Here is a 72,089-nt window from a genome sequence, read left to right as displayed (position 1 = left end):
ATTTTAGCCAATTCTCTTGAACCATTTAGCCTTGACAAGATTTTAATTTCTCTGTTATACATGGGGTTGGATCAAAACTGTTAAAGCCAGAGCAACAGAGAAAATCCCAATGTTGAGAAGACCCAACCTGACCCACCTACCTAATACTGTAACCACTATCACTAAGGTCCTGGCTATGTTTAAAGTAGAATAAATTCTAGGATTATAGAATGTTACATCTAAGAGGGACCTTTGAATGCACAACCTAGGACAGAGAATGATAATGTCAAATGAAACCTTAGAATATAAGATGTCAGTCAGGCTCAGGGGAACTCATAGAACATACAATGCAGAATATTAGATGTGGAAAGAATCTTAGAATGTTCAAATATTCAACGTAGAACTTAGAATGTCAGAGCTGGGAGAAAGCTTAGAACATAATGTAAAATATCAGGGGTTCAAGGAATCTTAGAACATCCAACCTAAAACAGAATGTCAGAGCTGGAGGGACCTTAGAACATAGAATTCCAGAGCTGGAAGAATGCTTAGAACATAATGTAAAGTATAAGAGTTTCAAGAAACCTTATAACTTCTGATCTAAAACAGACTATCAGCGCTGGAGGGACCTTAGAACAGAGAATGTCAAAGCTGTAAAAGACTTCAGAACATACAACCTAGAACATAAGAATGTCAGGGCTGAAGATACCTTAAACATAGGATACAGAATGTTAGAGCTACAAGGACCATTAGAATAGAGATTATTCTAACTGGAAGGAGCTTAGAGGTCCAAACCCTCATCATACAGAGGAGAAAATCCAGATCAGGGAAGCACATGAAAGATGTGTGCACTGGAGCCTGGGAGACCAGCTCCACCCCTCCTCGCTTCCACTAATGCAATTGTAAATATACTGAGACTCTTCTCTACCTAGTGTCACACACACATTTTTTGCCTCAGGTTAAAAAAAGAACTAATTAAAGCTCTGCTGATCACTAAGCCAAAGCATGAGTTCATCAAGAATGGATCTGGAAAGAAAATTTTCATTTCCTCTTTGGACAGGAATATTAGACTGTTTTATCATCTGACTGCTGAAGGCATGTTTTTCCTGGACTTCATCAAAACACTTGACAAAGTCTCTCATACAAAATGAAAAAAGTTTACTAGGCAATGGATGGTACAGTTGGGTAGATATAGAATTGATAAAATGGTTGGGCACAAAGAGTATTCAATGGGTCAATTTCAGCTTAGAAGGAGGTCATTGGGAGTACTCTAGAGATCTATCTGCTTTTGGACTTGGGGTGTTTAATATCTGGATAAAGGATTCTGGAACTCATCAGATTTTCAAGTATATCTTTGAAGATCTGAAGCCAGAAGGAACCTTAGGGAGTCACCTATTCCAACCTTCTCGTTTTATGGATGAGAAAATGATTAGTTCAGTGACTTACCCAGTAGCAGAGTTGGGATTTGAACTCAATTCTCATATCTCCAATTTCAGAACATCAGTTCAGAACTCTTTCCATTAGACCACAGTACCTCCATAATGCTAACACTTTGGATATCAAAGTCAGAATCTAAAAAGTTCTTCAACATACTAGGACAATAAGCCCGATGTAATGAAAAGAAGAGAAGAGAAGAGAAGAGAAGAGAAGAGAAGAGAAGAGAAGAGAAGAGAAGAGAAGAGAAGAGAAGAGAAGAGAAGAGAAAAGAAAGAATTAATAGGGATAAATAGAGTTTGATATTTATATTTTAAAAATCAATTTGACAAGTGGTAGAGTCATGTTTGAACAATAGCTTATGTGAAAGGATGTGGGAATCTTGGTAGACCTTAAGCTCCATGTGTGTCAACAGTATGATAAGACTGCCAAAAAAGTTAATGCTAGCTATCCTGGGTGCATTAAAAGTTATAGAGTGAACAGATGAAGGAAAGTGCTGCCACATTTTGCTTTGGTTGAACTATGCCTGGAGCACTGCATTCAGCTCTTAGAGACACATTTTAAGAAGGAAATTGGCATGCTGGTGAGAATCCAAAGAAAGGAAACTAGGCTGCTTCATACTTCATACAAGGATCTAACTGAAGGTACCGGGCATGTTTCACCAGGAGGAGAAAAGACTCAGGATCGAGTGTGGGAGGAATGATAAATGTGCTCAAGTATTTGAAGGGGTGTCATGTGGAATGGTTGTTGTTGTTGTTATTGTTGTGTCATTTTCATCACGTCCAACTCTTCTCAACCCCATTTGGGGTTCTCTTGGCAAAGATACTGGAGTGGTTTGCCATTTCTCTCTCCAACTCATTTTACAGACAAGGAACTGTGGCAAATAGGATGAAGTGACTTGCCCAGTCACACAGCTAGTAAGTGTCTGAGACCAGATTTGAACTCAAGAAGATGTCTTCTTGACTCTAGGCCCAGACCTCTATCAATTGCAATGACACCTAACTTCCCTGTGGAATGTTTAGGTTTGTTCTACTGAGCCCCAGAGAGTAGCAATAGCTAGAAGTTGTAAAGAGGCAGATGCCATCCCTGTTAGGAAAACATTTCCTAATACCTGTCTCTATCTCAAAAATAGGATGCGTTGTCGCAGGTGATGGTCTTTCCCCTCACCTGAGGTCCTTCAAGTGAATACTGGATGACTACTTGTTGACAATTTTATCAAGGGATTTGGGGTCAGCATGGCTTAAACTAGATGGCATCTGAGTTCCATTTTAGCTCCATAATTCTATGATCATCTTCACTCCTCTTCATGGTCAAATATTTCCAGTTTCTCCAACCAATGATGGGACAGCTGTGTATCCAGTCTTCTTACTTTTCTATTCACCCTCTTCTGAATGGTCCCCAGCCTGTCAATGTCCTTCCTAAATTGGAACACCCAGAACTGAATAACCTACCCTCCCATGGAAAGGGTGGATGAGAATAATCTGTCCAGTGTCCATGAAGGCAGCTGGACAGGGACTTTGGAGTGCTTAGCTTGATAAGACATTAAAGATGCCAAGGTCACCCACCTTCATCCTCAGCTATTGCCAGTTGTCTTGACTTTTGCCTTGCTATTGTACTTCATTGACTCTGGGAAAGAGTATGAGGCTGCTGACTTTGTGCAACTCCACCTCACTTAAATCTAATTCACCTGCCAGTCCAGACATCACATATGATGTCATTGGTCCTCTTTGAAAATGAAAGGCAATAAAGCACCTGCCCTGGATGCAGGAGGACCTGATTTCAAATCTGGCCTCAGACACTTGACACTAGCTGTGTGACCCTGGGCAAGTCACTTAACCCTCATTGCCCTGCAAAAAAAAAAAAGAAAAAGAAAAAGAAAAAGAATATGAAGGGTAAACAATCTAGACGCAGCCCTTTGGGGTCAGTTTATCATCTCCCTAAAGTTGAACAATACAATTCCACTAATCTAGCTGAAAACCACATTAGCATTTTCTACTGCCACCTCACACAGTTGATTCACAATGAGTGAGCTTGCAGTCCACTCAAATCCCAAGGGCTTTTATTCATGCCGACTGTTGTCTAGCCATGCCTCCCCCAGCCTGATTTGTTCTGTTCATTTTCTTTAAACCAACCATAGGGCTCTTCATTTCTCCTTGCCACATTTCGTCATAGTAGATGGTGCTCATCTTTGCCAATGCCGATGCTGTCATCGAACATATTAACTGCCCCTCCTTGCTTCACATCATCGACCAATTTGATAAAGATGCTCCCCCCACCCCTTCAATAACAGCTGGCATTTTTAAAGCTTTAGAGTTTACAAAGAATATTGCATATATTATCTCACTTGAACCTCACTTACAACAACAGTGGGAGGGAGATGCTATTATTATCCCAGTTTGCAGATGAAGAAACTGAGGCAGAGAGGGTTTCAAATTATTTTCCCAAAGCCACCCAGCAAGTGTCTGAGACAGGTTTGAAGGCAAGATTTTCTGACACCAGATCCAACACTACCTACTTGACTATTTGGACCCAGAGAACAAGGAAGGGCTCAAACTTCTGCCTGGTATATGTTTAGCAATGCCCTAAGGACATTGAACTTCAGTCTTCAGCTTTGTCATTTGCGAAATGAATAGCAGAAATGAAGACCTCTAAGGTTCCTTCCAGCCACAAATCTATCTTCTCATTAACCAGGAGCTTAGTCCTTGCTCAGTCTATAGTCCTCCAGAAAGGAGACACCATTCCCCTTTAGTCCTCCCATCCTATATGTGGTATAGAAAACTTGGGTTCAAATCCCACCTTTGACAAGTACTACCTGTGTGAGCTAGGGCAAGTTACCGAGCCTCCTCGGGCCTCAGTGTTCTCATCTGTAAATTAGGGGGTGTGGACTACCAGGCCTCTGAGGCCCCTTCTAACTCTGGTTTTAGGATCCTAGACAAAGGGTAGGGGTGAAAAGAGGAAGAGGGAGGGGCCACAACCTTGCCTCCAGCAGACCAGGATGTAAGTTCTGCAGCCCCACATGGACCGCTTCCAGGTGTTAATCATTTGTTCACACCCTTGAAAACCTCTCCTCCCCTTCTCTCCTTTTGCTACATTTACCAGGGGTGCTGACTGGGTGTTGCTAGGGAAAGTCACACCAGCAGCATTTCACACACCTGCTCTGGGAGGCAGGGACCAGCCCAGACCCCCGCTCAACACAGTACCAGCTGCTGCCCAGCTGACAACACGAGGAAGAGCTGACTGGGATAAGGATGGAAGTGTGATGTCCCTGAATTATGCATGAACCAACCAGCCACAGCTAAGGGACCTCAGGGGCATGGGGGAAGGGGATGGCTGGCTGGGGAAGTGGAGGAAAAGAGGGCTTTGATCTGAACTCTGTAGCCATATCCCAGAAACAAAGAATCTCAGAGGTGAAAGACATCTTCTTGTTTTACATTTGGAGAAACCGAGGCCCAGAGCCAGGAAGAGACTGATGAATGACTTGCCCAAAGTAACACAGAAACTTAACAAGGTAGGAATTATTAAAGTCCGCTAGCTCTCCATCAAGGCTCCTATAGAGACAGTGTTGCCCAGTGAAAAGGAACTTTGGAGTTGAAGAACCTGGGTTCACTGTGTGACCTTGGACAAGTCATTTCATTTCTCTGGACCTCAGTAGTCTCATCTCTAAAATGAGGGGGTTGAACCAGATGACATCTGAGTTTCTATCCATCTCTCAATCTATGTTCTAGGACTCTCTACTACATACTACCTAGAAATATAATTTAATCCTTCTCAATTTGACATTTTAAAGTTCTTCACAACCTGGTCCCCAATCTACCTCTCCAACCTTCTTACATATTCCTCTCTTCCTACACTCTGTGAATGGGCCAAACCAGCCTTCTTACTGTTGCTCAAACACAACTTTCATCTCCAGCCTCCTTGCCTTTGAACTGGCTGTCCCACAGGTAAGGGCTGTATTCATTCCCTATCTCCATCTCTGAGAAGCTTTTAAGAATCAGTTCATGTGCCATTTTCTGCATGAAGTCTTTCTGTATGGGCCCCTCTCCAGTTACTAAGGTCTTCCCCCCTACCATCCACCCAGCCTGTCGTATTGGCTATCTGGTTTGTATCTCCTTTATACACACACACACCACATAAACAAACATACATGTGTCTGTATGTATATGTGTATGCTTGCTGTCTCTCCTATTCCAAAGTAACCTCTAGGGGGGTAGAGACCATCCCTTTTATCTTTTTATCCCTAGCATCTATCACTGTTTCAGGTATACAATAAGTGTTTAATGATTGTTGATTGATCACTTCATTGAGTATCTGCTATATGTGATTGCAGTAAGCACAAAGCTTAAGCAAGACACATGACCTCTCCTCACTGAATTTACAGCCTAACAAGTAGGATAAAATGTACACACAGGCAGTAATGATAATAACCAAACAGGTGGAATAGCATGTCATTCACTGTCTAAACTCACTTTGGTCTTCCCTGATCAAAAAGTGTAATCTGTTCAGAAAGATATTCAGGACAGACCAACAGAGCAGTGAACAGCCCAAGCTCATAATTCCCAGGAGCATAATATTCCATAACACAACTTTCCTTTCCCTGTACATGCAACATGACATGATTCTAGCCTTGGATTCAGACATGGGTTTGAGTCCTGCCTCTGCACTCTCACGAATTCTGTCATGCTGGATGGTCACGGTTCTGAAGAATTTAAGTTATAGGTCACAGCTGTCAAATGATATTTCTAAAGCACAAATCACTCCCTTACTCAAGAAACTTCTATGACTCCCTTTAGCCCCCAGGATAAAAAATACAATCCTCTGTCTATCCTTTAGAAACCTTCCCCATCTGGAGCCAAGCCACTTTTCCAAGATTATCACATACCTTCAGGTATTCTGCCTTGCAGGTAAACTAGGATGCTTCCTGTTCCCCCACTCAGCATGGCGTCTCCCATTTCTGTACCTTTGCATAGACTCTCTTCTATGCCTGGAACATATTCTCTTCTCACCTCCACCTCACTGAATTCCTATCTTCCTTCCACCTCAGCTCAGGTGCCATCTCTTCTTATATATAAAAGGTCATATTATAAATTAAAGGAGCAAGAATAAAAAATCCTTCTCATAATTCTGCATATAGGAGAACAAGGATAAGGAAAGGGTGTATGACCAAACATGGAATCAACAGAGATAAAATGCCCAAGTTTGGTTACATAGAATTAAAGGGTTTTTCCCCCACAAACAAAACCAATGTAATAGAGGCAACTAGGTGGCACAGTAGATAAATCACCGGCCCTGGATTCAGGAGGACCTGAGTTCAAATTCGGCCTAGACACTTGACACTTACTAGCTGTATGACGCTGGGCAAGTCACTTAACCCTCATTGCTCCGGGAAAAAAAGGAAGAAGGAAATAGATAACTGGGGCAGGGAGGGGGAGAAAGGGGGGAGGAGGGGATCTTTGCAACAACTTTCTCTGAAAAAGGCCTTGTATACACAATACATAGGGAACTAACTCAGATTTATAACAAGAGTCATCTCTGAACTGATAAATGCTTAGAGAACATTAATAGTGTAAAGAATTAATTGTTATTTGAGGTTTTTATGCCTCAGAGCGCACTGGCCTGGAGCTCCGCCGCACGGTGCTCCACCCACTGGTTGTAGCCGTTGCCAGGGCTCTGGCACCTCACGTCATCACCACTCGCTGACACCCACATGGGCCTGGCAAAATTATAATGATTGGAAGCCTAGTGAGGGCAGTCATGTGACTGTCAGAGCGGCCATCCCATTGGCTGGGACTGTGTGGGGAGTTTCTAGGTTTGGGGGAGGAGAATTGGGCATTCTAGGTGGAAGCTGGAAAGCGACAGGCGTTCTGCTGCGTATTTTCAGCTGATTCCTGGGCAGTGGTATTTTTTCAGGTATTATAATTTCCCTTTCCCCATTTTTATTTCATTTCCCTTGATCCTACTGATCCTGTTTGTGTTTTGTTGTTGTTTTTTTTTTAAGTTCATTCTTGTTAAAATAAATCTTGTTCTGTTTTGAGGGAGGCTGCTGGTCTCCTTCATTGCCCCAATATTGTGGCGAGCCGCTTAGCTAGCACTCCCCAATTAAAAATTGGTCCCCACGATAGGCATTTCCAAAAGGACAAAATCTAAACTATCAAACATATAACAATGCTCTAAGCCATTAATGATGAGAGAAATAAAAATTAAAGCACTCTAAAGTTCTACTTCCCACTCATCAAAAAGGGATAAAAAGCCAAAAAAGAAAAAAAAATGACAGTGACATTATCTTGCTCCACTCTGTGCCTGGGACATGGTAAGTACTTAATAAATGCTTGTTAACTGACTGACCAGTGAGGTAGTGAATGGTCCAAACATTCCAGAAAGCAGTTTGTAAGCCTCCAAAATCAGTGGACCAGGTGTGCTCTTTCCCCCATCAGTCCTAATGCTAGACCCATATACCAAAGACAGAAACGAAAGAGGGAAAGGATGCACATGTATACAGAATTTACAGCCACTCTTCTTTTGTTATAGCAAAGACCTGGACATGAAGAGGTTGCCCATCCATTGGGAAGTGGACAGACTATAGTATATGGATACAATAAAATGTTATTAGGCCATAAGAAATTACCAAAGAGACATGGGAAGATGTACATGAACTGGTGTAGAGTGAAGTGAGCAATTTGTATAATAATAATGTCAAGGGGCAGCTAGGTGGCACAGTGGATAAAGCACCAGTCCTGGATTCAGGAGGACTTGAGTTCAAACCTGGCCTCAGACACTTGACACTTAACTAGCTGTGTGACTCTGGTCAAATCACTTAACCCTCATTGCCCCAACAAAAATAAATAAATAAATAAATAATGAGTCAATTAATGAATAAATAAATAGATCAATAAAAAATTGAATTAATAAATAAATGCATGCATGCATAAATAGATAAATAAATGAATGAATGTATAAATAAATAAATTAGTGAATAAATGAATAAGTAAGTGAATGAATGAATATATAAATGGATGAATAAATAAATAAATAAGTGAATGAATAAATAGATGAGTAAATAAATGATGATGATGATGATAAAAATGTCAAGAAAAGCAATTTCAAAAGATTTGAGAACTCCAATCAATGCAATGCTCAAACACAACTCCAGAGGACCAATGATGAAGCACGCTACCACTGAGCCTCCAATTCTTACTCTGACACTAAGCCTAATTCTGACTCTAACCCAATTCCAACTCCTGACAGGGTTGGACAGATATGGATTCAGTGTGCAAATTGAGACATATTTTTTGGGTGTGGCTTACGTGTAGCAATTTGTTTTTCTTGACTATACATATCTGTTTAAAAGGTTTTGTGTTTCTTTTCTTAATTTTAAAGTGGGAGATGAGTAGGAGGAGGGGGAAACAAAAAGAGAAAAAGAAAAGGTCATTGATGCATCTTCAATGAATAGAAAAAAATAGAAGGAAATTTAGAGGGAAACCCAATCAGGACACCTTTGAAAGAAATACATTGATTTTATTATATACTTAAAAAAGAGGGGCAGCTAGGTGGTGCAGTGGATAAAGCAATGGCCCTGGATTCAGGAGGACCTGAGTTCAAATCTGGCCTCAGACACTTGACACTTACTAGCTGTGTGACCCTGGGCAAGTCACTTAACTCCCATTGCCCCACAAAAAAAATAAATAAGTAAAAATAAAATAAAATGGGGAATAAATAAACAGATAAATAAATAAATGGGTGTGTAGATAAATAAATAAATAGATGGCTAGATAAATGAATGAATGAATTAACAAATAAATGGATGAATAAATAAATAGATGAATGAATAAATAAATAAATAAATGAAGGACTGAAGTAAAATGGAAAACATCTCAAGTGCCACCTCCTACAGGAAGTCTTCCTTGTTTATACTGGTTGCTGGTGAATTTCCCTCAGAAATTACTTTATGCCAATTTTATATTTAATCTCCTATGTTTATGTTCCCTCCCACCTCCTCAAAAGAATGTAACTTTCTCAAGAGCATAAAAATGTTTCATTTTTGTCTTTGTATTCCTAGCACCTTCCCTAGGGCCTGGAACATAACAAAGGTTTGATATATTTTCATTAAATGGATATGTGAATGAAGGCAACCAAAGGACAACAGAGAAATATGTGGTAGGTTGCTTCTAGGCTACAACTTGTTACCACTGATGAATTGCATAGGAAAAATGACATAAAATATATTATCAGAAAGATACATGAAAGGAAAAGAAGGTAGGCCGTTAATCTATGGAAATGAACGGATACAAAAATAGATAGCCCAAGTACTGCCTTAGTGATATGGACTATTACAAATCCTCAAAGTAAGCCCCTGTCACTTTGGGTGAACTCCCTGGGGAAGGCTTACTCTATGACAAAGACAAGTTATACAAGTTGGGCTAGTGGAGATGGGCTGTAATCTGCAACATAGAAGGGAGTACCTATATAGAGAGGATCAAAGACCTATTGAAGTAACCAAGCCTATATACTTCTGTGCTCCACACAAATCCTAATCTAGTACTTCATTATGGACAATGGGCTGGCGGTCCCTTGGCTCATCAAACTAGGAAAGGCACTGGAGACAGACAATGAATTAGGCCCTGCATTGACCAAGAGAAGAAAAGCAAGCTGAATTGTATTTGGGAAATTATATCCCTTTCAATGATCCCAATTTGCTCCCTGATGAAAAAAACCTCATCTTTTAGTCATAAGTATTCTCCCAAGGATGTTATGTGGGTGCCAGTAGTGAAACACAACAACCTCCAAAGAATAATAAATGCCAATGGTCCAAAGGACAAAGGAGAGAGGAATGGGGGGTGTAAGGAGGATGGGAATAGGGAATCCTATCAACCATGGTGTGCCCAAAGGATTTTACTTGAGGAAACATGTGACTAGAAAAGAAATTGACTCGGTTTTGTGTCTGGGGACAAAAGTTGAACGACACATCATTTTACATGGGAAGAAATTAAGACCAAAGAGGTTAGGGACTTGCTCAAGGTTTCACAGATAGTTAGTGGTGAACTGGAATCCAGAGGCCTGGGTCTGTGTGTATGAAGAGACAGGAATAGCTGTCCCCACCCTCTGCCAGCTCCTTACCCTGAGGGCTATGCCCACCCCACCAGAGACTGAGTCCAAGAGTCATTGCTCACAATGACACCACTGATAAGTGGCCTGGGTTGTATACAAACTGAGTTTCCTTACTCTAAGTTCAGAGCTTATTCCATCGCATCATGAGAAAGCAATCAGGAGAGAAGAAGGATCTTGAGATCAAAGACTTAGAACACCGAGGGAGGCCATCTAGTGAGAAAACATGCATCATTTTACAGATGAGGAAACTGAGACCCAGAGACTTACAGCTAGGGACTGACACTTGAGCACAGGTCATATGACTCCAAATCCAGTGTGCACCACACTGCCTCTCAAACAGTAAAAGGAACAAAAAGAAATGAGGGGGGAAATAGAAGACAAAGAAAAGGGAAAGGTAGGAGGAAGGGAGCCAAGGAAGAGAGAAGAGGAGGAAAATGAAGTGGGGACAAGATGATAAGAACACAAGGGAACAAGCAGGATGGCTAACCTATTTTTCACTCAAGTTCCAGTCCAAGGACTGATTTTAGTTTGTGAGGGTCAAGAGACCCCAGAACCAAGAACACCAAGGAAAATTAAATTAATTAGGGCAACCTTCTAGAAAAAGTCTTTGAAAGAGGGGGCCCAGTTCTCCCTTGTGAGAAGGGAAACCCATGGCAGAGGGAGGAGATGAGGTGGCTGGGGGTGAGGGGAGACAGGAAAAGGAAGCAAACTAGCACGTGTGGCTCAGGGGGTCTACTTGGTGTTCAACACTCAGGTAGAATCATGCCTGTTCCCAGGCTCAGGCACGATACAGGACTCTGAGTTAGGAGTTATGGATGCCAAAGAGGTAAAGTGGATGGGTGTTTAGGTGGGAGAATTTGAAGGTCACTAAGAAAGACCTTTGCTCCAACATGTCTCATCTAACTGTTCACATATTCTAAGTTAAAAAGAACCTCAGATATCATAGGATCACCCATTTATCATAGGACCAAAGATTTGGAGGGCAATTAGGTGGTGCAGTGACTGGAGCACAAGTCCTAGAGTCAGGAAAACCTGAGTTCAAATTGTACCTTAGACACTTACTAGCTGTGTGACCCTGGACAAGTCACTTAACCCTGTTTGCCTCAGTTTCCTCCTCTGGAAAGTGAGCTGGAGAAGGAAATGGCAAACACCTCCAGTATCTTTGCCAAGAAACCCCCAAATGGGGTCACAAAGAGTCAGGCACAACTGAATAACAACAACATAGATTTGTGCTGGAAGGGACCTTGGAAACCATTTTACAGATGATGAAACTAAAGTGAAGTGATTTCCCCCACTCATGAAATTAGTAATAACAATCTCATTTCTACATCTTACTACATGCCAGGCACTGTCCTAAGAGCTTTACAATTATTATCCCCTTATCGAAAGCCAGCGTTTGAACCCAGGTCCCCTGCACAAGATCCAGTACCCATTCTACTTCATCACAATTCTTCTGCCTTCTACTCCAGTCCCTCAAGCATGCATTCAATCATGGTCTTCCACCCTCCACTTGAAGACTTCTAGTGATGAGGAACTCACTACCAGATCATTCTACTTTGGAACAGCTCGAATTATTATTATTGTTGTTGTTGTTGTTGTTGTCATCATTGTTGTCCTTAGAAGCCACTTATTCATTGCTGACCCTCGGGTGGCAGCATTTGACTTCCATCCAGCTGCCACATTCTCTGCTGCTGAATGGCACCAAGTCTTAGGGAGCCATATTGGGTTCAATCTTCAGCCTTTCATAGACCTACATAGGAGGAACATTCAGCTGCATACAGAGACAAGATCTTGGGGGACTATTTCTGTCTACAAAGGGCAACTTTTGACTACTCAAAAAGACCAATCACCAATTGTTTTGATCTGGGGCCAGAGTAATTAATGGTTGCTCCTATGCCAGGTTTTCTCAGAGGGTTCTAAGTAAATCAGGAGAAACAAATCAGATCTCTTTCCTTGTCTTATTATATGGGAAACTGATTCCCTCCCAACTCCTATTCAGGAAACAGGGCTTGGGCCTTGGTTAACCCTTTGTAGTTTGAAAGTCACACCTAACTGGACTTGCTGAACTAAAGAAAATTTTAAAGTGCTGTGTATTAAGCTGGTTAATCTCAGTCTACAACATTTCTCCTATGGGTAGGCGATACTAAATTGTCTCTATGAGATCTTTCCTCGATTTGCCTCTGTCCTTATGCATCAATTCTCTCCATTCCAAAAATCCTACCTCCAAAAGTAAAAGGAAAGTTCTATCACCCAAGGGTGGGAGAAACACAAGAGCCAGGTGCATAAGAAAAAGTGCACAAGTGGGAGAAAACATGAATGTATGGTCAGATTTCACTCTATTAGTTATTTTAAAATATAGTTGGGGCAGCTAGATGGCACAGTGGATAGAGCACTGGCCCTGGATTCAGGAGGACCTGAGTTCAAATCCGGCCTCAGACACTTAACACTTACTAGCTGTGCGACCCTGGGCAAATCACTTAACCCCAATTGCCTCACCAAAAAAAAAAAGTACAATGAGATTTCTATCCTTGGAAAGATACCTTTCTTAACAAGCATGCACAAATGGTGGAAACACTAATAATTCTGACAGACTTCCTTGTTTAAATATATTTGTAATAAAACTAACACAAAACTGAAATAAAAAATTGATTCCCTACTCTAATTATTTTTAAAGGTTTTCCTTAATTGTTTAAATCTGCCTCTTTCAGTGATTTAAGATAATAGGATCATAGGTTACAATTGAAAGGGACCTTCTGAGACCAATGAAGAGAGACATGGAGAAATCAGATTACTTGCCCAAAGTTACATGGGTAATGCATTTCAGAGACCAGATTCAAACCATTGTCTGCTGAGTCCAAAGTAAGTGAGCTTTCCTTTGTACCACTCTTTTGCCCCCTGCACCTAGTTCAGTACTCTGGGGGCAGCAAACCAGGTCTAGTTGCTTTGTCACACTCCCTGAATTCACTCCATTAAAAACATTCCCTCCAGTGGTCTGGAACTCTCTCCCTCCCCTTCCGAGCTTCTCTGAGTCCCAGATAAAATCCCACCTTCTCCAGGAAGCCTTTTCTGATCTCCCTTAATTCTAGTGCCTTCCCTCTCTTGAGTATCTCCAATTTATATAGCTTATGTAATAGCTAGCATATAGCTTACATAATAGCTTGTATATAGCTTAGGCAGAGTGAAAAGAGGGACTGCCTATGGAGATCCGGCCAGACTAAGATGGTATCAGCCAAACCAGAACAAGAGCCCCAGTTTAGTATGGTTCCAGAAAGAAAGAGAGATATAGAATGGAGGGTTGCAGGTCAGAAGACACAATGAAGACAGACTTCATCTATTTCAAAGAAGCAGTGCAGTACATCTTGTGATCTCAAGTGAAATGATAGATTTAACGTCCTCTTCAAATGTTAAAGCATTATATGTGTTTATTGTTGTTATTACCATTGTAATCATCCTCATGATCATTTCCCTGGAGCAGAAATCAGGGAACCCAGGATCCCGGACTGCCTTAGTCACCCCCAAACAGCGTGACTGTCAACAATCTCCTTCCCTTCTCTATGCCTTGGTTTCTTCCTCTGTTCAATGAGAGGGGAGGGGTAGACTAGATGTTCTCAAAGATCCCTTCCTGCTCTCAACTATCATTTGTTGGAAGACAAATGGTGTTCAGATCCACAATGCTAATCTGGGAGCAATCTGAGTTGCAAGACCAAGAAATCTGAATGGCAGTCTTCCCATGGTTATCAAGGGCAGAAACCTTGGAGGGGAAGGAAGAATGACAACACTAAAAAGACAGAGGAAATGAAAGACAGGAGAGAGTGAGGCAGAGAATAACAAGGAGGAGGAGGAGGAGGAGGAGGAGAAGGAAGAGGAGGAGGAGGGGAAAAAGAAGACCAGCACAAGAAAACCTCCCTTTCCATTTGAACATGATAGTATCCACTGCAATGACTACCCCAGCCAACTGTCTCTCTGTCTATCTGCCAAACTACATCTCTCCCCATCCTTCATGTCACTGCTAAAAGTCCATCTATTCCATAAGTCCTCTTCGCCTTGACCCCTTCCAAAAACAACTTTGGATTCATGGCAAGATGCGACATAGTGTTCTGGAAAGAGTATGAGCTTAGGGGTCAGGAGATATGTGATTTAATATTGGTTCTGATAATAATCCACTGCATGCCATGGGCAAGCCACCTCTCTAGAAGTTTTCTTCTCTGTCAAACGAGGTGCTTGAAGTTAACTGATTTCTAACAGTCTATGTTCTCTGTTCGGAAATCCCTCCCAGTTTTGACATCTATGATTATATGTGTGGACAACAGAAAACCAACTAACCTGAGGAGAACTGAGGGAGTCATGTTGCAAAGGAATGGGAAACGAGGTTGGAAAAGTCAGAAAGTGAAGTCGAGTTGCTAGAGGGGTGGAAAGCCCTGGTGGACCACAGATGTCCTCATATGCCAGAGCAAAGTTAGTTGAGACTGAGTTCATAAGAATAAATAATACACACTGGTTATTCCTTGAGCACCCCTTCCACCAATGCTCTCACCAAGAGTCTGTGATACTGCCTTCTATCTAGTTGCAATTCAATTCCATTCCCACCCCCATTCCCACTTGGTTAGACTTAATCTCTCTAATGATCCTCTGAAACCATGGCTCTCTCCCACTGTGGCCCTTCCTGAACACAGAGGATATCTCAGGTTGCTATACTTACCATCTGGCCACCTGCTGTGACTCAGGGTCTTTCCTGAAAGTGATGCCTCGCCAGCATCCTCTGGTAACTTTCACAGATTTAGTAGAAAAGCCTTATTGCCCAGATTGTCTTTCTGTTACTGAGGCTTACTTCTGTTCCTCCTCAAAAATCTTGGAATTTCTCCCTTCCTGTTTCTTAGTCATGCCCTCTCTACAGCAGAGTTCATGCACTAAGCAACTTGGGCTTTTCCCCCATCACTCCAGCTTAAGAATGAAATTATGTTTGTGTGAACATTATCAAAACATCTTACTGGGGCAGCTAGGTGGCACAGTGGATAGAGCACCGGCCCTGGATTCAGGAGTACCTGAGTTCAAATCCAGCCTGAGACACTTGACACTTACTATCTGTGTGACCCTGGGCAAGTCACTTAGCCCCAAATGCCTCACTAAAAACAAAACAAAACAAAAAAACAAACAAACAAAAAAAAACATCTTACTGAGCCTTAGACACTCTCTCTCTCTCTCTCTCTCTCTCTCTCTCTCTCTCTCTCTCTCTCTCCCTCCCTCCCTCCCTCCCTCCCTCCTTTCTCTCCTCCTCCTCCTCCTCTTCCTCCCCCTCCCCCTAGATATTATACCTGGTACATAGAATAAATCACAGTGCCAAGGGACCCTAAGATATAGAACTTCAGGCCTGGGAGGGATTCTAATACATAAAACTCCAGAACCAGGAAGGACATTAAATAAGAGAACTCAGACCTTAGAGGAACATTAGAAAATAGAAAATCAGAACTGAGAGGGGCCTTAAAACACTTAATATCAAACCTAAAGTGTATGATCACTTGTCATCCCCATTCTTGGAAGTATTCAAGCAGAGGCTGGGTGACAGTTTGTTCAATGTGTGATAGGAAGGATCCCTTCTGTGTATGGATTAGGCTCAATAGCTACTGAGGTCCCCTACAATTCTCAAACTCTGTGATTTTGAAAAAAAAATTGTAAAAATTTTGGAATGTTGGGGGCAGCCAGGTGGCACAGTAGATAAAGCACCAACCCTGGATTCAGGAGGACCTGAGTTCAAATTCGGCCTCAGACACTTGACACTTAACTAGCTGTGTGACCCTGAGCAAGTCACTTAACCCTCATTGCCCCACAATAAAAAAAAGAAAAAGAAAACAGGGAATATTGGAGATAGAATGGTAGAGCTGGAAAAGACCTTAGAAATTATCTAATCTCAGTCACTCACTTTACAGACTAAGAAACTGAAGCCCAGAGAGGGTAAGGGATTTGCCCAAGGTCATAAAGGGGAAAAGCTATATGGGAACCCAGATTCTTCCTCCTTGTCCTATTCTGTTCTTATTATACTCCATAGTCTTTCCTAGAGGCCCATTTTCTGTCTAGCCCCTAGATCTGACCTTGAGTATCTTCCTTCCTCAAAGGAGCAACCTACGAACATAATTAGACTTCTTATACCACAGACCTGGAAACGTGGCAACCCATTCTAAAGCATGAGTTCTTAACCTTTTTGTTTCATAGACAACTTTGGTTGTCTAATGAAGACAATGGATCCCTTTTCAAAATAATGATCCCTTGCTTCCTTTCATAATTAAAAGAAATGGTAAACGTTGGCTCAAGGTTACTAAAAATAAAGATTAATGTTTTCCCAATTAAGTTCACATACTCAATGAAATCTATTCATGAACTCTGTTCTAATCATACAAAAGTCAGTCTGTTCCACTTTTTAGGGCAAATAGCCAGACTCTCTAATTGGTCATTACCCAAACTGTATTCTAGTCAGGAGATTTCTTTGGGAGACAGAGCTGGAGTCCTAACTCCCTAGACCAGGAGACTTTCTAAGCCACTATCTTACATCCTGACTGAAAAGCTCAGCCTTCTATCCCAAAGATCTGTCATCTTGCTATGTTATCTGAAACCATGAGATAAGAGCCGTCCTGGCTGAAGTAGAAAGGTCTGATGAGAAGGAAGCCAAGACTAGTGATCTTAGCAGCCAACCTTTAAAAAAGATACCATGATTAAAAAAACCCAAATGCCTCTGACAAAAGTGCTGAGCTTAGAGATAGAAATGATTACTGGAATAGGAACTACAGAAGGGATACATGCATATATACATTGTTGATAAATAATTACAATAGTCTTATAAGGTAAGCTGAGCATAAAAAATATCTATTATCCTCATTTTACAGATGAGAAAACTGAGGCTCTGAGAGATTAAATGACTTGCTAATGGTCACACACACACTATACAAAAATCCATTTAATCAACAAGTATTTATTAAGTACTTCCAATGAGCCAGGTACTGTGAAAAGTGATGGGGCACAAAGACAGAAATGAAAGAGCTCCTGTCCTCAAGGAGGTTACATTCTACTGGCATGTAATATTTACTCATGTACATATATGCAAATATTTAAAAAATAAATGCAAGATAATCTCAGAGACCTCTAGCATCTTGAGTGAAATCAGGAAATAATATGAAAATTACAGAAACTGAAGTCTGAAGAAAGCCTGAAATTGCAAGAGACATAGGTTAAAAAGAAGTGCTTTCTAAGCATGGAGGATAGCTATGCAAAGCCATGAAGATGGGAGATAGAATTGCCCCAAGTGTAGATAGTATATATAGGAGAATAATGTGTCATATGCCTAGAAAAGAAGGCTAAAGTCAGATTATGAAGGACTTTAATTGGCAAGCAGAGGAGGTGTTCATGTATTTCTTTTATCCTAGAGTAATAGGGAGCCACTGGAGTTTATTAAGCAGGGGAGAGACATGGTCAAACCTGTGTTTGGGAAAATCACTTTGGCTACTGTGTGGAAGATAGATTGGAGAGGGGAAGGACTGGAGGCAGAGAGAACAATTAGGAGGTTACTGAAATAGTACAAGCAAAAGATGGTGAAGATCTAAGTTAGCCAAAATTGAAAATTCCCTGTTCACTGTGCTCTCCTATCTCTTGGCTTTTGCTCAACCAGAATGACCTTACCTTATAAAAATGACCATCCCTAGAATGACCTTCTTCCTATCTTACAACTCTGTTAACCCCCTTCTCTCATAGCACTAACTTTGGTAAGTCTAACATAATTATTATATAATGGTATTTTGTAATTATCTGTAGCCAATATAGCATAGTAGCTGGCACGTAGTAGGCAGAACTGGGGGAGTCATGTCATAGTATGCACTTAATAAATATTTACTGATTAATTTATTGTTATTTTAACCCCTTAATGCAGTAGAAACTCTGTGCTCTGGAAAGACAGAGACCAATCCCGTCTTACCTAAACTTCGTATCTCCTCCAGGACCTTGGACAGTGCTCTGCATATAATAGGTGCTTAATAACAATTTGTTGATTTGCTGAAAAAAAACAAAACCCTGAAAATTGGAGAAGGGAAGTGAAATGCCCAATGCCACGCAGCTGGTTAACTCAGGGCCTCCTGACTCACATACAGCATTGTAACAAGAATGACTTTTTGTCACTGGGTAAATAGTGATGCTTAGTATAAAGTCCAAGGGCCATTAAGGACACATTGGTCTCCCTCATGCTGACATTTTGCTGATTTTTTTTCCTTCTTTGATGAACATCATATCATCACGGGGCCCTCAAGCCATCGCTGCTCTTTCCTTCAGTTGCATCCAGACCATTTCCCACTCTGCTGTAGTTAATAATAGCAGTGCCAGGCACAGCAAATGCTTTGATTCTGCAAAGGGTGTTCCAGTTGCCTTTATCAGCAGCTTTTTTCCAGGGACCTTGGACAGACTTTAGAATCACTCTGCAGCTAAGGAAGCTGAGACAGGAACTTATTAAACTGCTTGCCTATGGTCTCCAAATCAGTGAAAGGACCGGTATTGACATTTTCTGGCTTCATACCTATCATGGGCCCACTGATTTATTCCATTCATGTCAATCCAGTTCTTCTATCAGAGATAGGAGAGGAACATCAATCAAGGGAAAAGTAGGCAGTGTCTAAAGTGGCAGCCCTTTAAGCTACCCAGCCAGTGAGGATGGAAACAGGAATTTTATGTTATTTCATGCTTTCCCCAAATAATGGTAATGTTTGGAATATATCTTTCTCTCCTTCCAGGAAATATTAGTGTCATAATAGAATCATCAGTCAGATTCAGAGAATATCAAAGTCAAAAGACACAGAGCATAGGATGTTTGCTCTAAAAATGATATTAGAACACAGAATGTCAGAGTGGGAAGAGAACTCAGAACATAGAAAGCCAGAACTGGGAGGTACCTTCGAAGATAAAATAGCTGAAACAGACCTTAGAAGCCAATTCTCTCCATTTTATGGATGAGGAAAGCAAGGCCTGGAAAAGTGATAACCCCACACTGTGAAAGAGAAAAGATCCCTTACTATCATAACCTCTTTTAAGGATAAACTGTTTTCTGATATTTCTGGCTCTCACTAGTCTTCTCTTTCCTTTCTAGTCAGTCTTTCTGCCTCCCAGTTTTCTCCCCTGTTCATAATTGCCTGATAAACATATTCTATTTTGTTCAGTGATTCATACATGTTTAAAAGAAAATGGGGTTTGGGACCTTTATAAATCAAATTGTAGAAGGAAGAAGACATTCACTAAGGCTCAGATCTGTGAGGAAAAAATTAAGTTATAAAAGAGACAAGGGACTACCAGAGTAGAATAGTGTATACACTGGCAAACATCATCACTGAATCTGTTGTTTTTGCTTAGCTGTTTTTCTTTGTGACAAGGAGGGAAGAACTCACAGGATTATAGATCTATAGTTGGAAGAGATCTCAGAAACAATCTAGTAGAACACTATCATTTTACAAATGAAGAAACTGAAGACTAGCATGATTAAGTGACTTGTTCAAGGTCACATGGGTAAGTAAGGGTTAGGGGCAATATTTGAACCCAATCCTCTTTTTCCAAAGGCAGGTCTTTTTTTACTGTACCACCAGAAATGATGACCATTAAAAAAGATATTAATAAAACCTTTAAGAAATAATTCATATTAAGAAGTAGAAGCAGAGACTCTTATCTTGAGAAAGGACATTTGGAACCATCCACTAAATGACCAATACCTTTCACATATTGGCACTTATCTGAAAGACTAACATAGAAGCAGTGTTGGATACATTGGTCTGGTCATGAGTGTGGTTCACCTCTTTCAGACACTGTGTTTTGCCAGCCAGAGAGTCATTGTTGATGAATGCCAGAGGCTGAATGGACAGCATCTTGAGTATGGATGACTCAGCTCTACTAACCCCCAGGAATTCCATAGCTTTCCCCTTTTCGTGACAAGCAGTGACTCTGGCTTGTCTCTCTCCCCTGGGGGCCTCTCTGTCACTGCTATCAGGCATTCATGCTCCTCAGAGCATCACCAAATTTTCTTTGACATGGTCATATAAGAAGTCAAATCGGTGCACAACAAACTGACTGAGAAATAAGATCCTGGGAACCTCCCTCTGCCCAGAAAGGAAAGAAGAATGAAAGAGAGAAAAGAAGGGGAAGAGAAGGGAAAGAAGAGAGAATGGAGAGGAGAGAGGAGAGAGGAGAAATGCAGGAACAAGAAAGGGGTGGCGAGAACAGGAGAAAAATACCTTGTAAATGTCAGAGGGGAAGAAAGAGTGAGAGTAGAATTCATACCACCTCCACTGAAGAACTATTCAAGGGCAGATGCCACAAGATGGTAAATATCAGTAAAAGATACTAAAATGAGAGCTATTAGCCACACTGCAAGGAGAGAGGGATCACACCAGATGACCAAGCATAGCAGAACATGGGACTAGAAAAAAACCAAAATGCATTGAAACTTGGGAGACTGCCAGCTGGCTGATGTATGCGGTAAAATGGTAATTAGGAAAAAATGGATCAACAGCTAATCAGATGCTCTCAAACTTGATCCTGAACAGTAGATGCATAAAATGTTATGAGGAGAAAAGACTTTATAATATGCAGTAAAATGCCAGATGTGAGATGGACCATAGGACATATAACAAGAAATGTAAAAACTGGGAGAGACCTTAGAGCATAGAACAAGGAACATCAGAGAAGGGAGGGACCTTAGAATACAGAAGATGATAACAGAGCTGAGAGAAATCTTCGAACATAGAACAGAATGGCAGAGCTTGAAAGGGCCTTAAAATATAGAGCAGAAAATTTCAAAATTGGAAAATGGCCTTAGAACATAGAACATCAGATATGAGAGTGCCCTTGGAATATGAAACAGCAAATGTCAGAACTGAGAAGTACCTTAGAACATAGAATATAAAATGATGGGGCTGGGCAAGGCCTTAGAATACCTCTGTATTCTAAGAAACATAAAATCACAGAATAGGAACCTTAGAAGCCATCTAATTGAATCCATCCTTGACCAAGAATTCCCAAAGAGTAGTCATCAAGCCTTTAGTTATATGGAACTCCCAAGATCATATTAAAAGTTAATCTTAAAGTCTTGTCTAGTACCCAGGTCTCCCAGCTTCGAGGCCAGGCATACCCTCTCGAAAGATCAATTCCCACTCTTTGTGACTCAGTCTCCTCACCTATAAGATTGGGAGTGAACTAAATGGAGGTCCTTAAGCAAGGGTCTATGAACTCTATATGTGTGTGTATTTATACATAGATATATTTTATGATTTTAAGGATGTTATTCTGAAAGGCAGTACATGGGTTTCCCCACACTGCTAAAATAGTCCATCCATCCATGACACACAAAAAAAGTTTAAGAGGTCATAGACTAAATTCAAGGTTTCCCCAAGCTTCAAAACCTGTGAATCTTTTGTTACCTCTGAGCCTCAAGACTAAATAGGGCTGGGGTAAGAGGGATGTAATGGATTCCAGTTTTAGACCTAGAAAGGACCTTAGAGACTACTAACTATAATCCCCTTATTTTACAGATAAGGAAACAGATACACAAAGCAGATAAGTGACAAGCGTTTTATGTGGCTCGAAGAGTGATGCCTCTGTGGTCCTGTATGCCCACACCCCCAAAGAAAGAGCCATCACTACCACTACTGACAGTGGCCTAGTAACCACTCTGTATCCACATATGCCCCTCATGCCTACAGCAAAACTGCATAGCCTTAGAGGCAGACTCACACCCTTTTGGAGGAGTCAGCCTGCCTTTTGTTGCCTGCTAAGAACCACCCCATTCTTCAGTGGACATAGAAACCTGGAAAGCATTGATGTCGACAGACCTGGAGTAGGGATGAGAGGCAAGTTGGCTGTGTTTGCAGTTCTTGATGGCAAACACAAAGGCTGCTGCTATTCCGGGCTGCGGGCAGAGGCGGATGTGTCAGAAGAAGGAGGAAGCGGAGGCTAGTGCCCCCTCGCTCCAGAGCTCCCAGAAGATGAGGAGCCCACTTCTCCTGGAGTCATCCAGGCCTTCGCACAGCAGTGTCTGACGAGCCTGCTATTTCAGTGCCAAAGCAGTTAGCTGGGGGGAGGATGCCGAGTCCTGCACTGGCTTTGGATGGCCCGAGAAGGATGAAGCAGAATTAGGGAGCACAGACATGAGTGATGAAAATACCAGAGAACAGAGAAAAGGCTTTGCAAAAGATGAAAGGAGCTAACTGTGTGCAGCTTCCCTGAGCAGTGACTAAATTGGAAGGTGATATCAGTGGGGAAATATTTGGAAGGTCCAAGCACCTGATGAGGGGGAAGCATTTAGCTTGCACAGTGTAAGGGTCAGGACCAAGAGGCACCCCCTGAAATATGCCAAAGTGATCATAGTATGAAGGGCAGGGCGAGTTTCTGGCAGCCTGAAAAACTGCCTCCCAAAAGTAGAAGTGTTCTACAGCAGGACCTTTAGACCTGGAAGAGACCTTAGAACATAGAAGGCCAAAGCTCACAGAGAGCTAGAACACAAGGACACAGAATACCAGAGTGGGAAGGGACCTTAGAACACAGAACACATTATGTTAGGGCTCAAATGAACCATAGAGCTTTAGAACATAAAATATCAAGATAGGAAAGAACCTTAGAACATAGATCATACCCTAAGACATAGAATTTTAGGATATTAAACACAAAATGCCAGAGCTGGCATTTAACTTGGAGCATAAAACAGACTATTATGGCTGAAAGGGACCTTAGAATATTAGACTTTAAAGGGAACTTAGAACATGGAACAAAGAATGCAGACCTGAGAGGTGCCTTGGAACACAGAACATAGAGTTTTAGGACTGGAAATGACCCTAGAAAATATAACACAAAACACCAGAACTGAGAGGTGTCTTAGAGCATAGAACACAAGAAGTTTGGGCTGGAAAGGATCTTAAAACATAGAAAATTGAATGGAAGAGATGGAAAGGACCTTAGAATATAAAATGATCAATCTGGAAAGGATTGTAAACACCATCTAGTCCAACTCCCTTATTTTACAGAAAAGGGAAGTGACTCAACCAAGTTCACAGACATAGTTACTATGTAATAACATTTCTTTGTCTAAATGTGTGTATTCATTCTTATAAGTTATTACTCATGCCCAGGGTTGGGAATGACTAGGAACTCACCCAGTGGGATATCATCATACCTGTCTTTTCCTTTCAACAATGCTAAACCCAATGGATTCAACTCTGAGCAAGCAAGTTACACTGAGGAGTGGCCAGCACTCACCACCATCTCAAGATAGCTGCCCTCAAGTATTTGAAGGACTATCATATGGAAAAGGAATGAGAATTGTTCTGCTTAGTCCCACAGGGTAGAACTTGGAGTAACTGCAGAAAAATACTAAGAAGCAGAGTTTGGCTTGATATGCGGGAAAATGTCCCAACAATGAAAGTTGCCCCTAAGAGAATAAGCTGCCTCAGTTATCTGTGGGGTAGCCTCCCCACCCTCAGGTATTCACCTGGAAAGGAAGTTCTTGGTCAGCAATGGGCTGGACAAGATGACCTATGATGTGCCCTAATTCTATGGCCAGTAACAACAACAATCACAAAGTTGTCCACAATCTTTTGGACTTGACATTAACCTCTAAAAATTTAAGACGAATATTTTTAATAAATGTAGCTATATCAAATATTTCCCTCCTCCAATTTACGTAGCATGAAAAGTTCTCAAAATATGGGATACCTAGCAAAAAAAATCAAAACCATGGAAGCAGTTCATTATCATACCTGTCATCTTGTCTGCTTCTGTGGTGGTCCCAAAGATGCTTTCAGGGAGCCTGTAGAAAATGAGCTGACATCCCAATACTTTTATTTAGGTATAAAAAGCCACCATTTTATCTGCCTACACAATAGTCTGCTGAACAAACATTAAACATAGATACAGCAGAGGAAAAATTATAGGATGGTGACCTCTCCCAGGACTTCATCGAATATCAGAAGAGGATAATAAAAAATGTATATGTATATATATGTACATATATGTGTGTATAATATAAACATGTGTATATTTGTAATATATATACAGATATATAGACATGGGGCAGTTAGGTCTCACAGTAGATAGAGTGCAGGGCCTAGAATCACAAAGACTCATTTTCCTGAGTTCAAATATGGCCTCAAACACTTACTAGCTATGTGAGCCTGAGCAAGTCACTTGACCCTATGTATCTTAGTTTCCCCATCTGTAAAATGAGCTGGAGAAGGAAATGGTAAACTGCTCCATTATCTTTGCCAAGAAAACCCCAAATCAGGTCACAGGGAGTTGGACATGACTGAAACGACTAAACAACAAAAGACATCTATGGGTCAGCTAGGTGGCACAGTGGATAGAGCACCGGCCCTAGAGTCAGGAGGACCTGAGTTCAAATCTGGCCTCAGACACTTAACACTTACTAGCTGTGTGACCCTGGGCAAGTCACTTAACCCTCATTGCCTCACCAAAAAAAAAAAAAGACATCTAAATAGCAAATGCTACCATTGGGGTTTTTTTTGTTGTTTGTTTGTTTTAATTTTTGGTGAGGCAATTGGGGTTAAGTGGCTTGCCAAGGGTCACACAGGTAATTGTTAAGTGTCTGAGGCCAGATTTGAACTCAGGTCCTCCTGACTCTAGGGCCGGTGCTCTATCCACTGTGCCACCCAGCTGCCCCAAATGCTACCTTTGTTGAGGTCCAAATGAAGCTTCCTTAGAATTCTAGCATCCTTAGAGAGCACCTTATCCAACTTTATCCTTAGGGACATATCAACCCTCTCTGAAACACCCCCAAAAAGGAATTATCCAGCCTCTGCTTGAATACCTTTAAGTGACAGGACCTCAAGAGACTGCTTTTGCCATTGTTCACAAAAGCTTCCCCACCAACATCATCCTTCATTAGGGAATCATAAGATAAAAGTGGCCTTGGAGATCATCTAATTCAATGCACTCTTCCCAAATTAAGAAACTGAGGCCTAGAGCTTAAGGGTGTACGGCTAATAAGTCATGAAGCCAGCATGTGAGCCCTGTTCCTCTTATTTCATATTCAGAACTCTTTCTACTGCACCATATTTACTGCTCACTCTTCTGAACCCCTACATCAGCCTTCACTGTGCAGTTTAGCACCTAATTTTATTGGCTTCAAATTATTCATGTGGGATTGCCTCCTATCCCCAAGCAGATGGTAAACGCTTTGAGAAGAGAAACCACGTTCTTACATTTCTCTTGTATCTCTTAAAGTACAAAATACAGAACTTGGCATGTGGTAGAAAGAGCCCACATCTTGAATCAGGAGATATGGGTGTGAGTCCAGCCCAGACACTTACTACCTGATTTGTTTTGGATAAGTTACTTCAGCTCTTGATCCTCCGAATGGTAAGTTGTCAGGACCTCAGTGGCCACCTAGTCCAAAGTATATATAAAATGAATTCCCACTATAATATGCCAACAAGTGGTCATCCAGTCTCTGACTGAAGAACTCCAAGGAGAAAGAACCCATCACCTCTTGAGGTAATCCAACCTACTTTTGGATAGCTCTGATTTTTAAGAAGTAATTCCTGGGGCAACTAGGTGGCGCAGTGGATAAAGCACTGATCTTGGATTCAGGAGGACCTGAGTTCAAATCCAGCCTCAGACACTTGACACTTACTAGCTGTGTGATCCTGGGCAAGTCACTTAACCCCAACTGCCCCATAGAAAGAAAGAAAGAAAGAAAGAAAGAAAGAAAGAAAGAAAGAAAGAAAGAAAGAAAGAAAGAAAGAAAGAAAGAAAGAAAGAATTCCTTCTGGGATTAGACCTAAATTTGAACCTCAGTCTTCTTTAATAAAATAAATTTTATAAAATGGGAATAATGACTTTTATAGGAAGCAAGAGGCAGGATTTTTTAAATGTCATGCATTAGCATAGCCAGTACCTTCCCTCAACCAAAATGGGTGTTAGAAAGTGTTGGAAGAGAAGAGCTTATCTATGAATGAGAAAAGAGAAGAGGGAGGACTGGGCATAGGGAAGAGATTGTTGACTCTCTGGTTAGAGAATCTGGATTCAAATCTTGCTTCTGATGTTTCCTGATTATGTGACCTTGGACAAATCACATATCCCAGGAGGGCCTCAGTTTCTTCATCGGTAAAATAAGGGAGTTGGGCCAGATGACCTCCATGGTCTTCTCCATCTCTAAATCTGTGGTCTTATGAACCTCTAGATGGAAGTTAGAAGAGCAAAAAGATCATTGAGAGTAAGCTCAGGGAAAGGTCCAGTGCAGATGCAACAAAGCCCTTGTCATGTGACCCAGCCTCAGCCCAGGTATGTATCACCCTTATGAGAATCAGAAACCATTGGGGAGTTTAGTCCATAAAATATAAGAATCTGCAAGGAGCTTAGCACATGGAATATCTGAGCTGGAGGAGAGCATAGAACAGGGAGTATCAGAGGACCAGGGCGGGGCTTAAAATGTCATAACAGGAAGAGCACTCCAGACCTAGAATGTGAGAGCTGGAAGGATGTGTGGAACATAGAACCTAGAATGTGAGCTAGAACACTTCCCCATCTGTGCTAACCAGGTGGCCACTGCCCATCTTCTTTCCCTTCCCTCATCTTTCCCATCACCATCCAAATGGCCTCTCTTCCAGCTCTGGATGGGAAGTTTCCATATATCCCACAGTAGCTGTCCTTTCTTTCCTTAATATTATAAATTCCCATTTAACAGATGAAGAAACAGGCTTAGAAGAGGAAAGTGGCTCTCAGTGGGAAGGCAGGAAGCTGAGACTGGGTAAGCACAGAGACTTGCTCAGGACCAGACAGACATTGGAAGTTAGGAGGTGATGGATCAGGCTTCAGCTGATAAGTCAGGATATATTGAAGGAGTAAGGGCCCAAGCTCACGGTAGGTCAGAAGCCGGATAAGTCAACAAGCAATTACTAAGTGCTTACTATGTGCCAGGCACTGTGGCGTACACTATGGATACAGAGAAAAGAAAAGGGGAGAAAAAAGCTCACCCCTTTCCCCTCCTTATATTCTAACTGGTCATATAGACAATAACCAGGGATACTTAGATGCTAGAGGCCAGGCCAGAATCTGGGCCAACAGTCATGAGGCCAGAGATGAGTAAGAAGGAATAGGACAAAGCAGACAGAGAACAGATTCTAGGCAGCAAGATGAGCAGGAGAACTGAAGAAAACACGGAGAAAATTAGCTGCTCTGGGTTTCCTGGAATGGCAGGGGCCAACCCCCAAGCAGCATTGGTCTGCAATGGACAGATGGGGATAACTCAATACCGTGGTCTGAAGTGGGAGTAGGAGGGCAAGCCCAAAGACCCTGGCCCCTCCTGAATGGCCTGTGTAATTTTCAGGAAAGGGGATCCAGAGAAGCCACAAAGGGCAATGAAGTAACACTCATACTTTGGTTTATGACAGACTCTATTCTTAATTGCATTGATAGGAAACTTGTTTAGTAAGGAAAACACTGACCTGGCAATCAGAAAACCTGAGTTCAATCCCGAACTCAGCTCGCGAGATTTAGGACAAGTCCCTCCCCTTCTGTGGGATTTGGTTTTCTTATTTGTTAAATGGAATAGTTGAACCAGATGACCTCTGAAGTTTCCTCCAGCTTTGACATTCTGAGTTCTGAGGTTCCTCCCAGCTCTGACAATTTGAATTCTAAGGTCCCTTCAAGCACTGACATTCTGAGTTCTGAGGTCCCTCCCAGCTTTGATATTCTGGGTTCTTAACTCCTTCCTGAGTTCCAAGCTCTCATACTCCCTGGGCTAAGGCTGCTTTCTAGTTCTAACACCCTCTGATCATACAAGCCCAGACGCATTTGCTAAGAAGCAGCTGGTGACACACTGGATAGAGTATTAGGTCTACAATCAGGAGAATTTGAGTTCAAAAAGGGCCTCAAATAATTACTAGAATCTGAGTCACCCTGGGCAAGTGACTTTGCTTCTGTTTTAGTTTTTTCAACTGAAAAATGGGGATAATAATAGCATCCACCTCCAGGGTTATTGGAAGGATCAGAGGAGATAATATTTACAAAGTTTTAGCAAAGTTCCTGGAACACAGTAGGTGTCAATTAAATGTTCCTTTCCTTCCTTCCCTCTTCTAACATAATGTCGCCACTTTCTAGTGCCAAACATGGGAGCCATTAGACTCCAAACCATTAGCCATTAGGTCCAAGGGATACACCTGGCACCCCTACTCTGGGAACATCTGATGTCAGGGTTCTACCACTCGACTCCATCCAAACTGGCTAAAGTGAGGCCCGTTGGCCTGATACAGCCTCCTTTCACTTAAGCCAAAGAAAAATAAATTTCCTAATACCTGAATTTACCTTCTCATGACCGTTATGGGAGAAGGAAGAATGATTTCAGCCATGCTTAGAACCAGAAGCAAAGAATTTCAGGGTTTTACCGCAGAGATTGTCACATCAAAAGAAATTCTCTTTACAACATACCCATGGAGTAGTCATCCATCTTCCACCAAAAGACCTCCAATAACGGGCAATTGACTACCACCTGTGGGAGCTCATTTGACCTTTTGGACAGCTCCCCTCGTTAAGAGGTTTGTCCTTACATTAAGCTAACATCTGCCTCTGGGGAACTCCTGTCTATTGGTCTTCCTTCTGTCATCTGGGGCTGAGCAGAAGAACTCAAGGACCTCTTTCACTTGATAGCCCTTCAAACAGGCCAAAGCAACTCTCGTGGCCACCCTAAGTCTTCTCTTCACCAGCTAAACATCTCTTGCTCCTTTATTGGATCCTCATCTAGCATGGCCTTCACTATCCTGATTGCTTTCCTTTCGATGCCTCTCCTCTTTCTCAGTGCCCTTCCTAAAGTGTAGTGAGCAGAAATGAACCCATTATTCCAGGGAGACCCCATGAGAGCAGATTACAACAGGTCTCTCTTCTTCCTATTTAATCCAGATGAAGATGGTGCAAGCTTTCTGCCTGCCATGTAACTGATGACACAAACTGAACTTTGGGGAACTGTTCTCTCCTCATGTGCTTTGACCATGGATTGAACCGTGCTGGACTGGTAGACAGCTGTATAGTAGGAAGCCCCAGGGACCCCAACCATCCATGCCTTTCTTTCCTGATCATATCCCTGAATGCGGCAATCGGTCACTCGCTGTTCCTAAGTTTTAGCTAGCCACGTAGAGAGGGTTCAGGCCTAAGACCTCAGCCCCAAAGATCTAGTTCAATCATAAGATCATAGATTTAGCACTGGAAGGGATTTCAAGTGACACCTAATCCCACCTTCTCAATTACAGCTAAGGAAACTGAAACCCATAAAGGTTAAGTGATTTTTTAAAGGATCTCAGAGCTGGTTTGTGTCACAGGCAGGATTTGAACCCACATCTTTTGACTTCAAGTCCATTCCTCAATCCATTCCTCTCACTGCCTCTCAGGCCATGGAATTGTCCCAGGGGAAAATGGAGCTTGTCTCCTCACATAGCTTTTTGACATGCTCTGAGTCCACTATCTGGTTTGCCACTTGTTCAATCATAAAGAAGCAGGGGGTTCTGGGAGTTCTCTTTGTCTGTTTAATTATTCAAAAATGGCGCCTTAATTGAGTCAACTCAGTACCCTGATAAGAAGTGCTAGAGACAAATCTCAGTGAGCATGCATTTCTCTTCCTTTTTCTCCATCTTTTGTGTTGTCCTTTTGTTTCTAGTTTTCTTTTCCCCATTTCTCTTTCCCCTCTTCCACATGTTTTGGCTCATTACCATTTCTATATAGGCTAGCTCCTATTGGACTCTCCATCCCTAGCTCTGCCCGCAGTTGCCTGTTTCCATGTTTCTTTTTCCTTTCCTGATGGTTGTCCCTGAGTAGCTCTTCATCCTCCTCTTTTTCTATCTTCCCCTGACTGTCCCTGCTTCTCCTTTCTCTTACCCTATCCCTGTTATTAAGATCCTGTGGGTGGCTACAGAGTCTCCCAACTGTGTTTTCTTTCCCCTTCTCTCTCATCTTGGTGGGGTCTGTAGCCAGCTCTGCTGTTGCTCAGAGATGTGGAGGCAGTTGCTAAGAGACAGTGAAACGTCAGTACCTGGCCCTCGAGGAAAAAAAGAGAGAGAGAAAGGGAGAGAGGGAGGGGGGAGGAGGGAAAGAGGAAGGGGAGGGAGACCTGGCTGAAGCCACACACTCCAGCAGGCTTGGCACCAGCTGAGTTTCAAGAATAGGCATTTGGGTCCTCTGAACTTTCCTCTGAGAACCCCTTTCTCTCAACCCATCTCAGGGAAGAGGGGTTGAGAGGAACAGAAGGAAGAAGCCTCAGGAGGTGCTGGCCAGGGAGCCCGGAGACATGGAGGAGGAGAGGGAGGGGGAGGGAAAGAGAAAAGGAGGGAAGGAAAGCAAGCTGTTCTCCTGAAATCAACCTGGGATTCCAAGAGGGAAATCCTTGTCTGCCTCCACACTGATTGCAGCATCCCTGGGCCAGAGTGAGTAATTGCTTTAGGGGATGCAGAGTGAGAAGAAGGGTAGGGGTAAGGTGAGGCACCTGGGAGACCCTGAGGCTGGGACGACTAAGTCTGGAGCTTGGGTCATTTTCTTGCATCAGGAATTGAGGTTGGGAGGGAGGCAGGGGGAGTGATGCTGGGATAGGGGTTAAGTGAAGGATGGAGGAGCAGGAGGGACAGCAGACATAAAGGGACCATGTGTCTCAGAAGCCAGAGGGGAAGGGGTGTGAGAGGTGGTACAAGGCCACCCATATACTATGTTATTGCTGTCTGGGGGAGGGAAGGGAAGCAGGTGCAGGGGGTGGGGGTGGGGAGCATTCATGGAAAAGGATGCTGGGAGTAGGGGTGTGTACTGTGTGTGAAAGATGGTGAGGGAAGCTCCGGCTGGGTGTGTTAGAGGAAACTAAAGGCAAAGATGTCAGAGGAGGTGAGTACCAGGAAGGGCAGGCAGCTTGGGGTGGAGGTGAGGGGTAGCTCAGGAGGGGAGCAAGTGAAAGGGTTTCTGGGAGGTAATTCTAAGGCTCTTCTGAGATGATGAGGGAAGCCCAGCTGTAATGGGTGTGTGTTGTAAAAGAGGCAGGTGTGTGTTTGTGCTAATGGGGGGGGGTGTAGGAAAAACAGCTAAAGAGGTAAATGGGTTTGGGTCACTAGAGGGGAGGGAAGGTCCTCTTGCAACTCAGTCAGTCAACAACCATTTGCAGAAGGGGTCCAAGGTTGGAGGGGCCCAGAGCTAAGGAGGATGATGCCGGCATCAAAGAGGGACCTTTGAGATGGAGCCATCAAGTAAAGGGCATAGAGAAGAAAGGGGGGAGAAAGGCGACAGTAAGAGGAAGGCTGTAGGAATATCCAGGCAGCAAATGTCTCCTTTGCTGAGCCCCCTGCTAAGCATCTGCTCTTCAAATCTGGTTGACAGATGATGCAGTGGGGACTTCTAACGGCTCCCTGTTGAATACAGGAAAAGAAGACTGGACGAGGAGCAAGTTCAGAGCTAAGCACAAGAAAGCCTCAGATTCTCCCTTTGGTGACCCTGCAGTCTCCTGTGCTCCTGAATCCTCTGGACTCATGGTCTACCCAAAGCTTGCCAATAACAAACAGACAGAAGATACTTTCTCAGGCGAGTGTTTTTTCTGGTCCTATTCTCTGCACAGGAAAAGCCTCCCTTGCTAAGGACTCCTGGTGGAACCCATGGAGACCCACTTCAACCTGGGTATCCTTCCCAGAAGGCTAATCCCTTGTCTCTCTTTGACTATTAAGTATCTCCATGAGATGGGTTCTGCAGCCCTCAGTGCCAGGGTCCAAAGGACTGGATTTGCCCCCTAAGAGATTTCAGTGGCTTTGAGGAAGTGCTGGGCCCCAGGGAGGGGTTAGGGAGGTGCCAAATTGAGCCTTCAGCCCTCCCCCTCTTCCCCGAGTCAGACACTTAACCAAGGAGACCTTGTGATCTTTGATGATTTTCAATGGCCCAGAGGATCCTGGGCCATCATTCCAAGTACTGCTGCCAACTGGTCCCACTGGACATCTCCCTTGGTTTCTGCAGTATTGATCATCTTCCCAGAAGCCCAGGAGCCTTGGCTGAGCCTCCCTGCATTCCCACCAGGTGCCACCAAAGGAACCCTGCTGGTGCTTCTCACCTGGGGAGCCCTTTCATGCCTCCCATGCTCCCAGGCTGGCCAGAGCCAATGACAGTCCACGGACAGAAGCCCCACCTCCCCCAGCCCCTGGCCACAATGTAGCTGCTTTCTTGCCCCAGTGACTCTTCTCTGAGACCCAGGGTGATGGGCTCCTCTTGGCCATGCTGCTGCTGGCAGAGGACTGAAATGGGGCCCGTTTGGTCCCAGCTGGTCCGACCCTGCTCTCGGAAGCCAGCCCTGCTGCTGGCCTCGCTCCTCTTTACAGCAGGGCTGGCCCTGGCTGATGCTGTCGCCAGCTGCCCGGTCCTATGCACCTGCCGCAGCCAAGTGGTCGACTGCAGCAGCCAGCGCCTTTTCTCTGTGCCTCCTGACCTCCCGCTGGACACTCGAAACCTCAGCCTAGCGCACAATCGCATTGCCACTGTCCCGCCGGGCTACCTTACCTGCTATGGGGAGCTCCGGGTGCTGGACCTACGGAACAATTCCCTGGTAGAGCTGCCCCCTGGGCTCTTCCTCCATGCTAAGAGACTGGCCCACTTGGACCTGAGTTACAACAACTTCAGCCACATTCCTGCTGACATGTTCATGGAGGCTCAAGGTCTGGTACGAATTGACCTGAGCCATAACCCCTGGCTGAGAAAAGTCCACCCGCAGGCCTTCCAGGGTCTCTCCCAACTCCGAGAACTTGACCTCAGCTATGGGGGACTGGCTTTCCTCAGCCTCGAGGCCTTGGAGGGGCTTCCTGGGCTAGTGACCCTCCAGATTGGAGGGAACCCCTGGGTATGTGGCTGCACCATGGAGCCTCTCCTGAAGTGGCTGAGAAATAAGATTCAGCGTTGTACAGCAGGTAGGAGATGGTCCAGCAGGGTCTGGGGGGGCCAAGATGCCTTAAAGGAAGAGGGAAGGGGACCCCATAGTATCATAGGACTTCAGCCTAAAAGGGATCTTAGGCAGGCCCTTCATTCAACAGGCCCAGAGAAAGAAAGTGATTTGCCCGTGGTCACACAAGTGATCAATAGCAGAGCTGGAATTCAAACACAGAGCCTCTGATTTGAAACCCAGTGCTCTTATAGAGGGGCCCAGCTGTGAGGGCTCCTGGCTGTGTGTGTTTGTGTGTGTGTGTGTGTGTGTGTGTGTGTCTACATGTGTCTGTGTCTGTGTGTGCCTGTGTGTGTCTGTCTGTGTGTGTCTGTGTTTGCCTGTGTGTGTGTCTGTGTGTGTCTGTGTGTATGTGTGTGATGGACCCCCTTGACAGTCTATTAACCCCTCCTCAGAATAATGTGCTTAAGTACACGGAAGATTACAAAGAAAACCAACTCTATTAAAATACAGCTATGAAGATTTTCTTTAAAAGTTCCCAGCTTGTGGGCTAAGAATCCATTCACCTCCCCACAAGCAGAGTTCCTAGAATCAGAGATTGAGAGCTGGAAGGGAATTTAGAAGTAATCTGGACCAACTTCCTCATTTTACCAAGAAGGAAACTGAGGCCCAGAGAGGAAAGGTGATTTCCTCAAGGCCCCCCAGGTAAGTGGCAGAACCAGGATTTCACCTCTGCCCCTTGACCCTGAATCCAGCCTTCTTTCCTTTGCACGTCTGTGGACTAAGGACAATGAAAAGGAAATAAGGATCAGACAAGAGAAGCCACAGCAAACTCTCTCCCTGCCACACCTCACCACCCCCCAAGCTTCTGAGTATTGGGTTTAAAATGTCAGAAATGTGAGTTTGATGATTACTACCATCGTTATAACTTGGGCTCTGCTCTAAATAAGAGGTTATCGCATTCTAAGTCATGATCATATTAGCTCTTATTTCCAGAGTACTTTTCTCATAACAACTCAATAAGTTGGATAGTATAAGTATTAGCATTCCCATTTTACAGATGAGGTGGATACTGGGATTCCAAGAGGGGAAGTGGCTTGAGTAGGGTCTTACACTTAGGAAGTGTTGGAGTTGGGATCAAACCCAGAGGCTCCAGATCCAAGAGCACTGCCATTCACACCCTCCTCTGCCTAGTTAAGGCTTTGGGGGCAAGATCGGCAGCCAGACAGAGGAATGGAGAGAATGTTGGTCTTATAGTCAGGAGACCTAAGTTGGACTCCTTCCTCACACACTTACCATCTGCATGACCTGAGCAAGTCATGTAACCTCTCTTGCCTCAGTTTCCTAAACTGTACAACTGGGAGAATAATGTCACCTACCCCACAGGATTGTTGTGAAGATTAACTGAGATAATACATGTAAATCACTTAGTCAGTCTTAAAGGGCTCTACAGACGATACATGGTATTATCATTCGAAGCATCTCAGGAGAAGGCTAAGGGACTTGAGCAGAATTTTATGGGCCATGGGACTGGGATTTGGGAACCCAGAAAATTAAAAGGTGGCCACAAAGTCCAAGTGGATTCCCAGTTTCTCCAGGATTAGGGAGTTGAAAAGGTCCAGGTAAAACACGAAATTGAAAGACTAGCCAAGAGAGAGGGTAGCATACAATGGGTGCAGCTGTGGATGTAGCTACCAGTCACAACTGAACCTGAGACATTTCTAAAATCGAAAATAGCAGAATTCTGTGCAGAGAAGCTAAACCCAGCGGGCCACTGCATTCCTCCAAACCCTGCCCAATGGCAAAAACAGCAGGATGTGGCATGTGAGCATGGATTTGCCTTTCCTGCAGTGTGGGCTAGGAAGCCCACTGGGAAAGGGCAGAGGAGTAGGGAAAATTCAAGGGGAGCTCAGGGAGGGCTGGGGTGTGGGTGTAGGTGGGCCCAGGACCAGAATAGTATGGGGGCCGTGGGTCACGACTACATCTCTTCCACAGAACTGTAGGAGGGAACTCCTTCAGGGCTGAAAATAGCTGGAGAACCCACATGGGAGGTTCAGGTGCCTGGGCCAAGAATTAATGGGGGTGCATTGTGGGACACAGAGAAAAGAGCCACTTCAAAAACTGCATGATGCTAAGAGGCTGCATCCTTCCTTTAATATGTTCTTAAATTCATGGGAGAAGCTACAGAAAACAGGTGTTTAACACTCATTGGAGACAGTAATAGTCACATTTCTCTTCTTCCCTTCATTTGATTTCTGCCCTTCCTGACCACCAGAGCTTCCAAAGAGAAGGAGAGAGGGGAGGGAAGAAGCTTTAATTAAATGCCTGCCACGTGCTGGAAATATGCTGAGAGCTTTATCAATATTATCTTATTACATAGTTATCAGAGAGCTCAGAAAGTCCTTAGAAATTATCAGTCTCTTTTTTGTTGTAAGACCATAGAGTTAGACCTGGTAGGGACCTTAGAAGAGAAAACTGAGGGTCAGAAAACTTAAGCGACTTGCCCAGGGTCACACAGCTAGTAGGTAACAGAAGTGGGATTTGAACCCAGGTCTTCTTGACTTTGCAAAGTCCAATATTCCATCCTCCATGGCACACTGCCTGACTAATTATGCAGATGGGAAGCCAGAAGACTAGAGAAACCCCGTGTGATTTATGCAAGATGACAGTGAATCAGTGGCAGCAATAAGATTAGAACCCAGGCCCTAGGCCTGCCCCTTCTGTGTCTTTCTTTGTATCATGCTCCCATATGCCACTAAACTTGGAGCTCTATGTTCCCCTTTCTTTCTGGCCTTCCCTTTCTCCTTCTTGTCACATCCCCTGACCCGACCGCCATGATGTAGCTTTGCCAAATACAGATTACCCAATGATGGGTCTGATGAGGCTGCCCCACCTTTAAGGATAATAATGTGAAACCACTTCCCAGAAGGATCATGAGACATGTTCTATAAAGTTACTCTTTTAATCAAAGGTTGTTGATGTCAAGGTGAAGGCCTTTCATGGGGCAGCCTGATACTAGAGGACAGGATTCTTGGCCTGGGTGTCCTCATATGGGGAAAAAAAGTTGACACGATGATGTTAGGGGATGGTGTGCCAGGGCAGTTATGCGCCGAGCTGCTGTAAGTGACCTCAGAAGGTTATGGTGGAAGCACTGTGAATTCCAATGCAGCCGCCAAAGGAATAGGGGAGTCCCCTTCCCATAGGGAGACTAAAGAGAACTCCAAATTTGCTCCTCAGCAGCAGAAAGGGCGGGCTGCCCTGACAAAAGATGGCGACACTTTGTCATGAGATATCCAGCTGACACGCACCAAGCACAGGCCATGCTCTCAGGGATCCCCTAGTGCCTACTGAGCTGGGGGAGCAAGATTCCATCCCTCGGGGCACTGCCCTCAGAGGTTAGGGGATCTATTCTCTCCCTGTGATCGAAAGTCTCCTCTGATTTCTCTGTTGCAGATTCCCAGCTGGCTGAGTGCCGGGGCCCCCCAGAAGTGGAGGGCGCCCCCCTGTTCTCCCTCACGGAGGAAAGCTTCAAAGCTTGTCACCTGACCTTGACGCTGGATGATTACCTATTCATTGCCTTTGTGGGCTTTGTGGTCTCCATGGCTTCTGTGGCCACCAATTTTCTTCTGGGGATTACTGCTAACTGCTGCCACCGCTGGAACAAGGCAAGCGAAGAGGAAGAGATCTGACTCAGTTTCCCTGATCTCCTTCCATGTTGTTAAGTGCTGCTACCACCAACAATGCTAGGCCAACAAGGATGAGGAGATCACAGGCCCCATTCCATGCCAGTTCCATGGCTCCCTCCACTCCAGGCATTGCCAACCACTGTCACTGTTAAAATGAGATTAGTCATCAGGGGATGATGCCAATGCCCTACCAACCTTGATGCCAATCTGCCAGCTATTGGCTCTGCTGACTCCTGATGGCTGAAAGCTCAGAAACCTTTGGTGATAATCCCTTCCCATACCAACCTCTTCTGACCCCATTAGGCTTCCTCCTAGTTGGCTACTGCCACCAAGAGAGAAAACATTTTCCTGGCTTTTGCCAGTCTCCCCTCATTTCTCCATCAGTTATAGTCAGTTTGAAAGAATAATCGCCATTCTCAAGGCCCCATTTCCTGTCCTGCATTCAGTCCTCCCCACTTCTGAATAAGACCCAAACCCTAGCGAAGTTGGAGACATGCCATCCTGGGACTCTTGATCATATGAACTGTACAGGGCAAAGAACTCTTCCAGTGATGAATCAAAGAACCACAACTAGGGTGGGGCAATAAGGATATTTTCCCAGGGTACCAAAATTTAGAGGATGCAGCCAGCATGTGTACTTTGGCAGAATAAACACAACTGAACTTAGTACCTAGTTAACAGGAATAATTAGTTAAAATATCATAATCTATCTTCCCTCACCAAAACTAAATTTTGTCTTCAAATTTTAATTTGAGGACAAATTTTGTGAGGTTTGCTCCAAGTTTGCCCCAGGCCCCAAACTTGCTGGTTATGGCTCTGGTAAAGGGTGATGGAGATATAGAAACATGGAATTAAAATACCTGATGGGGGGAGATGGGACAGAAGGGGGAACCATCAATAGCCTAGGTCATAAAGTTAGCTATTTTACCATCACTTGTTAAGTGGCACGTCTTTCTGACATGCCCACCAGGATAAAAACACCAGTTTCTCAATATTGTTATCACCCCTGAGGCTGATCCAACTTTCCACTAATTTTGATTGGAGATTAGCTTAATCCCTTTAATGGATAAATCAAATCCAACAAGCAATTATTGAGAACCTACCCCGTTTAGAGGACATTGGTGCTGATGCAGAGATCAAACGGAAATACCTCCTACCCTCGAGGGGTTTACATTCTATTGGAATGAGACCATATCTGAGCGATTGAATGTACACAGGAGAAAAAGAGAGAATGCTAACGACTAAGGTCATCCAAAAATTTTCCATGAGAGAAGGTGTGAGTGAGCTGAACCTTAAAGGATTCTAAGGGGCAAAGGTGAGTAGAGAGAGAAATTGACAGGGGAGGGATGAAAGAGATGGTGTCAGTCTGAGCAAAGGCATTGAGATAGGAAATAGAAAACAGGGCTGGAAAAGAGCAAGTCAGCTATTTTTGTTGGGATAGTGGTGGGAGGGGGTGGTGAGAGGTGTGGGGAAGCCTGGAAAAGGAGGCTGGAGCCAGATTCCAGAGGCTGGAAAGCATTAAATGTCCAGCTGGGGAGTTGGCATTTCATCCTAGAGGCATTAAGGAATCCTTAAGGGTTCTTAAGCAAAGGAATGCCATGGGCTTACCTAGAGAGAGTTAAACTTATAGATCTATTTTAAGGAAGGTAAGAAGAGAACAGCATATTCTGGAGAGCACTCACCAGAAAATGAGACAAGTATTTCCCAAATACTTGTGAAATACACTATACTAGGCACCATACAGCCTTCAACATTTGCCATGGTGCCCTGCACACAGTAGGCTCTTCACAAATGTTTGCTGATCAATTTGCTGATTGGAAAGATAGGTCACAAGGCCCTGAGACCAAAGCAATGGGTGTAGAGATGGAGGTGGGCATAGAGAATGGGTCATGTGGCCACAGGCACGCCCCTCTGTGGCATGTGCCCATGTGGCCATGTGGCATGGGCACCCCTCCTCTGCAGAGAGCCAGTGATAATGTTCTATACTCAACAATACCAATAAGCATGTTGTCAGAGAAGAAATCTGGTGTAGCGATAGGTACCAATAGACTAAGTTTGCATTCATTCACTCAATGGACATTTAATCAGCACTTGCCATGTGCCAGGCACTGCTCCACATGCTGGGGCTACAGAAACAAACCAACAAGCAAAAAACCAGTCCCTGCCATGGAAGAGTTTGCCTTCTATTGGAAGAAACACCAAGTGTACATCAGCTTCTTAAAATGCACACATGGTAAATCTGAAGTCTCCACAGGGGAAAGTAGCAGCTGTAGGCATAGGGAGAGATATCTTGTAGGAGGGAGGGCATATAGCTGTGTGCTTGAGGAAGATAATTTTGGCAGCTGCCTAGGCAATGAATTTGAGAGGGGCAAGACTCAAAATAGGGAGACCAATAAGGAGGCTATTGCAAATGCTCTAGGTGAGAGGTGAGGGAGGTTTGATCTGTATGGGAAAAAAGGGACAGAAGACATGTTGCAAGTGAAATTATAACCCCCAATATAACTATATGTAATAATATTCTAATACAATTTGGTCAACTCAGAAGGCCCCTCCACTGGCAAACTTAAGAGGTGAACCATTCTCTACCACCTAACATCAGCCTTATGAGAATAAGGCTGATTTCTGAATTCTTTTTCAACTGGACCTGTCATTTTTATCAGTTGAGGGAACTCCCATTGAGAAACATCTCTTTACTGATGCAGGTCACCAGTTCTGCTGCCTATAGTCTTAGAGAAGTTAGGTGACTTGTTCAGAGTCACAAAACCAATTTTAGAGGTAGGATTCAGACCCAGGTTTTTCTGACCCTCAAGCTTGGTTCTCTATTCACTATATCACACTACGTCTCTTCACCCTTTAATATATGTACAAAGCATGATTAGTGGAAGATAGTGGTGACAACCAGATTTCTCTGTTCATTCACTCAGCCAACAAATATTATTGAATACCCTCTGTGTGCAGAGCAAAGCAATATACTGGACACTGGGGCAGCCACAAGGTTCTGCCCTCCTAAAGTTGATATTCCTGTGGGAAAGGTGGAGAGGCAGTTGACACTGACATTTCCCCCTGTAATGCATAGCATTACCTGATAAGTGTGTTAGATAGATGTAAGACAGGTTGTATAAGCTCAGAGGGAATAGTTCATTAGCAAATGGAAGAAGATGGCTTGAGAGACAATAGCAGAGTCTCAGAGAGTCTGGGTTGAGGCAGAAAGAAGGCATGTGGAATCAGGGAGGGGGTAAAGTACTGCAAACTGGCGTGGGGGGAATCTAAATGAAGTTAGTTATCTAGTTGGGGGGCATAGAGATATGGCAGATTCCACATCAGTGCATCCAACCCCCTCTCCTGTCAAGATTCAGAGACTTGACAGAGCTGACTGGCTGGAATCACCCTAGAAGAGGCTTTCTGCCCAGTCCCATTGCCCAGTGACCTCCAGCTCCTCCATCTAGCTGGCCCACAAGCACTTCAAAAGGACTTGTGGGGAATGGGAGGACCAACTCCCACCCAAGAAGCCTACCCTCCCAGGAGATGCTCTACACAGGGAGCTATCCAACCACAAGAGTCAGCAGAGACATTCCCAGGACTTAGTGAACTGCACTAACTTGGCAAAGACCCTACCTTATTGGAATCCCTAAATCTCGGCTCCTGACATCCAGAGCTAAGGACCACTCTTGCTGTCTTCCTGCCACCACTGGTGAGGCAACTCTTAGGACTGCTTGGTTCTCTTGTCAGGGGCTATAATATTCTAGCTGAGAGACTTCAGTATTATGTGATGATCTTTTCAAAACAATACTACTAATGCAAACAGTTAAGGCCTCCCAAAATGGGGAAAACTCCACAGAAGTCTATAACCATCTCCTAGATACCTTTGTTCCCTGATATATGGCTAATGTATTTCAAAACATATACCTTTTTTGCATAGAACTAGGACCAAACAAGATGCCAAATGCCACTTGAGGTTGGATGCACTTCTCCACCTTGTATTTTTCTGTCTCCATCAGTGGTAAAGCTAAGGGGTGAACCTTTATGAACAGGATAGATGCCTTTAAAGAGCAGATTCTTTTCCAGCTGCAGAAATGTCCTGAAGCACACATGCACACAGGTACATGTGTGCACACACACGCATGAATGTGTATACACACATGCAAATACACACACACAAACTTACACAGAGAGGAACAGAAAAGAGCACTGGGCCCAGAGCCGTGGGAAGACCTGGGTTCTGCTCTTAGCTCTGCTGCTAACTAGCTGTGTTACCTGGAATGAATTCCTTCCCCTCTCTGAGCCTTAGTTTTCCCATCTGCGAAATGAAGGGGTCATACTAGATGATGGCTAAGGCCCCTGGCAGGTCTAATATTCTGGGATTCCTAAGGAAACAGTGGAGCTCAGTAAGTACGAGGTTTACTCATCCTCTCCAAAGCCCCTTTCCCTTGCCAAGAAATTGCCTTCCATCCCTTTGCTGGGGCTGTCCCAAAACACAAAAACATGTTGAAGAAAAAATCTCTTAAAGGCAATGTAGCAATCCTGGTCACAACTGTTCACATTGCCCTAGTGATCAACACCCTTGGTGGTCTTCCCACAAGGTTTAATTTTAATTTTTTACAGGTTGACTTATTTGTATCTCTGTGTATGTGTTTATCTATGTAAGGTTTAAAATGTATCTGGCTCCACCTGTGATGGGGCCAAGCTCCCAGTAGGAGCTGAGCTCAGGTCTCCTGCACTGTTTTCTGGTATGTTCCTTGCTGCTGCTGCTGTGTTTTCTGATATGGCAAAGTGGGCTTGAAGGCCTCAACTAACGGGTATGGGTTAGAGCTGGCCCCTCAGGAAAGAGAGAGAGAGAGAAGGAAGGAAGGAAGGAAGGAAGGAAGGAAGGAAGGAAGGAAGGAAGGAAGGAAGGAAGGGACAGAGGGAGGGAGAAGGAAAGGGAGGGAGAGAAAGAAAGGCAAAGAAAAAGAAAGAGGGAGTAAGGGAGAAAGAAAGAAGGAAGGGAGGGAGGAAGAAAAGGCAAAGAAAAGAAAGAAAGAGGAAAGGAAGGAGGGAGGAAGGGAGGAAGAAAAGGCAAAGAAAAGAAAGAAAGAGGAAAGGAGGGAGGGAGGAAGGGAAGGAGAGAAAGAAAGGCAAAGAAAAGAAAGAGGGAGGAAGGGAGAGAGGGAGAGAGGGAGAGAGAGAGAGAGAGAGAGAGAGAGAGAGAGAGAGAAAGGAAGGAAGGAAGGAAGGAAGGAAGGAAGGAAGGAAGGAAGGAAGGAAGGAAGGAAGGAAGGAAGGAAGGAAGGAAGGAAGGAAGGAAGGAAGGAAGGAAGGAAGGAAGGAAGGAAGGAAGCCTAGTCTGGATGTCTTGGACAGAGTCAGACTTTTTCCCACTTCTTCCCTCTCTCCCTCACTCTTTTCTCCCATCCTTTCAGAACCCGTTTAGGCTGAAGAAATGTTCTTCATATTAGACCAGAGGACATCAAAGGCCCGTATGGCCAGCAAGGCCTGAGGGCCACTGAAGCAGCCTGGTCTGGAAATTCTCCATTCCCCACCACTCCACTCTCAGCCCTAGGATCATTTTTCACTTAGTCCTACAATGAACCCAAAAGAAACCCTGCAGGACCAGACAAGCGTTAATGATGGGGAGACCCAAAGCACCTTAGAGATTGATCCTTAGCAGAAAAGAAATTTGAGGAGCCCATAGGTACTCATTTCCCCTCATAATCGGGGAAAATCCACAGCAGCTCCATTCTGGCCCACCAGACTCCCTTATTTCCATGCCCTCAGTCTCCATTTTCCCTGCATCCTTCCACAAGAATGGAATAGAGGAGGGTAGCCTGGAAATTCTCCAAGGAGGAGAAATTTACCAGGACCCCCTTCTTCCACTCACTCCTCATGGTCATGCCTTCCAAAGGCCAGAGGAACTCAACTGCCCTCTTCCAGAAGAGACAGAGAGGAAGTAAGCGAAGCAAGATGAGAGGTCTGGCCTTGCCCCCTGCCTGTTGGCCATCAAGCTGGCTCTTGGAGAGTAGGGCTTTCTGCTTTTCTAACCACTGTCCCATGATGTGCGATGTCTGTGGGTGGGAGGGGGGAAGGGAAGATGCCAATCTTTGTACGGAGACAATTTTATAACCGTGAACTTTTGTAACTGTGAAAATTTTTTCATAAATGTACATTAATAATAAAGAATGAATAGTTTAACAAAGGGTCTGCAGGGTATGAAAGAGGGCCTGAAGGGGGAGGAATGAACATAAGGAATGACTGGGCATGTTTCTATGGCACTTTAAGATTTAAAAACACAAAGATTGTGAAAGGCAGCAAGAAGATCTGGGATTGGCCTACCTCTGATACATTCTGTGTGACCCTGGGTAAGTCGGTAAACCTTTCAGTGCTCCACCCCAGACAACTCTCTAAGTCTATAAATTGCCAAAGAGTAGCCCATCAGAATTAGTAGAAGGAATTTTCTCACCAGGGATTTCCTACACCAATTAACAGATCCAAATCAAACCATCAACCCATAAGCATTTGTTAAACACTTTCTATGTGCCAAATATGGAGTCAATACTAGGGGTACAAAGTCAAAGGTGAAAGTCTCTGCTCTCAAGGAAGATACACACAGATACATACCATATATATGCGTACATGTTTGTGTAGAGAGAGTTAAACAGATGGAGACAGAGAGGCATAAACATAGACAGTGACAGAGGCACAGAGAGAGGAGGAGGAGGAGGAGGAAGAAGAAGAAGAAGAAGAAGAAGAAGAAGAAGAAGAAGAAGAAGAAGAAGAAGAAGAAGAAGAAGAGGAGGAGGAGGAGGAGGAGGAGGAGGAGGAGGAGGAGAAGGAGAAGAAGGAGGAGAAGAAGAAGAAGAGGAGGAGGAGAAGGAGAAGAAGGAGAAGGAGGAGGAGGAGGAGGAGGAGAAGGAGAAGAAGGAGAAGAAGAAGAAGAAGAAGAAGAAGAAGAAGAATTGTGTTCTGTTTTTATATGTAGAGTAGAATATCGTGTACTAAGGTTTAGATACCAAAAAATCTGCAGGGAGGATGTGGCTAAGAGTAATCAGTTCTGTGTCAGGCAGAAAAGTTCATGTGTGGGTATAACGAAGCCTATTTCTGGGAAGTGAGAGAACATGTGTATGTGTGGTGTGTGTATGTCTACCCGGGCTTGTGTGTGGGTGCATGCATACACACACGCCTTTTTGGAGGCGTATTTTGGTGTCTCAAGTTACACAGAGAACATATGTCTAGTGTTTTTGTGTTTTCTCAGTGGGGTATCAAAAAAAAAAACCCAAGCAAGAGTGGGATTGCTCTGCTTCACCTCCCTAGGCATGTACCTGCCAGAGGAAAGAGTCGTTACTAGGACTCAGAAGACCTGGGATTTTATTCCAGGACATGTAACAAAGTAAAAGTCCCTCCCTCTTCCTAAATCTTAGTTTACTCCTGTGTAAAACAATACAGGGTTGGAATAGATGAACTCTAGGGACCCTTCAAGCTCTGACAATTCTAGTTTCTGTGCCCAAGGGTCCCTTCCAGTTCTCACATTCGCACATTCTGTGTTCTAGAGTTCCTTTGAACCCTGACATTCTAAGAACCCTTCCAACTCTAATTAACTTAATTATCCAAGTCTATTATCACAGGCCCCTTGCAGTTATAACAGTCTATGTTCTAAGGTGCTGCTAAAAAAATTCTGATATTCTACATTCTGGAGTCCCTTCCAATGAAGCCAACAAGCATTGATTTGTATCTTTTTTCTTGGTGGGGCAATGGGGGTTAAGTGACTTGCCCAGGGTCACACAGCTAGTAAGTGTCAAGTGTCTGAGGCTGGATTTGAACTCAGATCCTCCTGACTCCAGGGCCAGTGCTTTATCCACTGTGCCACCTAGCTGCCCCAAGCATTGATTTTTTAAGTACCTTCTATGTGCCAAGCATCCAGAGGCAATGTGGAAAAATGGATAGAGAGATGGCCTGGGCACCAGAGTTGAGTTCAAGCATGACATGTGACATATATAGGCTATGTGACCCCTGGCATTTCATCTCTCAGATACTCTGAGTAAACTCTCTAAGACCATAAATTGCAGAGAAAGTACTGATCTGAACTCATCCAAGAGGTGGGAAAGATTGAAGGCAAAAGGGAAAGGGGGTAGCAGAGAGTGAGATGGATAGATACTATCATGGAAGCAACTTGGACAGGCTTCAAGGGATAGTAGAGGATAGAAGAACCTGGAGTGCTACAGTCCATGGGGTCACAAAGAGTCAGATACAACTGAATAACATCCAAGAGTTCCCTATACCAATGAAATCATAAGTCCAATTTCCATCCCAACTCATATGTAGGGGAAAGGGAAGGTATTAAAGGCCTATTATATTCTAGGCATTGTGCTAAGCACACTGTTGTTATCCTCATTTTATAATTAAGGAAACTGAGGCAGATAGAAGTTAAGTGACTTACCCTGGGTCACATAGCTAGTAAGTGTCTAAGACAGGATTTGAACTCAGGACTTCCTGATTCCAGGCCTAGCACTCTATCCACTGTACCACCTAGCTGCCTTAAGCATATACTATTTGATCAGCTCAATGCTAAGCACTGGAGAGACAAAATTAAAAGGACAAGAATCCCTGTTATCAATGAACTTACATTCCATTGGGGAAAAGGAAGAAGGAAGGGAAAGGAAGAGTTTATATTACAAATCTGACTGTGTGTGACTGGAGGATGTCAGTGGGAGATCAGCCCACGGACATAAAAAAGGGCTTCTGCACCATTTCTGTGTCTTGGAGCCTCTTGGAAGTGTGATGGATAATATGGAGTTGACAAGCATTGCCTAAGACTTACTATGCGCCAGGTCCTGTGCTAAGCACTAGAGATACAAACACAGGCAGAAAGACAGTCCCTGAGTTTAAGGGCTTATATCTGAATGAGGGAGGTTGAGAAGGGTTCCTTCTGTCTGGCCCTAACAGAGAATGAAGAACTGTTTTACTGGAGGGTTTTCATTATAACTTTTTTTTTCAACTACCTCAAAACCAAACTCAACTGACACTTACTGGCTTTGTGACCTTGGGCAAGTCCCCTCTCTAGGCCTCAGTTTCCCTATCGATGAAGAGTTTGACCTGTGCATCCTCTAAATCTCTTTCCAGCTCGAACAATCTGAGTAAGCAGAGAGAGCGCAGGAGCCTATAGGTCTTATGCATGGAGAGGTGGGGGAGGGATAGTAAGAGGAGAGGAGCCCAAGGTGCCTTTGGGCAGCTCCCACAGTGCTGGGCCTGCCCCTGTCTGTTCCTCTCCCTTCGCCAGCAGGAAGACCTGGCTCCTTTGTCACGAAGCACAAACAAAAAACATTTGGTGTCTGCAGAAGGAATTAGCAGGCTTTTTTGCTAGCTCTGTGGGCTCTCTCTCCTAATGACACTTCCTGTTTTTCTCTTCCAGGTCCAAAAGAGTGAGAAAACAGCCTTGGGGAAAGTTAGAAGCAGGATGCTCCAGAAAGGCTTCTAGCCAAGGCCAGCTAAGTCCACAGGGTAGGGAAAATGTAGGATCATCTCTGGTCTGGCTCATCCACCAATCCACCAGTTCCAGGCCCCAAGGCTAAAGAAGGAAATGTTTTATTTGGGGCTTTTTATCTTAGCTTTTTTTTTCTCAATTATAAGCTTTTGTTTTCTCTCTCATTTCTCCCTCCAACCCTCTGAAAAAAAAGAAAAGAAAAGAAAAAGCAGTATAACAAATAGTTTGTCTTTTCATCTAAGGTGGGTGTCACCACCCAGCCGATGGGGGCAAATCTCCCTTTGAGCAGCTCCCTGGGGATTCTGCTGGGCAATTCCTGCTGCCTCCTTCCTGTGTCCTGGCCCCAGTCCAATCAAATTTCAATTAGAAAGTTCATCCAATCATATAATTCAGTCACAGAACATCACTCTTGGAAAGGAACTTATAAGAACACGGTGTTAAAGCTAGAAGTAGAGAATAATAGAATATCGGAGTTGGAAGGGAACTTGGAATATAGAATAATAAAATATTACAAGTGAAGTCAGTGAGATGACATGGTTGGGCAGATGGCTGCACTTGGATATTCTAATGATTTGCCCAGGGTCACAAAATGTTTGGGGCAGGATTTGAACTCAGAATATGAGAGCAGCATAGAGTTGCATCGGAAAAAAGATCTTTGAGTGCGTAGAATGTAGAATATAGAATTCAGAATTTGAAGGGCAGAACCAGGAGAGGCCCTAAAGCTCCAATAGTCCATTCCCATACCCATTTTAAAATAAGAATTCCAGGATCCCTCTGGGCTAATCTAACCCTAGATATATTGCTATGTGCAAGAAGGACCACCTAGGGACATAAAGGCATTTCTGGAATTCCAGTAAGTGAGTGAATGAAGAGGTCCTGGTCCTCTGGAAGAGAACTTAGAGTTTATCTAGTCTAATCTTCTCTTTTCACAGATAAAGAAACTGGTTCCTAAAAGTGAAATGACTTTCCCTTGGTTCCATCACTCTATGTGTTGGGGAGCATAGGGGGTATTCAGAAGGACTAGCACATCTGGTGTGAGGGCTTGTCCAGCTCTTTTCTGGGCTGCTCATGTACCTTTGGTGTCCACCTTTTACCCAATATTCACCTGTGACTCCAAGAAGCCACACCCCAATAAAACCATATCTGCCGATGGATGAACCAGGTTGAGGGTAACCAACAGGCTTCACACCTGTTAATGAGTTAGGGGGATGTCTACCCCAGGCATGTAGACTTCCCCAGAAGAATGGGTGGATGAGGACAGTTCATTCCAATGGCCATGAAGGCAACTGAAGAAGGCACTGTGGAGTGCTTAGAGGTTGGTTAGACATCAAAGACGTGAAGGTTGTCCACTGCATCTTGGGCCATTGCTAACCATCCTAACTTTTGTCTTGCCACTGGACTTGGATGACTCTGGAGGACAGAGTGAGGCTGATAACTTTGTGCAACGGTACCTCACTTAGATCCAGTCGTGCTCAAATTAAGACATCACCCTTGATGTCATTATTCCTCTTCAAAAATGATAGTTGGGCAACAACAAATATGTGTTGGGATCAGGATTTGAACCCAGGTCCCTTGAAATCATGTCCAGGGCTCTTTCTACTCCATTCCTTGACTTTCTATGGTTATGTTACTACGAAGCGTTTTGCCTTCCATTTTGTTACTATTTATTGATCACTCACAAAGCCGTTTCTGCTCAGCCAGATCCCACCAGCCAATGGGCAGGGAAGAAACACTCAGCTCGCGAATTCATTTACTGAAAAGATAGTGGGGAGATGAGTCAAAGGATCATAAGATTTAGAGCTAAAAAAAAAAAAGAAAGAAATTTTAAAGATCATCTAGCCCAAACCAACTATGCACTCATTTTTTACAGATGAGGACCTGAAACCCAGTCATGTGAGATCCAAGATCACACAAGTAATATCAGCAAAAGAATTCAAACCCAGGCTCTCTGACTCCAGAATCAGTGTTGTTTCCACTACCCCATTTTTTATCTGAACGGAAACGGGGACAATTTTCTGTCCCAGAAGACCTTTGGAGGACACTGAAACCTAATGTTAAAAATGGATAGCATAGCACAAAGAGTGCTGGATTTTGGAGTTTTGGGTTCAAATCCCAGATCTGACACTTGTTAGCTGTGTGAACTTGAATATGTCACTTGCCCTCTCCTGGCCTCAATTCCCTTATCAGTAAAATAATAGGGCTTGTATTAAATGACCGCTAAGACACCTTCCATTCTAAGCCTATGATCTTATGACGCTTAATGCAACTATCTGATCACCATTTCTCCATTTTGCATAAGTCACTACCACTATTTCCTGAGTCTCAGTTAAAGACCTCTTTGTCATTGCTCCTTTATGCCTTATATTTTTTCTATTTATAAAGGAAATGTCTTCCTGTGAAGATGTGGTATTCCTTGGAAAACTGTATGCAGAACTCTATCAGTTCCCTTTTCATGTTTTCATCAAAGATACCTTCAAAATATGTGCAAAGCATTCTTATGAAAATTTTCTAGAAATAAGAACATAGATTTGAGTCCACAATGACTGATTTCTTCTCAAGTTATCTTAAGTAGGTAAAAACATCACCTATGATCTTTTCATCTCTTTTGGAATCTTTCCCTTGAAATATCTTGAAAATAAATCCCTTAGATTATTAACCCTTAGCCCACTGGTTAAAGTAGTGGAGATGGAAGGGGGAGAGAAGGGAAAAGAAGACAGAGACAGAGAACAAGACAGAAAAAGAGAAAAAGAAAGAGACAGGAAGAAAGAGAAAGCAAGAAAAGAAACAGAGAGAAGAGAGACAGAAACAAGAAAAGGTTTTCAGAAATAAAGTGCTGTAAAAAACAAGATATTAATAAAAAATCTTTAAAAGAAAATTAAGCCCAGAGAGTTGTTAAAGTTATGATCAAAGATTCCCTCTGCATATATTTCATCAAGATCAGCCAATCATCCTAGCTTCATATTCCCAAGTGCAACTTCACACATAGTATTGTTCCCAAGTGCAAACATCCTCACGTAGCAAGAGACTCGGAAGCACAGTCCCCTGTTGTTGACCACATGAAAAGATCCCTTATAGAAATGATAAAAGATCTGCTTCAATTCACATGTATTTGTTATTCCTCTTCCAATCTCATCTATAAAAGTTCTTAGGGTGATCTAACTTTCCTCAGTCTCACAACAGGGTTTTTGCATACTCCTTTTCCCATCTTTTCCGATTCACTTTCTTGTTATCTCCCATCATTTTCCTCCATAAAAGTTCATAAATGAGCCAATTTTCTACATAGGTGTTGGTCTTAGGATGTCACATCTTTCTACATGGCAGGGAAAGCAAGTGTTTTGTGGCTGAGATGACATCTGTGTTCTTTTGACTTCATACTTCATGGAGGTGACTCATGTCAATTAATCTTCTCTAAGCAATGGTACTGGTCCATTTTTATTTTTGTCCATTTCTTACTTTTCAGTCAATAACTTATTTAAAGAGGTCATATTGGAGCCATTCAAATCTACACAGTGTCCCCTTTTCATCTGTCTTTAGTTCTAATTTGGTGCTGATTTTAACTTTTGATCTAATCAATCAACAATCTGATTACAGTAAGGACAGCTGCTTCTGAAATGACCCCCATGTGAGTAACTAGTACTCTATCTATCAAGATATGGTCATCTTCATTTTCTGTGATGCTATTCAGTGTTCACCACCCCCAAGGCATTCTTCTTAAAGCAAGTACTCATGGAAAATAATCTTTTTCACTTCCCGATCCTGAATTATATTCAATTCACTTTAGCTCTCCTTCCCTTTGCCCACACCCTCATCAAAGTCACCAACTATAAAGGTATGTGATAAACAGATTCGGAAAATCTTGTCAAGTTCACCATTGGATTTCTCCATCTTTTCATCTTCTCGCATAATGTAGAGGCAGCCAGGTGAGACAGTCAATAGGTATTTCCTTAGACTTCTCCGAATCATTGCACAACCACATAAACAGTACCCAAGATGACTACAATTACATACATGGAAAAAACAACAATGAAACTGAATGTTGTGAAATTTTCATGTCCAAGCTTGCCCTCCCCGAAAAGAAAATATATGAAAATGAACTTTCCTCCTCCCTTCTTTACCAGGGGAAGAGACCATGGGTATGGAACACCACATATAATGTTAGAATCAATGACCACAGTGGTTATCTGCACTGAACTTTTCTTCTCTTTTTATTCTTTGTTGTATGGTATAGATGGCTGTCTGGAAAGGAAATGGGGCAGGAATATATGGGCAAATTGGGGCAGCTAGGTGGCGCAGTAGATAGAGCACCGGCCCTGGATTCAAGAGTACCTGAGTTCAAATCCAGCCTCAGACACTTGACACTTACTGGCTGTGTGACCCTGGGCAAGTCACTTAACCCCAATTGCCTCACTAAAATATATATATATATATATATATATATATATATATATATATATATATATATATATAGGCAAATGATACAATGATAAAAATATTAATAAAATCTTAACATAATTTTCCTTCCTTATAATATTTTCCTCTACCCAACAAGAAAATGGGTTTTGAACCTCAATGCACTCACAAGTTCATGTCATGGGGTACAATGAAAGTAAGAATGAGGAGAATCATTTTTTTTACAAATCTCCCTTCAGGAGTACAAGAAGCTGGGCCCCTTCATCATCATAGGAACATTGATTTAGAAATGGGAGGCACCTTAGAGGTCATCAAGTTTTATCCCTTCATTTTACAGATGAAGAAACAAAGGTCTTAGAAAAGTGAAACATCTTGCTCTGGGCCACCCAATTAATAAATGTCAGAGGCAGGATGCAAACCCAACGATCTTCAAAACCCGAGTCCAGGTCTCTCTATCCACACTACATGTTGCCTCTCTGATAATAAGGGGTCCCAGCTATGAAGAGGGTGTTGGGATGGTAGCAAGTATTTGCAGGCAAATCACACTGCACCACCTCCCCCACTTTCCCTGATTATACCCATTCCTCAGGGATCTTCCTCCTTTTGTACCCCTCTAGTATTTAGAGCCTGTTCTACATAATTTATCATTTAATTATATCCTGTCTTCTATTGTTCACTAATTATTTCCCATGTGCTCAGTTTATCTTCCTGACCAGATTGCAAGCTCCTTAAAGGTAGATTGTTGTTCCATCATTCCGTCAGGGTCGACTCTTCATGACCCCATGTGGGGTTTTCTTGGCAAAGATACAAAAGATGTCATTTCCTTCTCTAGTGTGTCCTGATTTTATGGATGAGGAACTGAGACAAATAGGGGTTAAGTGACTTGCCTAGGGTCACACAGTTAGTAAATGTCTGGGACAGGGTTTGAACTCAGATTTTCCTCATTGCAGATGCGGTTCTCTACCTACTGCACCACCTCATGGCCCCACCTTAAAGGTAGAAGGCACGCTGTATACAAGGGACACCCACAATATATTCCACAGACTATTGTGCTACTCCAAAATAGGAATAGAGATCCTATGAGAAACATCCACACTTGCTATATTTTTCCCCTAAATGTTAAATATTAAATTATGTTCATATACATGCATGCATACATGTTCATAGCAATGTAATTCCTCGATTAGCTGTGTTGTGCCTATATATGTATACATACACATGTATGTGTATGTGTGTATATACATACACATATTCATTATAGGCTATCCCCAAGTTTCAAAGTCCTACATCTTGTTAGTGATGCTTTGTAACCACAGGTTGATTTTCTGAAGTAATGAATTGACAGAGATGGGATAGACAAGGAGTAACTAGAGGGCACAGTGGATAAATCAGTGGACCTAGAGTCAGAAAGACTTGGGTTCAAATCCAGCCTCAGACACTAACTAGCTCTATGATTCTGAACAAGTCACTTCATGTCTGCTTCGGTTTTCTAACCTGCAAAATGAGGATAATAATATCTACCTCCCAGGGTTTTTGTGAGGATCGAATAAGATAATATTTTTAAAGTGTTTTGCAAACCCTAAGGTACAGTATAAATGCTAACTATTGTTATAATATGGTGGGCATAGGCAGGAGCTAGCAGATAACAGAGAAAGAACTATGGAGAACAGACATCAGAGAAATGTATGATCTGAAAAAGTAGCAAAAGAGGGAAATTTATGGGCCCCCAGTAGTAGATTTCCGGAAGAACCGAGAGAAGAAATAAACAGGATGGTCCAGCATGAATCAGCTGCAATCTGATTGGAGAGAGGACCCTTATCAATTAGAGCATAGATCCCCTGGTGGACTGAAGCACTGACAACTTTTTATTTGTATAAAAAGGCTGGATTCCCTCATTTTGCTTCAAATGAAGGAATTCCTTTTGTACCTCGGAAACATAACCTACCTGCCATCTCCCCACCCCACCCCCCAAAAAGGCCTTTATAGGCATCATCAATTTCAAGCCCTGAAGTATTCCCAGGCAAATAGTTTTTTAAATCCTTCAAGCTCTAACACTCAATGTTCTGCATTCTAAAATGCCCTACAGTCCTGACATTCTATATTCTAAAGTTCTTTCCAATTCTGCCATTCTGTATTCATAGGCCGCTTCTGGCTTCTGTGTTGTAAAGGTTATCCCACCTCTAAAATTCTACATTCTATATTCTATTGCTCCATTTAGACTTGATGTTGAATATATCAGAGCTCTTCTAGTTCTACCACTTCATGTTCTACGTTCTAAGGTCCCTTACAACTCTAAAATTCTGTCCTACATCCTCTGGCCCTTCAAATAGCTAGTAATAACCTGAGACTGGATTTTAACTCAGGTCTTCCTTTCTCTAGGTCCAGCACTCTATCCACTGTTCCACCTAGCTGCCTGTTCTATCTTGTTCTAGGGTCCTTTCCAGATCTGATATAATGTGTTCTAGGCTCTATAGTCCCTTCAAACTGTGACATTCTATGTTCTAATGTCTCTTCTAATATCGTCAGTCTATGTTCTTTGTTCTAAGGTCCTTTCTAGCTCTGACATTCGATGTTCGAGCATTCTTCCAGTTCTTACATTCTATGCACTATGATCAAAGGCCCCTACAAATCCAGACATTTGGTATTCTAAAGTTCTTCTAGCATTCTATGTTCTAAGATCCATTCCAGTTCTGATGTCCCATGTTCTATGTTCTAAATCCCCTTCCAGGTCTGATGATCCATATTCTTAGGACACTTCCAACTCTGACATGCTGTGTTCTTTGTTCCAGTAGCCCTGACACTGGATGTTCTTGGGTTCTATGTTCTTCATTCTAAGGAAACTTCCAGCATCAACATTCTGTGTTCTGTGTGCTAAGACCCCATTCAGGTTGTGATAGTCTATGCTTTCTGTCCTAAGGTCCCTCCCAGCTCCGTCACTCTATGACTGGAAGGGGATGGTCTCCTGTGGCCAATTCCACGACTGTGAGCAGGAGTATCAAAAGGAAGCATCTGACCCCACAGAGAGGCAGGCCCAAGGTTAAGTCAGTAGAGCTCTTTTGATGTGCTTTACTGTGTTGGCCAGGGAAGAGGATTATGGGAGCTGTCCATAGAAAGAGTAATAAAGATGAACCAGGCTGGGCAATGGCGACCTAAAATTGGGCCGATGTTCCTGGATCAGTATCAGTCCCGGATGCATGTGGAGGGGAAAGCATTCATCTCCCTATGATCTCTGGCTGCTGTTTCCTGTGGCCGGGCTCCAGGCCAAGGGAGAGGTAATGGGGGCTGGAGGGAAGACGGGGATATCACCACTTGCCCCTCAGTCCCCAGCACATATCCTGTGACAGAAACCTCTCTGGCCAGGATGTTATTGTAGCAGCCAGGTCTGTTATTGTGAGACAATCGGCTTTCCTGAGCTCATTAAAACATCCCTACAGTACTCTTCTCCCAGTCCAGCTTCTATTTTCCCACCCTACCCAATGACATTTGGGAAAGGTTCTTTGGGGTTGCTTCATTCTTGGACCATAAGAACTCCCAGTGCTTCAGCTTACTTTCAGATGTTCAGGTGCCCACACTGAGAGGGGAGAAGGATCACTAGGAAATTCGAGGCACTGTGTGAGAATCAGGAGAACAGGCTCATCGGTATAAACTCCAAGACTGAATCAGGGATCCTCAGAGCCAAGAAGGGCCTTAGAAGTCAACTAGTCTAGAGGTTCTAAAGGACTTTTTGTATGTTATGGACCCCTTTGGCAGAATGGAGATATCTATAGACCCCTTCTCAGAATCATGGTTTTTAAATACATAAAATCAAGTGTACAGAATTACAAACGAAACAAATTATATTAAAAAATTAGTTGTCAAAATCCAAAAATAAGGAAAAATTTAAAATATAAAAAATAAGTTCATAACCCAAAAAAAAGTTCATAGATCCTAGGTTATTCTTTTATAAGGAAGGAGGAGATCAAGTGACTTGCCCTACTCACATAGTTAGTAACAGAGCTAAGAGTAGACCTTTAAAACTGACATTTAAATTGTGCTTTTAGAGGCAGCTAGGTGGTGCAGTGGATAGAGTACTGGCTTGGAGTGGAGAAGACCTGAGTTCAAAATCCAGCCTCAGACACTTGACACTTACTAGCCATGTGACCCTGGGCAAGTCACTTAACCCCATTGCCCCGATGATGATGATGATGATGGTGATAATTTTTAAAAATAATTTCCCCCATAGAATATAAACCCCTTAAGAACTATTTGTTTTTGTCTTTTATCTTCAGCACCTAGCACAGCGCCTGACACTTGATAAATACCTATGGGACTCAATGGAATCCCCATGTTATAGCCTAGGAAATTGGTGCTCAGAGAAATTGAGTTCCCCATGGTTGTGTGCCCATGGGCATGATTGCAGAAAAATGACACAGTGATGGGAAAATAGGTAGGCAGACAGGTATTACAGTGAACAGAAATGTTAGACCTGGAATCAGGATGGCCTGAGTTCAAATCCAGCCCCAGACCCTTACTAGTTGGGTGATCCTGGGCAAGTCACTTAAACCTGTTTGCCTCAGTTTCCTCAAGTGTAAAATGAGCTGGAGAAATAAATGGCAAAGCACTCCTGTATCTTTTCCAAGAAAGCCCCAAATGGGGTCACAAAGAGTGAGGCCCAACTGAAAAATGACCGACCGGGCATGGTTGCACCAAGCAGTCCCAGAGAGAGGATCTGGGCCCACATTTCCCCTAATTCCAGATCCAACACCCTTTCCACCATGCTATGCTTATCTGAAGCTCTTTCTACTAGCAGACTACTTTCAATAGAAAATCTGAAGATCACTGGATCCTCCATAATACTGAGCAGAAAATTGTTCAGGGATAGAAAGGATGAAATAGATAACCCACCAGACAAGATTGTTTTGGACTCCCTTGCATGCAGAGGTATGAATAATGCAAAAGAGCAGATTAAATATAAAAACAATGTCTACTTGGCCAGCAAGAATTCTGTGTATCAATATTTCTTACAGGTTTCCCTTCCTCATTATTTTTGCTCCAGCTAATAATAAAATGAGTTTGCTGTCCCAGAACACCCACAGACTAATGGTAGGAGTAGGAATTCCAGATTTAGCCCCAAGAGATGGGAGAGAGCCAGTCTGGACTCATAAATTAACTGAGGATAATGTACCAAGTGCTTACTCTATGTATAGACAGATAATCAAAAACTAACTTAAGGCTGGGGAAAAGGAGGAGCATCAGAAAGGAGCAGGACCCAGGAGATATCATGAGTAAAAGGAGAAGCTCTGGAGTTGAGAGCTGATTGGAAACAGCTGCTGGTCACTTTGGGCAACAGAGGCAGTCAAGAGCCTAGTGGCCACTATGTTGAATTTGGAGTCAGAAGTGGTTGTTCAGTCATTTCCAACTTGTCATGACCCCATTTGGGGTTTTCTTGGCAAAGACACTGGAGTCATTTACCATTTTCTTCTCCAGCTTGTTTTATAGAGGAGGAAACTGAGGCAAATGGGGTTAAGTGACTTGACCAGGGTTACACAGTAAGTCTCTGAGGCTGGATTTGAACTTAGGAAGGTGAGTCTTCCTGACTCCAGGCCCAGAACTCTATCCACTGCACCACCTGGCTAGGTTCAAATCCTACCTCTCTCATTAACCATATGACCACAGGCAAGACAGTTAAGCTGAGCCTCAGTTTCCTCATTTCTAAAATGGACATAATCATACATACCTCTATTACCCACCTAACAAGGTTGTTGCAAGGCTCAAATGAGACAATGGATATAAACCACTTTACACACTTTTAAAAGCAAGATTAAAATGTCAACTTTTATTCTAATTATTGGGCAATTCATATCTCCTCTCTGAACCTCATGTACAAAAAAAAAAAAAGTGGTTCTAGTGGATAACTCCTGGAATCCCCTCCAGCTCTAACAGTCTGTCTCTAAGATAAGGACATTCCTGAAAGAGATAATGAAACCGATGTTGGAGCTGGACCTTATTCTAGAGGTGAAGAAACTGTGCCTCAGAGAAAAGAAACCACATGCGCAGAGGGCCTGCGTGGTTGTCCCAAGATTAGGCCTCAATCCTGCAGCTCACATTCCTATTGGTCTTTTTAACCCACAAAAGCATCGTCTTCTTCCAACAATCCAATAAGATGATGGTGGTGGTGGTGATGATAATATTATATTATTATAATAGTTTATATTCATATGGTCTTTGAAGTTTACAAAGCACTTTTCGCATATTTCCTCATTGGATACTCATATATCCCTGGAAGAAAAGTATTATCTTCATTTTGTAGATGGGGAAACTGAGGCACAGAAAGGAGGCTTTAATACAGTCAGCTAGTATCTGAGACAGTATCTGAAGCCAAGACTTCCTGACTCCCAGTCTCCTGTTTCATCCATATTGCCTCTTATTCATAAATGTATTATTTTTCCTGTTTTACCAGTTAGGAAACTGAGTCTTAGAGGGATAAAGTGATCTATCCAAAGTCTCATAGCCAAAAAATCATAGCTCGGGGGTGGCTAGGTGGCGCAGTGGATAAAGCACCGGCCCTGGATTCAGGAGGACCTGAGTTCAAATCCGGCCTCGGACACTTGAAACTTACTAGCTGTGTGACCCTGGGCAAGTCACTTAACCCCCATTGCCCCACAAAAAAAAAAAAAAATCATAGCTCAAAACAGGTCTTCTAACACCCAATGCAGTGCTCTTATCAAGCAACCATACTGCTGGTAACAAGATTGAAGTATACCACCACCACCACCTTGGAACCCTGAAGATTTCCCAACAGAGATGTGTATACCACCTAAGCCGTCCCTGGAAAGATGGGGAGCAGGAGGGTAAGTGTAAAAAAATGAATTTTCTCCTACTGAAGACCTTTGCCTTTTGCAAATAAAGGAAAGGATTAGAGGCAGGGTTCCTTTTTGAAACAGTTGCTTGGGAGATGCAAATCATATAATGCTGATAAAATATTTTGAAAACCCTAAAGCTCTATATAAATGTGAACTGCTATTTTTTGTAGTAGCAAAGAACTAGAAATAAAATATCTACCCATTGACTGGGGAATGCCAATGACATATGAATGCAATGGAATATTTCCGTCTTTTAAGAGACCATGAATATGATAAATACAAGAATTGTGGGAAGACTTCCATGAACTGATGATACAAAATGAAGTAGCCAGGAAAGCAATATACAACACAAGAATGAAAACACAAAACAGCAAAACAACTGAAACTGATTACCATGAAGTTCTAAAGACCAAGCTTGGCCCCAAACAAGAAATGTGAAAAAGACACCCTATCCCTGCATTGCAGAGATGAAGGGCTAGGAGTGTGCAATTGCATATATGATGTTATTTGTGTTTGGTGTGCTGGTTAATTATGATTAATTAATTATTATTAGGGTTTTGTTGTTCTTTATCATAAGAGATGACTTAAGGGAATGAATGGACAGAGGGACTCATTGGGAAATGAAAGTGATATGAAAATAAAATATATCAATAAAAATTTATTTCAGAATAATATGAAAATTGTAAGCTGCTATGATCATTAATATAATCATCATTATTCCAGAACTTGACCTCATACATGCCATTTGGAAAATCTTTCACCTATTTCCTTTTTTAGCTCGGCTAGATCAGGCAAACTCCAAAGAGATCCCAGCCCAGGGAAAATACCAGTCCCATCTCAGATCCTTGAAGGCACAGGAAGAACTGTAAGGGAAGGACCAGGAAAGACTGGGGGTGGGGGTGGAGGGAGGTCAGCTTCTATTTTAAAGATGTTTTCCTCTTCAGGACACAATCAGTCTTCCAACGGTGAAGACAGGGCAAAGGTTGCGGCTGACATTGTGTCATTGGATATAAAGCAGTCCCTGAGGTCACTCAGCAGCTGGCAATCATGTCCTGACAGAAGGCTGCCTGAGGCTGATTCCTCTCTGCCCTCTGGACCCCTGGGTCCTGGAGAAGGCCCCTGTGGAGCCCAGCTGCTGTTGGCAGCAAGTCATTCCTTCTTTATCTTCCAGTATGTGCGACATGACCCATGCAATCCATCCCCCCCATAATAACAATAATAACTGACAATTCTATGGTGCTTAAAAGTTGGCCAAGTGTTTACTTCCCAACAACCCTACAAGGTAGGCAGTACAAGTATTAGGAGAGGGATAGGGACTCTATCTGTTACTTCATTGGCACAGGGAATTCAGAGGAAACAACTCCCTCCGCCAATGCAGGTTGACACCTTCTCAGCAATTTATAGTGTTAGAGATTTGCCTAAGCCCTGAGAGGTCCAGAAAAGGATCTCATAGCCAGTATTGTCCCTGTATCAGAGATGAGGAAACTGAGAATTAAGTGGCTTACACATGGTCACTCATTTGATATCAGAGCCAGTAATGGTGTCTCCCAGGTATGTCCCAGGTGTGTTCAGAACTCTCTCCACTACACAGTATGGCCTCTCCCTAAATAAGTCATCATAGGGTTAGGCTGTAGAAGAGACTTCAAGGATCAAACACTTCACTTCACAAATGAGTAAACTGAGGCCCAGAGAAGTAAAATGACTTGCCCAAGGCTGCACAACTAATAAAGTGTCAAAGAGCTCATTTGAAGTAAGGAAGAAGTTGAACAGTCCATTACCTAAATGAGACCTCCCAGGTAACAACAGAGGGAACAAGCTAGGCAGCTAGCCAGAGAGGTAATATCGTCAGACCTGCACTTTAGGATGGTCAGTTTGATAAGTGAGTAGAGGATGGACTTTAGTGAGGAAAGACTTGAATCAAGTAGACCCACCAGAAGCCTATTGCAATAGTTCAAATGTTAGGTGATGAGGGTCTGGGCCAGAGGGGTGGCAGTGTCAGAGGAGATAAGGGGATATGTAAAATGAGATCTTCTAAAGAGAAAAATGACAGAACTTGACTACCAATTGGATTAAAGAGTGAAAGGAGAAAGGGAATTAAGAGTCAAAGACATAAACTGTGGTTTTGAGCCTGGGTGATTGAGAAGAAGGTAGCTTATTGTTTTTCAGTTGTGTCCAACTCTTTATGACTTGATTTGAATAACGGAATGGTTTGCCATTTCTTTCTCCATATCATTTTATAGAAGAAGAAACTGAGGCAAACAGGATTAAGTGACTTGACCAGGGTCACAAAGCTATTAAAAGTATCTGAGGCTGGATTTGAACTCAGGAAGATGAGTCTTCCTGACTCCAGACCCAACGCTCTGTGCACTGAGTTGGAGCCCTTCAAAACCAGTATATGTACCACCTCCATCTTCTCTTCTACAAGCTAAATAATCTTCTCGTGTACTTATCCATTCTTTGAGGCTCCCCTGCAATCTTCACCAACCTTCGTTCTTGGTCCTAAGCATCTCTAAGTCACAGAATTGAGAGACCAGATTAGAAATGCTTGTGAAATCCTCCCCACCAGAGGCAGCCTCAATCTTTCACTACTGGGGCCATTATTCAATCAAATGATTTGGAATTCTGGAAGCAGTTTCTAAGTTGCTTATAATCAAGGCTCTCAAATGGTTTAACCTTTAAGCACCTTGTTGACTTAAAAAAAATTAAAAGCTCGTATGTACCAACATATTCATGACCTAACTATTTGTAATAGCAGAAACTTGTGCCCAGGAATCCAGTGATAATCAAACAAATTGTGTCTGGCTACTTTAATGGAAAAAGACTGCATTGAATGGAATGACAAATATGAAGAATTCAAAGGAATGTGGAAAGAATTTTATAAAATGACTCGCCCTGGATTCAGTGGAATGAGAACTGAAAAAATGAGGGGAAACTCACTTCACCCACTTATATAGCCATCCTTTGCTTCACCAGTCTATTCTGGATTATCAGAGTCTATATGATATCCCTGCTACCTCAAAGGGTCTCTCCCAGTCCCAATACGGACACACTTTCCACCCTTTGCTCTTGCTTTGAGAAGAGTAATCAAATCAATATTACTGTTGCTCCTTAAAAAGGCAAGATAAAAGATAATATAAAACCCCATGGTTCCACTCTAGGGCAGTTAGGTGGCACAGCGGCTAGAGCACTGGGCTTGGAATCAGAAGACTCATCTTCCAGAGTTCAAATCCACCCTCAGACACTTACTAGCTGTGTGGCCCTGGACGAGTCACTTAACTCTATTTGCCTCAGTTTCCTCATCTGTAAAATGAGCTGGAGGAGGAAATGACAGACCACTGAAATATCTGTCCGGAAAACAATTGGGGTCATGAAGAGTTGGACATGACTGAAATGACTCAACAAATTAATATGACTCCACAGGCCAGATCACCCCTGATCCTCACATGTGCCATTTTCCCCTGATTTGAATGGAATTCCGTTCCATAGAAAAGGGGCATCTCACTTTGGGTCTTGTATTCCCAGTTCCTAGCACAGTGCTTGTCACTTAGTAGGTATTTAATAAATGTTCACCCGCTCATTCGAAGTAGAGGCAAAAGGACAGCAGAAGTAGTGTTTATAACAATACAAGCCAAGAATGCTTAACCTAGCTTCTGTGAATTTGTTTTTTAAATATATTTTAATAACTATACTATAATATATTTTGTTTCCTTCGTAGTCCTATGTGTTTTATTTTTTGCATTTAAAAATATGATCATGCTGCTGTGAATAACTTAGTTATTTTCAGCAATGCAATGATCCAAGACAACTCTGAAGTACTTATGAAAAATGCAATCCATCTACGAAGAAAGAACTGACAGTATCTGAATACAGATGAAAGTATATTTTGTTTTTGTTGTTCCTTTTTCTAAAATTTTTTTTGTCTGCTATGTTTTGTGCAACTGAGCATGTATAACTTATATTGAATTGCTTGAGTTCTTAAGGGGGACAGGGAGGAAGGAAGAGAATTTGGAACAAAAAGTTTTAAAAATCAATGTTACAATTTGTCTTTACATGTAAGGTGGGGAAAAGTCTAAAGAAATAAATAAAAACATGATCATAATCGTGAGAAGAGCCACTGGACTGCCGATGGGATCCGTGATGCAAAACCAGTTAATAATAGATCCCAATAGAAATGAAGACAAAAGTGAAAAACAACCAAACTTGGGTCAAATAAAGCAGACAATGTTGATAGCAGATTATTAAACTCAAAGCACACATCCTTCCTTTCGGTTAACAAGTAGGCCTCAAAAAATGGAAAGTGATTAGCGCCATCAATCACAGTCAATAGCAGTCAACTTTGCCTAACTGCTTTTAGGGAATGATCCTAAAATAAAGAAGCTTTGTGGGCACTAAGGAAATGGGACAAAGTTGGAAAGCCGGCCCAAGCCAAGTCAACGCTGCAAAGACAAAGAATCCTTCTTCTCTGGCTGTGGTAGCAGGCAGAGGCAAGGAATTCTGCAAACTTCTGTCTCAGAGAGTCGCTCCTGAGTAGCATGGATAATAAGTAGCCTATGAGCACGCAGACCTGCTATTGCTCCTTTCCTGGTTATGTCTATTTTTCCTTATTTTCGGAGGCATATTAAAGATATCCATGACTTGGTAAGCTTCAAACATTCAGAAGGGTGAGCTACCAGAGGCCCTGAAGCCAGAGTCCATGTTGAGTTGTGTAACCAGCCAGTTCTGCAGCAAGACCTCAAGGAAAGAACTGAGCTCCCCAGCTCGTTGGTACCTGAGACAAGGAGTCATCCAGCAGTTATGTTGAATTTGGAATTGAACTTGGTAACACCAATATTATGTTTTAAGCTCCTGCCCACTATCTCCAGGGATGTTGTCCCAGGTGTTAGGGAGAGATGTTTGTGCTTATGTTCCTGCTTTATCTTCACAGTAAATTTCCCATTTTAAAGGCTAATAGATGTTACTTGGTTAAATGTAACTAATCAGTGGTCACTGACAGTGGAGGAAAACACAAGAATAAGGGCACAAGCTGGTAGCATTGGCAAAAGATAGATACACCCCCAACCTCTCAATGGTGCCCTTAAAATCCCAAGGTGGAGATGAAGCTTGTCTTGCTCGAGGAACCTGACTCTTCAGTGAGAAGAGAACTGCAGGGGGCAGCTAGGTGGTGCAGTGGATAAAGCACCAGCCCTGGATTCAGGAGTACCTGAGTTCAAATCCGGCCTCAGCCACTTAACACTTCCTAACTGTGTGACCCTGGGCAAGTCACTTAACTCTCATTGCCCTAAAAAAAAAAGAAGAAGAAGAAGAGAATTACAATGACTCAACTCCAGCAAACCTGGGTGACTCATGAGAATCAGAAGTTGATACTGGGGGCAGCTAGGTGGCACAGTGGATAGAGCACTGGCCCTGGATTCAGGAGGACCTGAGTTCAAAACCAGCCTCAGACACTTGACACTTACTAGCTGTGTGACCCTGTGCAAGTCACTTAACCCTCATTGCCCCACAAAAGGAAGAAGGAGGAGGAGGACAAGGAAGAGGAGAAGAAGAAGAAAAGGAGAAGGCAGAGCAGGAAGAAGATACCTTCAAAGAGGGTCAGTTCTGCAGTGAAGATAAGGCATTTCATTTGGGACACAGTGAGTTTGCCTAGTGTCTCTGAGACATTCCATTGTAGATGTCAACAAGCAAGAGGTGATATAGAATTAGAACTAAGAGAGACGAGTTAATATATGGATCTGGGGGTCATTGACAGAATGTTAATAGAACCCATGAGAGCTGGTGCTCACCAGGAAAGGAGGTAGAGAGAGAGAAAATAAGAGGACTCAGGACAAAAGTTAGGGGTCAAGACATTGATAATGATCTAGCAGAGAAGAATGAAAAGTAACATCAATTAGGAGGAAATATCCCCAAAATTCAGGGAGGAAAAATAATCCAGGAGGAAGGGGGAGATCAGGAGTTTCAGACATTATAGAAAGGTCCAGAAGGATGACATCTGAGATTAGATTTAGCAATTAAGATAGTCTTGGAGAGAGTTTTTGTAGAGTGGTGAGGTCAGAAGTCAAATTGCAAAGGGATGAGCAGTGAGTGGGAGGAGAGGAAATTTAAATAATGAGTATAGACAGCAAGCCTGTGCATTAGGTAGATTATTTTGACAGTTCGTGGAGGATGGTTTGGAGAAACAAGAGAATGTATGTAGGAGAACTGGTTGGCTATTGCAATAGTGCATACAAAAGATGCTAAGGACCGGACCTAAGGTGGTGATAGCATGCATGGAGAAAAGGATGCATGAGATACTATGAGATAAGACTAACTAAAGCTTATTGTTGTTGTTGTTCAGCTATTTTCAGTTGTGTCTGAATCTTCCTGACCCTATTTGGGGTTTTCTTGCCAAAGATACTGGAGTGATTTGCCATTTCTTTCTCCAGCTCATTTCACAGGTGAGGAAGCTGAGGCAAGCAGGGTTAAATGACTTGCCCAAGCTCACACAGTAATAAGTGTCTGAGGTCAGATTTGAACTCAAGAAGATGAGTCCTCCTGAGCCTGGAGCTCCATCCACTGCACCACCTAGCAACTAATTGAATATAGGGAATGAGGAAGAGGAAACAGTTGAAGATGAATGACTTCAAGGTTTTGAGCTCAAACGAGGAAGAAAAAAGTCATGTCATCAATCTAAACATAAAAACTTAAAGAGGCACTGATTTGGGAGAGCAAGTGATGAGTTCAATTTTAGACATACTGACTTTGAGGTACCACTGAGACACTCAGGTGATTTCCAGCAGGTCAATGGAGACTTAGCTGGAGGTCAGAGGAGAGACCAAATATATATTTGGATGTCATCTGCGTAGAGGTGATCAGTGAAATTATGGGAGTGAGTAAGACTATCAAGAGGGATTAAAAAAAAAAAAAGGTCCTAGGGAATATTCGAAGGACACTCAAACTTGAGAGGTAGGAGATAAAAAAAGGAAATTTGCAAGCAGAGAAGCAGCTAGACAGATAGGAGGAGCCTTTCAATCCTTCTATCGACTTCCTCCTCCTACCCCTTGTCAATTTTATGGTTTCCATGGAAACCAGGATGACCTAGCAACCAGGCAAAAGGGTTTATCCACAAACATACTCTCTGTGCAATCATTTGTGGTCTGAGAGGGCAGCATGAAAGTGAGAAATTAGCTTATAAATAACCTTCTCCCAAAGGGAGGAGGAAAGAAAGAATTCACAATTTCACTTGAGATGTCTTTGCTCAAACAAACCAAATATAGCCAACCTTTCAGTTCTAAAGGAGGCTTCTCCCCTCTTCCCAGCCCCTAGCCCCTAGCCTCTAGGTACAACTAGACTCAATGCATACAGAAAACACCTACCATCTGTCAAGGCTTCTCTGCAACCAGAGTCTATTTTTTTGAGTTCTCACCCTTCCTGGGACCTCCCACAAGTATCTCCTCTTAGCAAACTTCCAAAGTTATGGAGCTCAGTCCAAGTCCCTGGGAGACTGACAGTGTGATTATTTGTACATGCTTAGAGGGGAACTATTTTCCTGGTGACAGACAGTAAGAAAGGTCCTGATAGCCCCAGGTATCAGATCATAAACCCTTCTACTCTTCGGGTCCTGATAGGAGGTGAGAGTGCCTAGGCCCCTCCCCCATCTCTGCTTAGAATCTTCCTCCTGATGAAACCATCAGTCATCTTGAAAGCAAGAGGAGAAAATGGTGGGCTAGTGATACAGATAAAGGAAGAATTGGCTGAGATGGTAAGCACTCTTCTCTCTCGTTTATATCCCCCCAAATTAGAATCAAAACAAAGCTTTCTCTTCTTCCCAGAGCTCTGTCTCCCAAGACTACCAAGACTCCTTAAGACTCACTTTTAATAGAAGGGCCTGATAGCTTTATATTCTTTTCCCATACCTCATATAGTTCTCCTGGCTGAGTTTACTATTCACTTCTCTTTTTTGCCTAAAGATGATGCCTAAAAGACTAAACAACAATAAATGTTTATTGATTTATGTCCATCATTGTCCCTTCTCATGTATTCATCAAGGCTATTTCACTACATTTGTAGATCATCCTAATAAATAATACATAGATATTATAAACATATAAGTCAAAAATTGGTGGCAAGTGGCAATGGACATTTAGTAAGCACCTACTATGTTCTGAGCACTGTGGGGTTCAAAGAAAGTTAGAAGACTTTCTGGCTCAAGGAGCCAGTGATCCAAGTGTGGAAACAACATGTAAACAGATATGTACAAACAAGCCATACGAAGGGTAAAATGGAAATAATCAACAGAAAGAAGGCACTGACCCAATGGAAATCAGGAAAGGCTTGCTGTAGAAGGCTGAATGTTAGCTGAGACTTGAAGAAAGTTAGAGGACTAAGAGGCAGAAATAAGGAGGCAGAGCACTGCAGGCATGAAGGGCAGTCAAAGAGAATGCACAGTTAGGAGATAGAGTGTCTTCAGCAAGGAACAGCAAGGAGACCAGGATCACTAGATCATAGATTACGTGGAGTGGTGTAAGGCATAAAAAGTCTCAAAAGGTAGGTGGGTGCCAGGCTGTGAATGAAGGGCTTTGAACACCAAAGAGAGGACTAAAACTTTGATCCAGGGAGTGATAGGAAGCCCCCGGACTTTAATGAATGACAGCAAATGGTCATCTCTGTGCTTTTGGAAGACCACTTTGACAGCCAAGTGGAGGATGAACTGGAAGGAGGAGAGAGACACTTGAGACAGAGACCCACCAGAAAGTTAAAGGAGAGACAGGAGCATATACAAGAGATGTTCTAAAAGGAAAAATCAACAGGATTTGGCAACAGATTGAATATCAGTAGTAAAAGAGTAAGAATTTGAGGATAACCCCCTAGACTGCAAGTCTGGATGACTGGGAAGATGGTGGTAGCCTCAACAGTAATAGGGAAGTTCAAAAGGCAGAAGTGTTTGAGGGAAAGATGATGAATTCATTTTGGGGGTACCCTGAGTTTAAGATATCTACAGAGCACCAGTTCAAGATGTACAAGAGGCATTTGGAGATTAGGAGAGAGGAGAGGACATGATAAGTAGATCTGAACATAGAGATAACTGAATGGGAGCTAGTGACATTACCGAGCAAAAGAGTTTAGAGGAAGAAGGGAAGAGGGCCCAGGACAGAGCCCTGAGCTGGGTTCAAATTGCAGAAGAGAAACAGAGAAATCTGGGTCACCTTTAGGAAACTATGTGGTGCTCTCAATAATCCCAAGCTGCCCTTCTGCCATCGGTACCTATCCATTTAACCCCATTGGCTTCTGATGACCTCTTCTGACTGTTCATCGGAGAACACCACAGTCTCAGGAGAAGCAAAGTCGTGGACAAGCTCAAAGATGATGGAGACTGAAGTCTATCACCAATGATGACTTATATAACTGAAGTGGCATAGACGATATCATTAAGAACATATATGATCCAAAAAAGGAGGGGCGGCTAGGTGGCACAGTGGATAAAGCGCCAGCCCTGGATTCAGGAGGACCTGAGTTCAAATCCAGCCTCAGACACTTGACACTTACTAGCTTCGTGACCCTGGGCAAGTCACTTAACCCCCATTGCCCCGCAAAAAAAACCCAAAAACAAAACAAAAACGAAAAAAGGAAATGGACCAGTCACAACCTTGCGAAGAAGAGGAGTCAGAATGTTCTTGACATTCCATACCCCCATCTCTGTGCCTTGGTCCGGGCGCTCCCTCAGGCCTAGAACAGTTTCCACTTCATTACTACTTCTTAGATTCCCTGACTAAAGTGCTGCCTTCCACACAAGGCCTTCTCTCCACTAGTCAATGCTATCCCACCCAGAAATCACTTTTAATTTCTTCTTATTTCCTTTCCCTGCATAGCTTATATTTCCCCATAGAATGGAAGCACTCGACAATGGTCTTTATGTGGGTTCTTCCCAAAGCTTTAGTGCAGTTTGAGTAGATATCTACTAGAGCTTGAAACTGCACAAAGACTTTGGGGACAGCCCTTACACCCAGTGTGTAGCATGGCGCCTGGCACCAACAGGCACTTAACAAACGCTTGTTGCTTTTCTTTATCAACTGAGTTTGAAAAGTATCCTTTGTATAGTATTTCATCTGATCCTCTCAACAATCCCAAAAGGCAGGCACTCCAAGCGTGTTTCCATTTAATAGATGAGCAAACTGAGGTTCAGAGACTCTGTAAATTGCCTATAATCACAGAGTGAGGAAGCACCAAAGCCAAAAATGAAACACTGGCGTCCTCTCTCCAAGTCCAGTGTTCTTTCTATAATGCGATGCTTCTCTGTATTTGGGAGGGGGAGCAGAACTTCACTAGAGCCCCTCAGATCCCACTACATAAGAATTATTGTGCTGAATAAAGGTACTTTTAGCCTCTCCTAGTCTGCAGAGATTCAGAAACCATCTTATCCAACCCCAACCTAAGAAATAATCCTCCCCAAAATCCCCTGTGGCATATAATAAACTCTCTTAGGACCTGGCTTCCTTTTGTCCTAGTTTCCCCAGAGCTTACCACAGTGCCTAGAACAAAAAAAAAGATGCTTAATCATTTTCTTTTAATTTAGCGAATTGACAAGGAGCCTTCCAGCTTTACTTGAAGAGCCGCAGTAACAGATGATTCACTGCTGCCCGAGATATCGGACTACACTTGGGGACAGCTCAGGTTGCTAGGAAGTCTTCTCTTAAATTAAACTGAGATCTGTTTCTCAGCAATTTCCCCCAATTGTTCCTTGTTTGGCCTCCAGATTCAAACAGAATAAGGCTAGCCCTTCCACGGTGTTACAGACCTTCAAACAAGCGAAGACAGATGTTATGTTACTAAGAGTGTTCTAAAAACTCATGAGCTGTAATAGATCCTTCAAAAAATTCTCACACAGGCATGGACTCCAGTCATCTCCCTATCCAGGTCACATCATAGGATCAAAGATTAAAAATCAAATGGGGTCTTAGAAGTTGATGAGTGTCTCTGCCCCCTCCAATTTTGCAGAGTTGGAAAGGGAGATTCAAAGAGTTTGAGTGACTAACCCAGGGTCACACAGCTAGTAAGTGTCTAAGGCAGAATTTAAATCCAGGTCTTCTTGATTCCAAGTCCAGCACTGGACTCACTGCATCATGGTGCTGAAGATTGAGCTGCCTCTCAAATCCTTTGGATGTGTTCCAGCACATCAATATTTCAGGTCTCTGTAATATAACTAGGATGGGTCCCTCATCTATAGACATGAATCTCCATCTCTCTATGACTTGCCAGTCTTTGAGAATTTCTGAAGTCAAGAAGATAATTCCCCTCTCTCTCTCTCTCTCTCTCTCTCTCTCTCTCTCTCTCTCTCTCTCTCTCTCTCTCTCACACACACACACACACACACACACACACACACACACACACACACACACAGAGAGTTTCTCAAATTTACCAAGCCTGACCATAAATCTAGAGTTGGAAAAACTTTAGAAACCATTTAGTTACCTCTCCCTGATTTTATATATGCATAAACTGAAGTCTTAAAAGGCTGAACAATTTATTCAAGGTCTTGCAGGTAGGAAGTGGCAGAGGTGAAACTCAAACCAAGGTACACTGATACCAAATTCAATATTTTTCACCCTTCACCATGCAGATCCTTAACAATCTATCTCTAAACCCAACTCCAAGTCGTTGTCGCTTATTAAGACCTGACAGAGATTATACTCAACTGGCTTAACATGGATGAACAATAATAAACCATATTTCCACAGAACATTCAGGTTTACAAAGTGCTTTATGTGAATTTCAATTTGGTTCTTCCAACAGCCATGGGAGATAAATAAAATTATCCTCATTTTATAGAGGTCAGAACTGAAGCTTGACAAGGGTAAGTTACTTGTCCAGAGTCCCACCACTATTAAGTATATGAGGCAGGAGTCAAACATAGGTCTTCCTGACTCTAAATCTGACACTCTCTCCCCTTCACCACAAAGCACACCATGATGAGACAATATAGGAAGACGCCGGTCAGGGCTCTTGTCAATATCTTCCCTAAAAGATGGCACCTCAAACAGGACAAGATCATTCAAGTGTGGTCTGACCAGGAAACGTGAAAGACCTTGACAAGAGGCCTCAGCTTTCAAGATGGAAAAGGCAAAACTAACATAAAGTAAACATCTGATGAAGCCAAGAGGAAGACATATAAGGAGGCAGAACAGAGCAGTGAAAAAAAACAGAAGATTCGAAGTCAAAAGACCCAAGTTCCAATCCCAGCCCTGACCCCACTACCTGTGTGACTTTAAGCAAGTCACTTCCTCATCTGTAAAATGAGAGTTTAGACTAGGTGATCTGAAAGGCCCCTTCCAGCTCTAGATTATCTAGATCCAAGTGCTTACAATAATCTTTAGTCGTGTGATAAATTTCATAATGCCTGGCACATAGCAGTACTTAATAAATGTTTATTGTTTGATGGATTGTCTTAGAAGTTTCTCCCACTCCCCTTAGGATGTTACTGACCCATTTCCCCCACCAGAAAGTGTCAGTAGCAACTCCCACCCTCCATTCCTATGCTTTCTCCCTCCTCTTCCTCCTCCTCCTTGTCCTCTTCCTCTTCGCCACCTTTCCTCTTTGAGGGAAGTAGAATTTCTGATGGCCAGATAGAGGGGTCACAGGTCACAAACTGCCTGGCAAAATTCCACTGCATCCGTTTCCTGCCCTGGTCCTTTTTCTGAGCCGGTTTCCCCCCCAGGGAGGCCACAAATAAAGCCTCCTCAGCATTTTGCCCCTTTAAGGAAAGATTGGGTTTGAGACTAGTAGGTATTTCTGGCCTTGCTGAAGATTTCATAAAACCTTTTAGGGACACAGCCAGCATCAGAGCAGTGATCTGGGCCCTTCCCCAACACGGGGGATTGCTCAAGGTGATGGTAGGAAGACAACCTCATAGGGGCAATAAGGTGCAGTGTTAAAAATGCTCACTTTGGAGGCAGAGCAGCAGGGTTCAAATGTCCGTTCTGCTATTTGTGTAACATTGAGTAAGTCCCTTCTCCTCCCTAGGAGGCAGTTTCTTCTTTTATCCAATCAGGGAACCTGACCCTCTAGAGTCCCCTTCCATTCTAAATCAATGATCCGATGGCCTATGGGGTCCCGTCTCCACCCCTGAAAAATGTTAGAATCTCAGGCAGACGCTGCCAAGGCTGGAAGGGACTTAGAATTCTGAATGTTGAGCTCGGAAAGGCAATTTGATCCTCAAATTTCAGAGCTGAGAGGGATCTTAGAATAGAATATATAAAAGATGAAGGGCACCAGAAATTACAGACTATTACAGCTGAATGCACCGACTGTCCTTCGTGCCTGGTCCGCTCTCACTCTCACCTAGAACGCCTACTTTCCCTGCCTTCCTGCAGGTCTCTCTGTGCCTCTGCTCAAATCTCACTTTATGAAGTTGATCCCATTTGGGGTTTTCTTGTCAAAGATACTGGGGTGGTTTGCCATTTCCTTCTCTAGCTCATTTTACAGATGAGGAAACTGAGGCAAACAGGGTTAAGTGATTTGCCCAGGGTCACACAGCTAAGGGGCTAGATTTGAACTCGAGCAATCTATCCTTTGAGCTACCAATGGAAACTGACACCTAAAAAGAGGAGATGATGTTCCAAAGATTATACAAATACTTAGAGAGAAAGCCAGGACTAGAATTACAAGGATAGGAATGCAGAATATAGAACGTTAGACTTGAAAAGGGATTTAGATCAATGTGAGAATTGGAAGGGACCCTAGAATATAGGATATCCTTCTGATCTCAGCTCAAATCCCAGTTTCTGCCACAATGAATTTCTTACTGTTCCCCAATAAAATGTCGTGTTTTCCCACCTCTATATCTTTGCTCATGTTATTCCCTCCATCTATAACGCCCTTTTATCTGCCCCCCAGCTCTACCTGCCCCCCAAACACTCCTCTTTTAAGACCCAGGTCAAAGGTTACCTCTTCCATGAAAGCCTTCCTAGTTCCCTCCTGCTCTCACGAGTTAGAAGCAACTCCTCCCTTTCCTTCACTACCAGTGTTTTGGACCTCTCTTGTATTTCACATTCTGACTTGGATTTGTGCATGTGTCTCATCTACTCTACTGGTTGCTTGGTTGGTTGGTTGGTTGTTGTCCTCCGTTCATGAAAAGGGCCAAAATGACATCATTATGTTAGAGTCAAGTTACAGTGTGTCCAACTATGGCTGATCAGACCAACATGAGCTCAAAATTCTCTACCACAGATATGGCACAAATAGTCTATGTGAATATTTGAGGTGCCAACCAACCAACCTACTCTATTAGACTGAGAGGTCCATAAGTGCAAGAG

General features: G+C 43.0%; 1 protein-coding gene across 4 annotated transcripts; it reads left to right on the top strand.

The window, feature by feature from the left end:
• Positions 1–30,614: 30,614 nt before the first annotated feature.
• On the top strand, positions 30,615–41,990 carry LRRC55 (leucine rich repeat containing 55). 4 transcript variants are annotated; one of them, XM_043972990.1, is made up of 3 exons: positions 30,615–30,944; positions 31,918–33,440; positions 36,866–41,990. In XM_043972990.1, exons 2-3 carry the CDS (start codon positions 32,738–32,740, stop codon positions 37,099–37,101), a joined length of 939 nt encoding a protein of 312 aa, XP_043828925.1. In that variant the 5' UTR covers positions 30,615–30,944; positions 31,918–32,737; the 3' UTR covers positions 37,102–41,990. The 4 variants fall into 4 exon arrangements, with proteins under 4 accessions (XP_043828925.1, XP_043828923.1, XP_043828924.1 ...); XM_043972988.1 differs by having other exon boundaries at positions 31,876–33,440; XM_043972989.1 differs by lacking the exon at positions 30,615–30,944 and adding an exon at positions 31,295–31,389 and having other exon boundaries at positions 31,876–33,440.
• The last annotated feature ends 30,099 nt before the right edge of the window (positions 41,991–72,089 follow it).

The sequence above is a fragment of the Dromiciops gliroides genome, chromosome 6 (genome assembly GCF_019393635.1).
Source record: "Dromiciops gliroides isolate mDroGli1 chromosome 6, mDroGli1.pri, whole genome shotgun sequence".
NCBI lineage: Eukaryota > Metazoa > Chordata > Mammalia > Microbiotheria > Microbiotheriidae > Dromiciops > Dromiciops gliroides.
Note: the sequence above shows the minus strand (reverse complement) of the source record. Positions and strands in the feature narration are given on the sequence as shown.

Excerpts from the sequence above, each read along its gene's own strand:
- LRRC55 (XM_043972990.1), top strand. The coding sequence starts at position 32,738 with ATGGGCTCCTCTTGGCCATGCTGCTGCTGGCAGAGGACTGAAATGGGG. Across the intron at positions 33,441-36,865 it reads GATTCAGCGTTGTACAGCAG|ATTCCCAGCTGGCTGAGTGC; the intron begins GTAGGAGATGGT and ends TCTCTGTTGCAG.